The sequence below is a fragment of the Oncorhynchus kisutch genome, linkage group LG11 (genome assembly GCF_002021735.2).
Source record: "Oncorhynchus kisutch isolate 150728-3 linkage group LG11, Okis_V2, whole genome shotgun sequence".
Taxonomy (NCBI): Eukaryota; Metazoa; Chordata; class Actinopteri; order Salmoniformes; family Salmonidae; genus Oncorhynchus; species Oncorhynchus kisutch.
This window is the reverse complement of record NC_034184.2, coordinates 90,942,307-91,014,395: the sequence shown is the minus strand read 5'-3', so window position 1 is coordinate 91,014,395 and position 72,089 is coordinate 90,942,307. Positions and strand designations below refer to the sequence as shown.

Genomic DNA, 72,089 nt, shown 5'->3' with positions numbered 1-72,089 from the left:
TGAAAGGCTTTTCTAAAAGAACATTCAATTCATTAATTCAGCTCTTCTGTTCATCTTCTCCCTTTAAACATATTTAGTTCCTTTCTGATTATATTATGTATTTATTTCACCTTTACTTAACCAGGTAGGCCAGTTGAGAACAAGTTCTCATTTACCACTGTGACCTGGCCAAGATAAAGCAAAGCAGTGACAAAAAAAAACGTACAGTCAATAACACAATAGAAAAATCTATAAACAGTGTGGCCAAATGTAGAAAGGCAATAACTAGGCCAGAGTGGCAAAATAATTACAATTTATCATTAACACTGGAGTGATAGATGTGCAGATGATGATGTGCAAGTAGAGATACTGGGGTACAATATGGGGATGAGGAAGTTGAGGGGGCTATTTACAGATGGGCTGTGTACAGGTGCAATGATCGGTAAGCTGCTCTGACAACTGATGTTTAAAGTTAGTGAGGGAGATATTAGTCTCCAGCTTCAGTGATTTTTGCAATACGTTCCAGTCATTGGCAGCAGAGAACTGGAAGGAAAGGCCACCAAAGGAGGTGTTGGCATTGGGGGTGACCAGTGAAATACACCTGCTGGAGTGCTTGCTATGGGGTGGGTGTTGCTATGGTGACCAGTGAGCTGAGATAAGGCTGGGCTTTACCTAGCAAAGACTTATAGATGACCTGAAGCCAGTTTTGTTATACAAGGGTATGTTTGGCAGCGTGAGTGAAGGAGGCTTTGTTGCGAAAGAGGAAGAAGGTTCTACATTTGACCTTGGATTGGAGATGCTTAACGCGAGTCTGGAAGGAGAGTTTACAGTCTAACCAGACACCTAGGGATTTGTAGATGTCCACATATGTCAGAAGCGTCCAGAGTAGTGATGCTGGTCGGGCAGGTGGGTGTGGGCAGTGATCGGTTGAAGAGCATGCATTTAGTTTTACTTGCATTTAAGAGCAGTTGGAGGCCACGGAAGGAGAGTTGTATGACATTGAAGCTCGTTTGGAGGTTTGTTAACACAGTGTCCAAAGAAGGGCCAGATGTATACAGAATGGTGTCGTCTGAGTAGAGGTGGATCAGAGAATCACCAGCAGCAAGATCAAATCAAATCAAATTTTATTTGTCACATACACATGGTTAGCAGATGTTAATGCGAGTGTAGCGAAATGCTTGTGCTTCTAGTTCCGACAATGCAGTAATAACCAACAAGTAATCTAGCTAACAATTCCAAAACTACTACCTTATAGACACAAGTGTAAGGGGATAAAGAATATGTACATAAAGATATATGAGTGTGTGATGGTACAGAGCGGCATAGGCAAGATACAGTAGATGGTATTGAGTGCAGTATATACATATGAGATGAGTATGTAAACAAAGTGGCATAGTTAAAGTGGCTAGTGATACATGTATTACATAAAGATGCAGTAGATGATATAGAGTACAGTATATACATATGAGATGAGTATGTAAACAAAGTGGCATAGTTAAAGTGGCTAGTGATACATGTATTACATAAAGATACAGTAGATGATATAGAGTACAGTATATACGTATACATATGAGATGAATAATGTAGGGTATGTAAACATTATATTAGGTAGCATTGTTTAAAGTGGCTAGTGATATATTTTACATCATTTCCCATCAATTCCCATTATTAAAGTGGCTGGAGTTGAGTCAGTGTGTTGGCAGCAGCCACTCAATGTTAGTGGTGGCTGTTTAACAGTCTGATGGCCTTGAGATAGAAGCTGTTTTTCAGTCTCTCGGTCCCAGCTTTGATGTACCTGTACTGACCTCGCCTTCTGGATGATAGCGGGGTGAACAGGCAGTGGCTCGGGTGGTTGTTGTCCTTGATGATCTTTATGGCCTTCCTGTAACATCGGGTGGTGTAGGTGTCCTGGAGGGCAGGTAGTTTGCCCCTGGTGATGCGTTGTGCAGACCTCACTACCCTCTGGAGAGCCTTACGGTTGTGGGCGGAGCAGTTGCCGTACCAGGCGGTAATACAGCCCGACAGGATGCTCTCGATTGTGCATCTGTAGAAGTTTGAGTGCTTTTGGTGACAAGCCAAATTTCTTCAGCCTCCTGAGGTTGAAGAGCCGCTGCTACGCCTTCTTCACGATGCTGTCTGTGTGGGTGGACCAATTCAGTTTGTCTGTGATGTGTACGCCGAGGAACTTAAAACTTACTACCCTCTCCACTCCTGTTCCATCAATGTGGATAGGGGGGTGTTCCCTCTGCTGTTTCCTGAAGACCACAATCATCTCCTTAGTTTTGTTGACGTTATTTTCCTGACCCCACACTCCGAGGGCCCTCACCTCCTCCCTGTAGGCCGTCTCGTCGTTGTTGGTAATCAAGCCTACCACTGTTGTGTCGTCCGCGAACTTGATGATTGAGTTGGAGGCGTGCGTGGCCACGCAGTCGTGAGTGAACAGGGAGTACAGTGTTGATCCCCAGTGTTGAGGATCAGCGGGGTGGAAATGTTGTTGCCTACCCTCACCACCTGGGGGCGGCCCATCAGGAAGCCAGTACCCAGTTGCACAGGGCGGGGTCGAGACCCAGGGTCTCAAGCTTGATGACAAGCTTGGAGGGCACTATGGTGTTAAATGCCGAGCTGTAGTCGATGAACAGCATTCTCACATAGGTATTTCTCTTGTCCAGATGGGTTAGGGCAGTGTGCAGTGTGGTTGAGATTGCATCGTCTGTGGACCTATTTGGGCGGTAAGCAAATTGGAGTGGGTCTAGGGTGTCAGGTAGGGTGGAGTTGATATGGTCCTTGACTAGTCTCTCAAAGCACTTCATGATGACGGAAGTGAGTGCTACGGAGCGGTAGTCGTTTAGCTCCGTTACCTTAGCTTTCTTGGGAACAGGAACAATGGTGGCCCTCTTGAAGCATGTGGGAACAACAGACTGGGATAGGGATTGATTGAATATGTCCGTAAACACACCAGCCAGCTGGCCTGCGCATGCTCTGAGGGCGCGGCTGGGGATGCCATCTGGGTCTGCAGCCTTGGGAGGGTTGACATACTTTCCTCACGTCGGCTGCAGTGAAGGAGAGTCCGCATGTTTTAGTTGCGGGCCGTGTCAGTGGCACTGTATTGTCCTCAAAGCGGGCAAAAAAGTTATTTAGTCTGCCTGGGAGCAAGACATCCTGGTCCGTGACTGGGCTGGTTTTCTTTTTGTAATCCGTGATTGACTGTAGACCCTGCCACATACCTCTTGTGTCTGAGCCGTTGAATTGAGATTCTACTTTGTCTCTATACTGACGCTTAGCTTGTTTGATTGCCTTGCGGAGGGAATAGTTACACTGTTTGTATTCGGTCATGTTTCCGGTCACCTTGCCCTGATTAAAAGCAGTGGTTTGGGCTTTCAGTTTCACGAGAATGCTGCCATCAATCCACGGTTTCTGGTTTGGGAATGTTTTAATCGTTGCTATGGGAACGACATCTTCAACGCACGTTCTAATGAACTCGCTCACCGAATCAGCGTATTCGTCAATGTTGTTGTCTGACGCAATACGAAACATATCCCAGTCCACTGTCCGCTGTCTTGGAGTGTGGAATCAGATTGGTCGGACCAGCGTTGAACAGACCTCAGCGGGGGAGCTTCTTGTTTTAGTTTCTGTCTGTAGGCAGGGTTCAACAAAATGGAGTCGTGGTCAGCTTTTCCAAAAGGAGGGCGGGGCAGGGCCTTATATGCGTCGCGGAAGTTAGAATAGCAGTGATCCAAGGTTTTTCCAGCCCTGGTTGCGCAATCGATATGCTGATAAAATTTAGGGAGTCTTGTTTTCAGATTAGCCTTGTTAAAATCCCCAGCTACAATGAATGCAGCCTCCGGAAAAATGGATTCCAGTTTGCAAAGAGTCAAATAAAGTTCGTTCAGAGCCATCGATGTGTCTGCTTGGGGGGGAATATATACGGCTGTGATTATAATCGAAGAGAATTCCCTTGGTAGATAATGCGGTCGACATTTGATTGAGAAATTCTAAATCAGGTGAACAGAAGGACTTGAGTACCTGTATGTTGTTATGATCACACCACGTCACGTTAACCATGAAGCATACGCCCCCGCCCCTCTTCTTACCAGAAAGATGTTTGTTTCTGTCTGCGCGATGCGTGGAGAAACCAGCTGGCTGAACCGATTCCGATAGCGTCTCTCCAGTGAGCCATGTTTCCGTGAAGCAAAGAACGTTAGTCTCTGATGTCCCTCTGGAATGCTACCCTTGCTCGGATTTCATCAACCTTATTGTCAAGAGACTGGACATTGGCGAGAAGAATGCTAGGGAGTGGTGCACGATGTGCCCGTCTCCGGAGTCTGACCAGAAGACCGCTCCGTTTCCCCCGAAGTCGTTTTTTTGGGTCGCCGGCTGGGATCCATTCCGTTGTCCTGGGTGAAAGGCAGAACACAGGATCCGCTTCGCGAAAGTCATATTCTTGGTCGTACTGATGGTGAGTTGACGCTGCTCTTATGTTCAGTAGTTCTTCTCGACTGTATGTAATGAAACCTAAGATGACCTGGGGTACTAATGTAAGAAATAAACAAAAAACTGCATAGTTTCCTAGGAACGCGAAGCGAGGCGGCCATCTCTGTTGGCGCCGGACGATCCTGAAGAAGAGTGACATCATTGATATTTTCAGAGAAAAGAGTCGGCCCAAGAATTGAACAGAACTAGAAGTAGTTTGTGAACCAGGCGAGGCAGTCATTTGAGAAACCAAGGCTTTTGAGTCGGCCGATAAGAATGCGGGATTGACAGAGTCTGAAGCCTTGGCCAGGTCGATTAAGAAGGCTGCACAGTACTGTCTTTTATCGATGGCAGTCATGATATCGTTTAGGACCTTGAGCGTGGCTGAGGTGCACCCATGACCAGCTCTGAATCCAGATTGCATAATGGAGAAATTCTAAATGGTCGGTGATCTGTTTGTTAACTTTGCTTTTGAAGACTTTGGAAATGCAGGGCAGGATGGATATAGGTCTGTAACAGTTTGGGTCTAGAATGTCTCCCCCTTTGAAGAGGGGGATGACCGGAGCAGATTTCCAATCTTTAGGGATCTCAGACGATACGAAAGAGAGGTTGAACAGGCTAGTAATAGGGGTTGCAAATATTGCAGCAGATTATTTTAGAAAGATGACTGGACAATTTTATGGGCGGTCTTCTGACACTGCCTATTAGAGGTCCTGAATGGCAGGAAGCTTGGCCCAAGTGACGTGCTGGGCCGTACACACTACCCTCTGTAGTGCCTTGCGGTCAGAGGCCGAGCAGTTGCCATACCAGGCAGTGATTCAACTAGTCAGGATGCTCTCGATGGTGCAACTGTAGAACCTTTTGAGGATCTGAGGACCCATGTCAAATCTTTTCAGTCTTCTGAGGGGGAATCGGATTTCTGTGCCCTCTTCACGACTGTCTTGGTGTGTTTGGATCGTGATAGTTTGTTGGTGATGTAGACACCAAGGAACTTGAAGCTCTCAACCTGCTCCACTGCAGCCTCGTCGATGAGAATGGGGGCTGGCTCGGTCCCCCCCGCCCCCCCGTAGCTATAGCTCATTGCAGACCAAATCAAACCTTGTTAGATGTTTGTTGTCTAGTATAAAATTAACTCATTGTCTCTCTGGGCTGTGAATCGATAATGGTACGTCACAGGCCGACAAAATAACATATCCTTATCATCTGTGGAGTCTTCGCTTCCACCACATATCAACGTTGTTCAAGATTGATAAAGTTTTAGCTTCTCGACACCAACGGACTGTGTGTTGCTGCTGTCTTGACTATGGGATCGTGGGTGTCCTTTTAAGACTGTTTGCCCATATATGGTACTAAGTCGCACCAAAAATTTTATGATATGGCTGGAAAGCCAAGATCCCCAGCTTTCAGGAAACACCCTGTATTTACGGAGAGGGGCTAGCGTTCTCATTTTAGATGACATTGAATAAAACATTGAAGGTCCCCTATTTAGGTGACCCTACATTGAAGAGGTTAATCACAAGACTCTAATCTGTCTGTAGGCTACCAACATTTTTTATCAACTTCCAAATAGACCTTTTGAGCTAACATTGTTTTACAAAGCATGAGAGTATCGGCTATCGCCGGCAATGAGTTGAGTGTCATTGTGTGAGTCAGTGAAAGTGGAAAGCTTTTCTAGGACTACAATTTCCTCCTTTTATAGTACAGTATGTGTCTCTACACACCTAGGCAGAGGCTGATGGATTGAAGACAAGGTTGTTTTTACAGATCTCAGATTCACAGTCTGTCAAGTGTCAAAGTAGAATGTCATTTCGAGCATTTGTGTGGCATAAAAAAATATTCTGCTATAGATTCCACACATGAAATGTGTTTATAAAAGGCCAAATTCTTCCCAGACCAAAGAACAAAAAACGTTCCCCATGTGTGCAACTTCTGTAAGCACCTCTAATCTATTGCTCTATGCCACAAAGCAAATGCGATCATATGCATGCACTGCTTTATTCTGAAGGTGATTTAATTTCTTTCTTTATTTGTTTTGGCACCTCAAAGCCCTCCAGGTCACTCCCTTCTCACACTCATTTTTTGTTCTGGCACCTCCTGATTTACAATTTAAGCACTGCTTTACAGGTTTACAATATGCTCGCTCATAGCTATGTATGTGAATTAATGTGTACTGACTGTTTTGAACTGTTAACAAACCTCCAGACGAGCTTCAATGCCATACAACTCTCCTTCCGTGGACTCCAACTGCTCTTAAATGGAAGTAAAACTAAATGCATGCTCTTCAACAGATTGCTGCCTGCACCTGCCCGCCCGTCCAGCATCACTAATCTGGACAGTTCTGACTTAGACTATGTGGACAACTACAAATACCTAGGTGTCTGGTTTGACTGTAAAATCTCCTTCCAGACTCACGTTAAGCATTTCGAATCCAAAATTATATCTAGAATCGGCTTCCTATTTCGCAACAAAGCATCCTTCACTCATGCTGCCAAACATACCCTTGTAAAACTGACCATCCAACCGTCATTCGACTTTGGCAATGTCATTTACAAAATAGACCCCAACACTCTACTCAACAAATTGGATGCAGTCTATCACAGTGCCATCCGTTTTGTCACAAAAGCCCCATATACTGCCCACCACTGCGATCTGTACGCTCTCGTTGGCTGGCCCTCGCTTCACACTCATTGCCAAACCCACTGGCTCCCGGTCATCTACAAGTCTCTGCTAGGTAAAGCCCCGCCTTATCTCAGCTCAATGGTCACCATAGCAGCACCCACCCGTAGCACGCGCTCCAGCAGGTATATCTCAACGGTCATCCCCAAAGCCAATTCTTACTTTGGCCTCCTTTCCTTCTAGTTCTCTGCTGCCAATGACTGGAACGAACTGCAAAAATCACTGAAGATGGAGACTCATATCTCCCTCACTAGCTTTAAGCACCAGCTGTCAGAGCAGCTCACAGATCACTGCACCTGTAAATAGCCCATCTGTAAATAGCCCATCCAACTACATCATCCCTATACTGTATTTATTTATTTTGCTCCTTTGCACCCCAGTATCTCTACTTGCACATTCATCTTCTGCACATCTATCACTCCAGTGTTTAATTACTATATTGTATTTTCCTCGCCACTATGGCCTATTATTGCCTTACCTCATTTGCACCCACTGTATATAGACTTTTGTTTTATTTTTTCTACTGTATTATTGACTATGTAGGGTTAATTCCATGTGTTACTCTGTGTTATGTGTTGAACTGCTATGCTTTATCTTGGCCAGGTCACAGTTGCAAATGAGAACTTGTTCTCAACTGGCCTACCTGGTTAAATAACTTTTTTTTTTTGCTAACATTATCTTTTTGGCAGTTAACTCTGATTGAACTACCCGTATGTATCTTATCCGGTTTCGGCATGAGAAAATTTGTAAAAATTCCTGCAAGATGCTGTGAGAATTTGCACCTTCACGGATACGTAGCCTCAGAAAAAAAAGATCCGGTACCGGATTAGGACCCATTCCCTAAAGGATGAAATTCTCTCCAGGAATTGTCTAGCCCAACATACTGCAGGACCAGCTGCTGCCCTGAAGCCTCTCCCTCTCAGTTCCCATTACTACAGATGGGTGGGTCACAGTCTGCAGGAGTCCCATTTCAGAACTTTTGATTTCCTGAACTCTCTCAGGTTGGCGTCAGACAATGGCAGATATAGACAGACAGGCAAACAGGCAGACAAACAGACTGACGAAGACAGACAGGCAGGCAGAGAGGTAAAATAACAGGTGAACTACTGGAGAGATGAAGGGAAGTTTGGATATAGTGTTGATGCTGTACTTCACTGTCTGAGGGGTTTAGATTTGGAGTGGTTGTCTGGTCAGAGGAGAGAGAAGAGAGGAGGAAAAGAGTTCTGTGTCATTTGAGATGAAGATGAAGAATGTGTTAAATCAAATCAAATGTATTTATATAGCCCTTCGTACATTAGCTGATATCTCAAAGTGCTGTACAGAAACCCAGCCTAAAACCCCAAACAGCAAGCAATGCAGGTGTAGAAGCACGGTGGCTAGGAAAAACTCCCTAGAAAGGCCAAAACCTAGGAAGAAACCTAGAGTGGAACCAGGCTATGTGGGGTGGCCAGTCCTCTTCTGGCTGTGCCGGGTGGAGATTATAACAGAACATGGCCAAGATGTTCAAATGTTCATAAAAGACCAGCATGGTCAAATAATAATAATCACAGGCAGAACAGTTGAAACTGGAGCAGCAGCACGGCCAGGTGGACTGGGGACAGCAAGGAGTCATCATGTCAGGTAGTCCTGAGGCATGGTCCTAGGGTTCAGGTCCTCCGAGAGAGAGAAAGAGAGAGAGAGAATTAGAGAGAGCATACTTAAATTCACACAGGACACCGGATAGGACAGGAGAAGTACTCCAGATATAACAAACTGACCCTAGCCCCCCGACACATAAACTACTGCAGCATAAATACTGGAGGCTGAGACAGGAGGGGTCAGGAGACACTGTGGCCCCATCCGATGACACCCCCGGACAGGGCCAAACAGGAAGGATATAACCCCACCCACTTTGCCAAAGCACAGCCCCCACACCACTAGAGGGATATCCTCAACCACCAACTTACCATCCTGAGACAAGGCCAAGTATAGCCCACAAAGATCTCCTCCACGGCACAACCCAAGGGGGGGCGCCAACCCAGACAGGAAGATCACATCAGTGACTCAACCCACTCAAGTGACACACCCCTGCTAGGGACGGCATGGAAGAGCACCAGTAAGCCAGTGACTCAGCCCCTGTAATAGGGTTAGAGGCAGAGAATCCCAGTGGAAAGAGGGGAACCGGCCAGGCAGAGACAACAAGAGCGGTTCGTTGCTCCAGAGACTTTGCGTTCACCTTCACACTCCTGGGCCAGACTACACTCAATCATATGACCCACTGAAGAGATGAGTCTTCAGTAAAGACTTAAAGGTTGAGACCAAGTCTGCATCTCTCACACGGTAGGTAGGCAGACCATTCCATAGAAATGGAGCTCTATAGGAGAAAGCCCTGCCTCCAGCTGTTTGCTTATACATTCTAGGGAAAATTAGGAGGCCTGCATCTTGTGACCGTAGCATACGTGTAGGTATGTACGGCAGGACCAAATCAGAGAGATAGATAGGAGCAAGCCCATGTAATGCTTTATAGGTTAGCAGTAAAACCTTGAAATCAGCCCTTGCCTTGACAGGAAGCCAGTGTAGGGAGGCTAGCACGGGAGTAATATGATCAAATTTTTTGGTTCTAGTCAGGATTCTAGCAGCCGTATTTAGCACTAACTGAAGTTTATTTAGTGCTTTATCCGGGTAGCTGGAAAGTAGAACATTGCAGTAGTCTAACCTAGAAGTGACAAAAGAATGGATACATTTTTCTGCATAATTTTTGGACAGAAAGTTTCTGATTTTTGCAATGTTACGTAGATGGAAAAAAGCTGTCCTTGAAACAGTCTTGATATTTTCGTCAAAAGAGAGATTAGCCGAAGTCCTTCACAGTTTTATTTGAGACGACTGTACAACCATTAAGATTAATTGTCAGATTCAACAGAAGATCTCTTTGTTTCTTGGGACCTAGAACAAGCATCTCTGTTTTGTCTGAGTTTAATAGTAGAACGTTTGCAGCCATCTACTTCCGTATGTCTGAAACACATGCTTCTAGCGACAGCTTCACCATGTTTCATTGAAATGTACAGCTGTGTGTCATCCGCACAGCAGTGAAAGTCAACATTATGTTTTTGAATTACATCCTCAAGAGGTAAAATATGTGGTGAAAACAATAGTGGTCCTAAAACGGGACCTTGAGGAACACTGAAATTTACAGTTGATTTGTCAGAGGACAAACCATTCACAGAGACAAACTGATATCTTTCCGACAGAAAGTGGTGTGGCACCATTTCCGTTCCAATTTTCTGGAAGCTTGCTTCAGAGCTCGGGTATTTTCTGTATACCAGCGAGCTAGTTTCTTATGAGAAATGTTTTTAGTTTTTAGGGTTGCAACTGCATCTAGGGTATTGCGCAAGGTTAAATTGAGTTCCTCAGTTAGGTGGTTGATTGATTTTTGTCCTCTGATTTTTGTCCTCTGACGTCCTTGGGTAGTCTGGAAGAACATCAAGGAATCTTTGTGTTGTCTTTATAGCACAACTTTTGATGTTCCTTGGTTGGGGTCTGAGCAGAATATTTGATGCAGTTGCAAACGTAATAAAATGAGGAAAAACATTAAGATCCACAACATTTATTCCATGGGGCAAAACTAGGTCCAGAGTATGACTGTGACAGTGAGTAGGTCCAGATACATGTTGGACAAAACTTCTTCATTACACAAAGGAAAAACCTCAACCAATTTCTAAAGACTTTTGACATCCAGTGGAAGGGATAGGAACTACAAGAAGGTCCCTTAGAAATGTGGATTCCCAATGAAAAAAATGTGAAAAGAGAGTGACCTCAAAAAATAAAATCTGAATGGTTTGTCCTTGGGGGTTCGCCTGCTAAATAAGTTCTGTTATACTCACAGACATGATTCAAACATTTTCAGAAACTCCAGAGTGTTTTCTATCCAGATCTACTAATAATATGCATATCTTATCTTCTGAGGATGAGTAGTAGGCAGTTGAATATGGGCATGCATTTCATCTGGATGTGAAAATACTGCCCCCGGTCACCAAGAAGTTAATCAGGACAACAGTTTTCAGCTGTGCTAACATAATTGCAAAAGGGTTTTCTAATGATCAATTAGCCTTTTAAAATGATAAACTTGGATTAGCTAACACAATGTGCCATTGGAACACAGTAGTGATGGTTGCTGATAATGGGCCTCTGTACGTCTATGTAGATATTCTATGAAAAATATACAACATTAAGAATGTCTAAACTGTATTTCTGATCAATTTGATGTTATTTTAATGGGCAGAATGTGCTTTTCTTTCAAAAACAAGGACATTTTTAAGTGACCGCAAACTTTTGAACGGTAGTGTACGTTATAGAATACGATCTCAAGAAATGTAAGCAGCAGAAAATCCAGACATCTCCCAGAGGGTTGGTGAACAGGGACACCTCACCACGACCAACTGGTGCAACTGGGTAAAGCTATGTGTGGTATCCTCAGCGTTCTCCAACACCTCGACATCACCCCAGGACCGTAGCGGAGGACCCTCTACCACAAGTTGTCCTAGCGAGCCAGTCCCCCAGCCCATGCAGCAGTCTGCCCAGGTCAGCAATGGCCCGATTGTTCCTCCTGGACAAATATGATGGGACTCCATCTAAATGCTGTGGCTTCCTACTCCAGTGCTCCCTCTATTTTGCCCATCAGACGGAAGGCCTTATGACGGAGAGGTCCAAGGTTGCCACGGTCATTTCCCTTTTGACTGGAAGGAATTAGATGGCTGTGGCCCACTCATGGAGAGAGGAGAGGAGGATCTGGGTTCCTATGAGAGGTTTATAGCTCTGTTCAGGGCAGTCTTCGATCAACCTCCGAAAAGCAGAGACAGAGGTGAGCGCCTACTCCAACTCCGGCAGGGTGCCCAGACCACTGCGGAGTACGCCCTCACCTTCCGGACCGTGGCAGCCTCCAGAGGATGGAATGAGCCTGTGCTCTGCACCTTATTCAGAAGAGGCCTGGGTGAAAAGGTCCAGACGGAGCTGGTGTGCTGAGATGACAACCTCTCCTTGGACGCACTCATAGCGATGGCCATCCATCTGGATAACCTTCTTCGAGAGTGTCTGCACCTACATCGTCTCTCACCCTCTTCCTTTGGCCATCATGAGACAGAGCATACAAGACAGAGCCCATGGCAGAGTGACTCCTTTGGAGACAGTTGGAGCTCTGTCCCCATTGCAGTCAGGAGGGGCTTCAGCGGTGTCCAGTGCATCCTAACCAGGAGTCCACGACCACAGAGGGACAGCCCTGTGACCATCCGTCTCCCGGGATTGGCGTGAGTATTCCAAGAAATCTCAATTTGCGCCAAACCCTTTCTAGTTTCAATTCCACTGGGTGTCTGTCCCTAGGTGTTGTCTCTACAGCTTTAGAGTACTCCAGTGCCATGGGAAATCTTATTGACAAGGCCCTCGCCTCCTCCCTGAACATCACCTCATACCTGTTCTCCTCTCCTTTTCTGGGTATTTCTGTAAATTGATGTGGCTCTCTGCAAAAATCACAGCATGTTTTGGAACTACTGAACATAACACGCCAATGTAAAATGAGATTTTTGGATATAAATACGCACTTTATAGAACAGAACATACATGTATTGTGTAACATGACGTCCTATGAGTGTCATCTGATGAAGATCATCAAAGGTTAGTGATGAATTTTATCTCTATTTGTGCTTTTTGTGACTCCTCTCTTCGGCTGGAAAAATGGCTGTGCATTTCTGTGACTTGGTGGTGACCTAACATAATTGTTTGTGGAGCTTTCGATGTAAAGCCTTTTTGAAATCAGACACTGTGACTGGATTAACGAGAATTTGATCTTTAAAATGGTGCCTAATACTTGTATGTTTGAGAAATTTGATTTATGAGATTTGTTGATTTGTATTTGGCGCACTGCAATTTCATTGGCTGTTACGGGGCGATAGTCATTTAGTTCAGTTACAATGGGAGACATCTTGAAGCAAGTGGGGACAGCAGACGGGATAGGAAGAGATCGACTATGTCCGTAAACACTACAGCCAGCTGTTCTGCGAATGCTCTGAGGATGCGGATAGGGATGCCGTCTGGGCCGGCAGCCTTGGAAGGGTTAACACGTTTATGTCTTACTCACGTCAGACATGGAGAATGAGAGCCCACAGTCCTTGGGGGCGGGCCACAAGGTTTTTAGCTTGTCCGGGAGCAAGACGTCGGTGTCCGCGACTTGGCTGGTTTTCAATTTGTAATCTGTGATTGTCTGTAGACCCTGCAACATACTTCTTGTGTCTTAGCCGTTGAATTGCGTCTCCACCTTGTCTCTGTACTGACGTTTTGCCTGTTTTAATTGCCTTACAGAGGGATTAACTACACTGACTGTATTCGACCATATTCCCAGTCACATTGCCGTGGTTAAATGCAGTGGTTTGCGCTTTCAGTTTTGCAGTAATGCTGCCATCTCCCCACGGTTTCTGGTTTGGGTAGGTTTTAATAGTCCGTGGGAACAACATCCCCTTTACAAATCAAATCAAATCAAATTTATTTATATAGCCCTTCGTACATCAGCTGATATCTCAAAGTGCTGTACAGAAACCCAGCCTAAAACCCCAAACAGCAAGCAATGCAGGTGTAGAAGCACGTTGGCTAGGAAAAACTCCCTAGAAAGGCCAATACCTAGGAAGAAACCTAGAGAGGAACCAGGCTATGTGGGGTGGCCAGTCCTCATCTGGCTGTGCCGGGTGGAGATTATAACAGAACATGGCCAAGATGTTCAAATGTTCATCAATGACCAGCATGGTCGAATAATAATAAGGCAGAACAGTTGAAACTGGAGCAGCAGCACAGTCAGGTGGAAGTTGAAACTGGAGCAGCAGCATGGCCAGGTGGACTGGGGACAGCAAGGAGTCATCATGTCAGGTAGTCCTGGGGCATGGTCCTAGGGCTCAGGTCAGTTGAAACTGGAACAGCAGCATGGCCAGGTGGACTGGGGACAGCAAGGAGTCATCATGTCAGGTAGTCCTGGGGCATGGTCCTAGGGCTCAGGTCCTCCGAGAGAGAGAAAGAAAGAGAGAAGGAGAGAATTAGAGAACGCACACTTAGATTCACACAGGACACCGAATAGGACAGGAGAAGTACTCCAGATATAACAAACTGACCCCAGCCCCCCCGACACATAAACTACTGCAGCATAAATACTGGAGGCTGAGACAGGAGGGGTCAGGAGACACTGTGGCCCCATCCGAGGACACCCCCGGAGAGGGCCAAACAGGAAGGATATAACCCCACCCACTTTGCCAAAGCACAGCCCCCACACCACTAGAGGGATATCTTCAACCACCAACTTACCATCCTGAGACAAGGCTGAGTATAGCCCACAAAGATCTCCGCCACGGCACAACCCAAGGGGGGGGCGCCAACCCAGACAGGATGACCACAACAGTGAATCAACCCACTCAGGTGACGCACCCCCTCCAGGGACGGCATGAGAGAGCCCCAGCAAGCCAGTGACTCAGCCCCTGTAATAGGGTTAGAGGCAGAGAATCCCAGTGGAAAGAGGGGAACCGGCCAGGCAGAGACAGCAAGGGTGGTTCGTTGCTCCAGAGCCTTTCCGTTCACCTTCCCACTCCTGGGCCAGACTACACTCAATCATATGACCCACTGAAGAGATGAGTCTTCAGTAAAGACTTAAAGGTTGAGACCGAGTTTGCGTCTCTGACATGGGTAGGCAGACCGTTCCATAAAAATGGAGCTCTATAGGAGAAAGCCCTGCCTCCAGCTGTTTGCTTAGAAATTCTAGGGACAATTAGGAGGCCTGTGTCTTGTGACCGTAGCGTACGTGTAGGTATGTACGGCAGGACCAAATCAGAGAGATAGGTAGGAGCAAGCCCATGTAATGCTTTGTAGGTTAGCAGTAAAACCTTGAAATCAGCCCTTGCTTTGACAGGAAGCCAGTGTAGAGAGGCTAGCACTGGAGTAATATGATCAAATTTTGGGGTTCTAGTCAGGATTCTAGCAGCCGTATTTAGCACTAACTGAAGTTTATTTAGTGCTTTATCCGGGTAGCCGGAAAATAGAGCATTGCAGTAGTCTAACCTAGAAGTGACAAAAGCATGGATTAATTTTTCTGCATCATTTTTGGACAGAAAGTTTCTGATTTTTGCAATGTTACGTAGATGGAAAAAAGCTGTCCTCGAAATGGTCTTGATATGTTCTTCAAAAGAGAGATCAGGGTCCAGAGTAACGCCGAGGTCCTTCACAGTTTTATTTGAGACGACTGTACAACCATTAAGATTAATTGTCAGATTCAACAGAAGATCTCTTTGTTTCTTGGGACCTAGAACAAGCATCTCTGTTTTGTCTGAGTTTAAAAGTAAAAAGTTTGCAGCCATCCACTTCCTTATGTCTGAAACACATGCTTCTAGCGAGGGCAATTTTGGGGCTTCACCATGTTTCATTGAAATGTACAGCTGTGTGTCATCCGCATAGCAGTGAAAGTTTACATTATGAATAACATCCCCAAGAGGTAAAATATATAGTGAAAACAATAGTGGTCCTAAAACGGAACCTTGAGGAACACCGAAATTTACAGTTGATTTGTCAGAGGACAAACCATTCACAGAGACAAACTGATATCTTTCCGACAGATAAGATCTAAACCAGGCCAGAACATGTCCGTGTAGACCAATTTGGGTTTCCAATCTCTCCAAAAGAATGTGGTGATCGATGGTATCAAAAGCAGCACTAAGGTCACGAGCACGAGGACAGATGCAGAGCCTCGGTCCGATGCCATTAAAATGTAATTTACCACCTTCACAAGTGCCGTCTCAGTGCTATGATGGGGTCTAAAACCAGACTGAAGCATTTCGTATACATTGTTTGTCTTCAGGAAGGCAGTGAGTTGCTGCGCAACAGCCTTCTCTAAAATTTTTGAGAGGAATGGAAGATTCGATATAGGCCGATAGTTTTTTATATTTTCTGGGTCAAGGTTTGGCTTTTTCAAGAGAGGCTTTATTACTGCCACTTTTAGTGAGTTTGGTACACATCCAGTGGATAGAGAGCCGTTTATTATGTTCAACATAGGAGGGCCAAGCACAGGAAGCAGCTCTTTCAGTAGTTTAGTTGGAATAGGGTCCAGTATGCAGCTTGAAGGTTTAGAGGCCATGATTATTTTCATCATTGTGTCAAGAGATATAGTACTAAAACACTTGAGCGTCTCTCTTGATCCTAGGTCCTGGCAGAGTTGTGCAGACTCAGGACAACTGAGGTTTGGAGGAATACGCAGGTTTAAAGAGGAGTCCGTAATTTGCTTTCTAATAATCATAATCTTTTCCTCAAAGAAGTTCATGAATTTATCACTGCTAAAGTGAAAGTCATCCTCTCTTGGGGAATGCTGCTTTTTAGTTAGCTTTGCGACAGTATTAAAAAGGAATTTCGGATTGTTCTTATTTTCCTCAATTAAGTTAGAAAAATAGGATGATCGAGCAGCAGTAAGGGCTCTACGGTACTGCACGGTACCGTCCTTCCAAGCTAGTCGGAAGACTTCCAGTTTGGTGTGGCGCCATTTCCGTTCCAATTTTCTGGAAGCTTGCTTCAGAGCTCGGTTATTTTCTGTGTACCTGGGAGCTAGTTTCTTATGAGACATTTTTTTAGTTTTTAGGGGTGCAACTGCATCTAGGGTATTGCGCAAGTTTAAATTGAGATCCTCAGTTAGGTGGTTAACTGATTTTTGTCCTCTGGCGTCCTTGGGTAGGCAGAGGGAGTCTGGAAGGGCATCAAGGAATCTTTGTGTTGTCTGTGAATTTATAGCACGACTTTTGATGTTCCTTGGTTGGGGTCTAAGCAGATTATTTGTTGCAATTGCAAACGTAATAAAATGGTGGTCCGATAGTCCAGGATTATGAGGAAAAACATTAAGATCCACCACATTTATTCCATGGGACAAAACTAGGTCCAGCGTATGACTGTGACAGTGAGTGGGTCCAGAGACATGTTGGACAAAACCCACTGAGTCGATGATGGCTCCGAAAGCCTTTTGGAGTGGGTCTGTGGACTTTTCCATGTGAATATTAAAGTCACCAAAGATTAGAATATTATCTGCTATGACTCCAAGGTCCGATAGGAATTCAGGGAACTCAGTGAGAAACGCTGTATATGGCCCAGGAGGCCTGTAAACAGTAGCTATAAAAAGTGATTGAGTAGGCTGCATAGATTTCATGACTAGAAGCTCAAAAGACGAAAATGTCATTTTTTTTTTTTGTAAATTGAAATTTGCTATCGTAAATGTTAGCAACACCTCCGCCTTTGCGGGATGCACGGGGGATATGGTCACTAGTGTAGCCAGGAGGTGAGGCCTCATTTAAAACAGTAAATTCATCAGGCTTAAGCCATGTTTCAGTCAGGCCAATCACATCAAGATTATGATCAGTGATTAGTTCATTGACTATAATTGCCTTTGAAGTAAGGGATCTAACATTAAGTAGCCCTATTTTGAGATGTGAGGTATCATGATCTCTTTCAGTAATGACAGGAATGGAGGTGGTCTTTATCCTAGTGAGATTGCTAAGGCTAACACCGCCATGTTTAGTTTTGCCCAACCTAGGTCGAGGCACAGACACGGTCTCAATGGTGATAGCTGAGCTGACTACACTGACTGTGCTAGTGGCAGACTCCACTATGCTGGCAGGCTGGCTAACAGCCTGCTGCCTGGCCTGCACCCTATTTCATTGTGGAGCTAGAGGAGTTAGAGCCCTGTCTATGTTGGTAGATAAGATGAGAGCACCCCTCCAGCTAGGATGGAGTCCGTCACTCCTCAGCAGGTCAGGCTTGGTCCTGTTTGTGGGTGAGTCCCAGAAAGAGGGCCAATTATCTACAAATACTAACTTTTGGGAGGGGCAGAAAACAGTTTTCAACCAGCGATTGAGTTGTGAGACTCTGCTGTAGAGCTCATCACTCCCCCTAACTGGGAGGGGGTCAGAGACAATTACTCGATGCCGACACATCTTTCTAGCTGATATGCACGCAGAAGCTATGTTGCGCTTGGTGATTTCTGACTGTTTCATCCTAACATCGTTGGTGCCGACGTGGATAACAATATCTCTATACTCTCTACACTTCCTCTACACTTCCTCTCATACACTCCTTCCACTTCCTGATGAACTCAGTCACCTTGTCCATGTATAAGTCAATGCCAGCATTGAATAGTCCTTAGCACAGGTACTTCCTGTTTGAGTTTCTGCCTATGCGAAGATATGAGCAAAATGGAGACACGATCTGATTTACCGACGGGTGGGCGGGGGAGGGCCTTGTAGGTATTGCGGAAGTTGAAGTAGCAATAGTTGAGTATTTTCCCTAAGAGAGTTCTACAGTCAATGTGTTGATAGAACTTCAGTAGTGTTCTCCTCAAAATTGATTTGTTAAAATCCCCAGCTACAATAAATGCGGCCTCAGCATATGTGGTTTCCAGTTTATTCAAAGTCCAGTGTAGTTTCTTGAGGGCTGCCATTGTATCGGCTTGAGAAGGAATATACATGGCTGTGACTATAACCGAAGCAAAGTCTCTTGGCAGGTAATACGGTCGGCATTTGATTGTGAGTTATTGTAGGTCAGGTGAACAAAAGGACTTGAGTTTCTACACGTTATCGCAATCACACCATGAGTAGTTAATCATGAAGCATACACCCCCTGCCCTTCTTCTTCCAGGAGATTGATTTTTTCCTGCCTGCTCAATGAACTGAGTACCCAGCTGGCTTTATGGATGGGGACAGTATATCCACAGAGAGCCATGATTCTGTGAAACAGAGTGTTAGTCCCTGATGTTTCTCTGGAAAGAGATCTTCACCCTGAGTTAGTCTACTTTATTGTCCAGACACTGAACATTAGTGAGCAATATTCTCAGACTAGAAGTCCACTCTGAATAGCTCTTCTCCGCCAGCGGTGTCTTAGAGCAGCCTCTGGGATAAATCCAATTGCCTTGGGGTGTACGAACAAAGGATCTAATTCGGGAAAGTTATATTCTTGGTCGCAATGTTGGTGATTTACTGCAGCTCTGATATCCGAAAGTTATTTCCCGGCTGAATGTAATAACACAAACTTTCTGGGCTAATAATGTAAGAAATAACACACACAAAAAAATACTGCAAAGTTGATTAGGAGCTAGAAGCAGAGCTGCCATGTCTGTCGGCGCCATCTTTTAATGTGTTGTGAATATATTGTAATGTTTTTTAAATTGTAGAACTGCCGTATTAGCCACTCCTTTTGCCCCATCTCTTTCAACCATAGTTTTTCTGTTAAATGTTCTGTCAGTTTCTTAAAAGGTGCATGTTTATCAATAATTGCATAATAATACATTCATCAAGTTTAGCATCTGGATGCTCCTTATTAATCACATCAGACCAACATTTTTTTTTAAAGATCATCCACATAAACAGAAAATTATTTTAGAGGCATTGAAGGAAATCTGCACTCACAGGGCCCCTGAGCTTGTAGGGAGGTGACTTGAATAGGTATGTGGCTGAAGGAGTATGATGGCTTTATTTGTATGTATCAAAAAAATTGTGATATTTTTGTCTTTTGAATTTAGGTTTTCCCCCTTTCGTTTATTGGATATTTGTTTTCTATAGTTTACAAACCATACAGTAGGTGGCGGCCTGCATCTTTAATAATTGTTTGCGGACGTCAATAATACCATAGAAGAAGCAGAAGACAGATGGGTGATATCAGAGATATTAGAAAAGGAAGAGATAAGAATAACAGCAAGCTTTAATAGATGAGCGAAAATGTTAAACTAAAAGTCAGGGTATGAGTCAAAATATCCCTGACTATTTTCCTCGAATGTACATGTCACGAATTCAAAGCTATACGATATTACAGAAAACACGTTCATTATCTCACAACTTGGAAAATATTTGTAACGTTGTACTTCTTGATGACGTAATTCATTTTTTTTTTTTAGCTGACACCCATTCGCTCATTGGAGGAGTGATCGCCCTGTCCCGGAATGCACCGCGTATCTTGACGCATGGGCAAGTGGGTAATGTGTTTTAGTAGAATGTAATGCAGTTTCCGGGACTACAGAGGCAGTGTTTGAAGTTAACGCGGGCAATTCTTTTTTTTGTGTCAACAACGTCTTCGGCCTTGTAAACATCGATATATATTTTTCACGAAATAAGGATACGTGTATATGTTAACTTGATGGCAAGTTTAGTTTCAGCGTGCAAATAAAACACTCCTTTTTCATTAACTGGGAGAAATGGCGGTCGGGCTGTACTATGCTAGCTAGACCGATTTATTATCACGCTAACGGGCTAAATACATTTGTCTACACGGACAGAAATGGACTCCAAATACCCAAATCTGGTAGCTATTTATTTTCGCTAAGTAATGACAAGCTACGTTTTGGCTAGCAAACTAACATTACAGAAAAAATTGCCATATGCACTGAAAAACTAGCTAACGTAAATTACTTTAGTTAGCTAACTTGCTAACAACGTTAACTATCCCAGCTGATAATCATGACTACAAAATGTCAATCTATCTCTTCACAGGCGAGACCTCAGAAGAAGCGCCGGTACTTCTCCATTAAAACGAGGTAAGAAACTATTCTAGGTAACTCGGTTTAGAGAAATGGTAATGGCGTATTTTTGTAGGTATTAACTCTGCCATGGTTCGTTCGTTGGACAAAGCCTGAGGAAAATAAATGTGTTTTTGGAAAAACCCCGAAAATAAGGTCTGTCAAGTTGTTATACGTTTGGTTCTATGAGAATCTTATATCAGCTAACGTAACTGAGTTTATAATTTATGTAATAATTAAACAAATCAAAGGCTTCGTAATCCAAAGGTAATGTTAACTGTGCGATCATAGCAGTCAGAATAACACGTATAAAATGTCCTAAATTTGTTCATTTGGAGGCGAAAGAAACACCTGTTTAGGGGAGGTGATGGCTAGCGGAGTAGACTCCTTGAAAAAGGAGAACTGCACACTAGGAGCTCAGATGCAATAATTGAATAACCTAATAACCAACGTTTTGACAGACAAGCTGTCTTCATCAGGGTATGATGACAAACACTGCCCATCACTAGTTTTTATAGTGTCAAAACACACACAAGTGTCTAATCATGGTGGGATGTGGCCTGATATCATTGTTTAATTCTCAGATATAAGAAGAACATACAAACACATGAATGGATAGCATACGATAATAGATACCATTTGGATTCATAGGCCTGCAAACATTTACAATGAATAGCAAAATTACAATAATCACAAGAATGGCTTCAGGTCAAAGTCTACATTGAGACCGACGGGAGCAAGGGTCTTTAAATTAAAGCTCCAGACAGCCTCTTGTTTTAACAATAAATTGTTGAGGTCAACCCCCTCTCCTAGGGAGGGTGACATGTTCGATGCTGATATAACGTAGGGACGAAATCGAGTGGTTCACTTCCAAAAAGTGGGCCGCAACTAAATCGTGTTTTTGCACCTAATGGTGCATCCCTTGATGTTATGCAAAGAGGCACTGAGTTTGAAGGTAGGCCTTGAAATACATTCACAGGAACACCTCCAGTTGACTCAAATAATGTCAATTAGCCTATCAGAAGCTTCTAAAGCCATGACATCATTTTCTGGAGTTTTCCAATGTGTTTAAAGGCACAGTCAACTGTATGTTAACTTCTGACCCACTGGAATTGTGATACTGTGAATTATAAGTGAAATAATCTGTCTGTAAACAATTGTTGGAAAAATTACTTGTGTCATGCACAAAGTAGATGTCCTAACCGACTTTCCAAAACTATAGTTTGTTATTAACAAGAAATTTGTGGAATCCATGATAGTTTGCAAGCCCTGTCACAAGAGGTTGTAGCGGGACTTCTTGTAAGTATCCGGATTAGTGTCCCGCTCCTTGAAAGAGGCAGCTCTTGCCTTTAGCTCAGTGAGGATGTTGCCTGTTATCCATGGCTTCTGGTTAGGATATGTACGTAAGGTCACTGTGGGGGCCACGTCGTCGATACACTTATTAATGAAGCCGTTGACTGGTGTCGTAAACTCCTCAATGTTATCGGATGAATCGCTGAACATATTCCAGTCTGTACTAGCAAAACAGTCCTGTATCTTAGCATCCGCTTCATTGGACCACTTCCTTATTGAGCGGGTCACTTGCACTTCCTGTTTGAGTTTTTGCTTGTAAGCAGGAATCGGGAGGATAGTTATTGTCCGATTTGCCAAAGGGAGGGCGAGGGAGAGTCTTGTATGCGTTTCTGTGTGTGGAGTAAAGGTGATTGAGTTTTGTTGCCTCTAGTTTCACAGGCGACATCCTGGTAATTATGAGTTTAAACAGATTTGTTTCCCTGCATTAAAATCACAGGCCACCGTCTCAGGATTTGCATGTTTGGTTCTGGCCTTATACAGCTCATTGAGTGCGGTCTGGTGGTAAATACAGCTATGTATGTTCTGCAGCTTGTCATGACGTATTCTTACTCTGGTGAGGAAAAACTTGAGACTTTCTAAACATTAGAGCTCATACTCCAGCTGCTATTAAAGGAACATTCCACCCATAAATTATCTTTTGGAATTTGTTTCATTAGGCAATTGTTGACATAGTCCCAAAATGTTTTGCTTGAAAGTAATCAGGTTTTCAAGATATTTAACTTTCAAAATACAGATATCATCACCGTATGATGTATTTTGCATTCTAGGATTCAAAATGCATCATATGATTGTGCATCAAAAGACACACCCCTCCTCCCTTAGTCTTACCAGAGTCTGGTCGAGACGATGCGTGTAAAAACTAGAAAGATATATTTGATCCATGTCCTTGTTCAGCCACGACTCGGAGAAATAGAATATTACAGTCCTTCAGGTCCCGCTGACGGAATAGTCTCGAGCGGAGCTCGTCCAGTTTCTCTAGTGATTGTACGTTTGCCAATCGAAAGAAGGATAGAGGCAATTTATTTGCTCACCAACGTAGTCTCGCCGGGATCCTTGCTCATTTGCCTCTTGTGCCATCGCATCCTCGTTCGAGTCCTGGGGATTAGGGTCTGGTCCAGAGTAAGCAGAACGTCCAGAGCTGACGACTCTTTGAAGTAGAACTTGTCATCGAAATTGAGGTTTGTGATTGCAGTGCTGATGTCCAAAAGCTGTTTTCGGTCAAATATATTTAAATGTTTTGTTTTATGAGACCAACACTTCCACAATATGGCAGAGCTTAATCAAGCCACAGAATGAACATTGTTTCACGCAAGCAGCTGGCAAATTTCACAAGTTCTTTCAGCTGATAATAAGGAAAATTGCTTGGGTCGACTACGTTCGGTTACATTCTACTATTGTTTACAAGTGACACCTTATCGGCGCTGGAAAACGTTGTGTTAGCAACATTTTCCTGTGGATACCCGATCTCGACCTCCTACCGTCAAAAGGACCAATAGCTCAGACAACCGGTAAAGGAAGTGTAAATATGATTATTTTCAACATTCTGGCTTGCAGAGACTTCCAGACATCTGGCTGAATTTGCATGGGGGAACCAGTCATCAGGTTGTCATACATTGATTATACTAATGTTAACCATCGTCATAAATACTAGTAAATAAAAACTGCTTTCTATGTTGATGTTCTTCTGTTCTGTCAGCGCATCAACCATGAAGGGAAATGCCGAACTGGACATTGATGACTCCAATACTTGGTTCAAAAACTTGGGTAAGAAATATACTCACTTTAATATTCATCCTCTCACATGTTGTCAATGGAAATGAAGATTCCTGACCAAAGTCACGTATAAAGGAGGTGGAGATGGGGGCTCCCGAATGGCGCAGCGGTCTAAGGCACTGCATGTCGTGCTAGAGGTGTCACTACAGACCCTGGATCGAGATTGGGCTGTATCACAACTGACCGTGATCGGGAGTCCCATAGGGTGGCGCACAATTGACTCAGCGTTGTCCGGGTTAGGGGAGGGTTTGGCCGGGGTAGGCCATCATTTTAAATAAGAATTTGTTCTTAATAACTGACTTGCCTAGTTAAATAAAAAAAAATGAATATACAGTTGAAGTGGGAAGTTTACATACACCTTAGCCAAATACATTTGAACTCAGTTTTTCACCATTCCTGACAGTTCATCTTAAAAATTCCCTTTCTTTGGTCCGTTAGGATCACTACTTTATTTCCAGAATGTGAAATGTCAGAATAATAGTAGAGAGAAGGATTTATTTCAGCTTTTATTTCTTTCATCACATTCCCAGTAGGTCAGAAGTTTACATACACTCAAAGGTAGGCCTTGAAATACATCTACAGATACACCTCCAATTGACTCAAATGCGTAGCCTATCAGAAGCTTCTAAAGCCATCATTTTCTGGAATTTTCCAATCTGTTTAAAGGCTCAGTCAACTTAGTGTATGTACATTTCTGACCCACTGGAATTGTGATACTGTGAATTATAAGTGAAATAATCTGTCTGTAAACAATTGTTGAAAAAATTACTTGTCATGCACAAAGTAGATGTCCTAACCGACTTGCCAAAACTAAATATGTGGAGTGGTTGAACAACGAGTTTTAATGTCTCCAACGTAAGTGTATGTAAACTTCTGACTTCAACTGTATGTATTATGTTGGTAGGCATTACCCAGTGTTCGACTTGCTCTTTGGAACCCAAGGGGCATGCAGCACATATGTGAAGCTAGCCACAATAATGATTAGCCACATTAGTGGAATTTGTGTTTCGCCTTAAAAATTTAAGTCCCTTATTTAAAGAAATGCAAATGGTTACAAATAGTCATGATCGGTTATATATACCTCTCCTTAATGCAACCGCTGTGTCAGATTTCAAAAAAATGTTACGGAAAGCCAACTGACATACTCCTGAGGTGCTGACTTGCTGCGCCCTCGACAACTACTGTGATTATTATTATTTGACCATGCTTGTCATTTATGAACATTTTAACATCTTGGCCATGTTCTGTTACAATCTCCACCCGGCACAGCCAGAAGAGGACTGTCCACCCCTCCTAGCCTGGTTCCTCTCTAGGTTTCTTCCTAAGTTTTGGCCTTTCTAGGGAGTTTTTCCTAGCCACCGTGCTTCACCTGCATTGCTTGCTGTTTGGGGTTTTAGGCTGAGTTTCTGTACAGCACTTTGAGATATCAGCTGATCTAAGAAGGGCTATATAAATCAATTTGATTTGATATTTCGGTTGCAATGACGGACTACGTCATTGATTTCTAACAGGTACAAGTATGACATGGTTCTCCTGGATGCAGTGTTAGCTTTCAAGTTGCTGTCTGTCTAGAAACAGTTGGCTTTGACGGCTTGTACTGTGCTGACTTTTGCATCAATGAAGTCAGCACTAAAAATAATTTTGGTTGAAAAGATGTCTGTCGCGCCAATAACAGATATAATGCAAGTGAGTGACGCAGCATATTACATTGAGCAGCAGAGAAAAAGCACCAACAAGTCACGTTCTCAAGACAACCAGAAGAGGGTGCCATTTCCCAGCACAAATCCACTGGACAAATATGGAAGGAGATCAAAATGTGCTATTTGTCAAAGCAATTACCATTGTGTTAAAGAATGTCCTCATAAAAATGAACACGTTAAACTAACAGGAAGAGCAGTGTAACATTATGCTGTTTTCAAACGAATCTGATACTGAGATCTTTATAGTTGAATCCTTAGGATCTGCTGTGATTGATACTGCATGTACACGGACAGTGTGTGGTGCAAAATGGCTTGATAGCTATGTCAGTGAACTAAATATGAAAGGGGTACAAAATATGATTGGCACACCAAGCAACAGAGTTTTCAAATTTGGAGATGGGAGAATCGTCCATTCTACCAAGAGAGTTAAGATACCTGCAAAAATTGGTCAGACTAAGTGTCACATTGAAACAGAGGTGGTCCCTACAGACATCCCCTTACTATTAAGCAAAGCTTCCCTCAAGAAGGCAGGGGCTGTTCTAGACATAGAAAAATACAAGGCAGTGATGTTCAACAACCAGTGACTCTTGATCCAGGCCACTATTGTGTAAACATTTTTGACAAAGATGTCACACAAGTGGCAGCTTGAGTAATACAAATACAAACTGTCACAACTCATTTGTAATGGGGAACTTGAATAATACTTGGGCATTTAATTATGTTGTTGATGTTTTATTTGTCTTTAAAGAAAAGGGGGAGATTGTTAAGTTCATATTTTAAGTATCCCTATATTTCTGTTATTACGGGGCTATCACTCAGTCAAGAGTGCGTCTGCACGGGAAGTCTTGCTGTTGATGGACCTTGCCTGATGTGGCTACCTTGTAGTGTGTTCATACGGTTTAGTAAACTTTGTTAAACTGGAACCTTGTCGTTGTATAATTTTCAGTTAACTTGTTATGGCTGCAATCCCAATAACGGGATCGATATGACAACTACCAGTGAAAATAGAGGTCGCCAAATTCAAACCACAGAAATCTCATAATTACAATTCCTAAAACATACATGTGTCTCGTACCATTTTAAAGCTATTCTCATTGTTAATCCCACCAAAGTCTCCGATTTCAAATAGGCTTTTCAGCGAAAGCACTACAAACGATTGTTAGGTCTCCACCAAACCACAATAAGCACAGCCATTTTCCAGCGAAATATAGCATTCACAACCAAAAATAAAGATAATTCAAGGTTAGTGATTAATTGTATCTTCATCAGATGACACTCATAGGACTTCATGTTACACAATACATACATGCATGTTTTGTTTGATAAAGTTCATATTTATAAAAACATTGGCTATGTAGATTCACTAGTTCCAAAAACATCAAGTGATTTTTGCATAGCCACATTGTTTCAACAGAAATACTCATCATAAATGTAGATGATAATACAAGTTATACACATGGAATTATAGATATACCTCTCCTTAATGCAACCGCTGTGTCAGATTTCAAAAAAATGTTACGGAAAACGCAACACATGCAATAATCTGAGACGGCGCTCAAAACAGAAGCAAAATTAGCCGCCATGTTGGAGTCAACAGAAACCAGAAAATACATGATAAATGTTTCCTTTGATGAACTTCATCAGAATGCAGTCCTAGGAATCCCAGGTCCACAATAAATGCTTGATTTGTTCTAAATTGTCCGTTATGTCCAGTTAGCTACTTTGGTTAGCGCGTTTGGTAAACAATTCCAAAGTCACTATGACGTGACGAAATGTTCAAAAGTTCCGTAACAGTCAGTAGAAACATGTCAAACAATGTACTGAATCAATATTTAGAATGTTGTTTACATATCTTGAATAACGTTCTAACCGGAGAATTAGAATGACTTCAAATGAGCGATGGAACTTGGTTGAAGATCTGCCACCCCCAGAAAAAAAATAACAGGAAGTGGAATTTCTCTCTATATGAGTTCTGTTATACTCACAGACATAATTCAAACAGTTTTAGAAACTTCAGAGTGTTTTCTATCCAATACTACTAATAATATGCATATATTAGCAACTGAGAGTGAGGAGCAGGCCGTTTACTCTGGGCACCTTATTCATCCAAGCTACTCAATACTGCCCCTGCAGCCATAAAGTTAACAGTGAAGATATCAAGCTGAAATAACACATGGAATCATGTAGTAACCAAGAAAGTGTTAAACAAATCAAAAGCACCCCCCCCCCCCCCACACCAAAACACTTCCTCCTCCATGCTTTATGGTGGGAAATACACATGGGGAGATCATCCATTCTCAAAAAAACATGGCGTTAGGAACCAAAAATCGCCAATTTGGACTCCAGACCAAAGGACAGATTTCCACCGGTCTATGTCCATTGCTCGTGTTTCTTGGCCCAAGCAAGTCTCTTCTTCTTATTGGTGTCCTTTAGTAGTGTTTTTTGTTGTTGCAGCAATTCAACCATGAAGGCCTGATTCACAGTCGCCTCTGAACAGTTGCTGTTGAGATGTTTGTTACTTGAACTCTAAAGAATTTATTTGGGCTGCAATTTCTGTGGCTGGTAACTCCTAAACGAACTTATCCTCTGCAGCAGAGGTAACTCGGGGTCTTCCATTCCTGTGGCGGTCCTCATGAGAGCCAGTTTTATCATAGCGAGTGATGGTTTTTGTGACTGCACTTCAAGAAACTTTCAATGTTCTTGACATTATCAGGATTGACTGACCTTCATGTCTTAAAGTAATGATAGTCTGTCGTTTCTCTTTGCTTATTTGAGCTGTTCTTGCCATAATATGGACTTGGTCTTTTACCAAACAGGGCTGTCTTCTGTATACCCCCTTTCCTTGTCACAAGATAACTGATTGGCTCAAACACACAAGGGTTTGAACCTTTTTTCAATTTTCTCCTAAAATGACATACCAAAATCTATATGCATATTCTTGCTACCATTTGAAAAGAAACATTTGGATGTTTGTGGAAATGTGAAATTAATGTAGGAGAATATAACACATTAGATCTGGTAAAAGATAATACAATGGTAAAAAACATGTTTTAAAAATGTTTTTTTGTATCGTCTTTGAAATGGAAGAGAAAGGCCGTAATGTATTATTCCAGGTTAGGTGCAATTACGATTTTTGTGTATGTGCAAAGTTTTAGACTGATACAGTGAACATAACCATTGCATTTCTGTTCAAAATGTTGTATCACGTCTGCCCAAATCTGCCTAATTGGTTTGCACAGTGATACATGTTCATTGATTCATAAATCTCCTCAAACAATAGCATGGTATTTTTTCAGCTACTGTAGCTGAATGATGGTTATAGCTACTGTAAACTGGACAGTGCAGGGAGATTAACACGAATTTAAGCTTTCTGCCCATATCAGATATGTCTATGTCCTGGGAAAGTGTCTTGTTTCTTACAACCTCAGGCTAATCACATTAGCCTATGTTAGCTCACCCATAAAGCGGTGGAGAACACCGCGTAGAGGTTTTTAAGAAGGAAAGAAAAATTCCACCAACGAACCATTAACAAGGCACACCTGTTTATTTACATGCATTCCAGGTGACTACCTCATAAAGCTGGTTGAGAGTGTCAAGATTGTGCAAAGCTGTCGTCAAGGCAAAGTGTGGCTATTTGAAGAATCTGAAATATAAAATAGATTTTTATTTGTTTAACACTTTTGGTTACTACATGAGTTATTTCGTAGTTCACTATTATTTCACTACTTCACTATTATTCTCGAATGTAGAAAATAGCTCAAATAAAGAACACCTCCTCATTCAAGGGGTTTTCTAAAACTTTTGACCGATAGTGTAAAACTCTTAGTGTTTTTCTTTTTTTTCATGGAATTTAATATCTTGCACTACATGACCAAAAGTATGTGGATACCTGCTCGTCAAACATCTTATGCCAAAATCATGGGCAATGATATGGATAAACCATTTCTGTGCTTCCAACTTTGTGCCAACAGTTTGGGGAAGACCCTTTCCTGTTTCAGCATTACAATGCCCCTGTGCACAAAGCAAGATCCATACAGAAATGGTTTGTTGAGATCTGTGTGGAAGAACTTGCCTGGCCTGCACAGAGCCTTGACCTCAACCCCACCGAACACCTTCGTGATAAGTTTGTGAAGTCGACTGCAAACCAGGTCTAATCGCCCAGCATCCGTGCCCGACCTCACTAATGCTCATGTGGCTGAATGGAAACAAGTCCCCGTTCCAACATCTAGTATAAAGCCTTCCCAGAAGAGTGGAGGCTGTTATAGCAGCAGAGGGACCAACTCCATATTAATGCCCATGATTTTGGAATTAGATGTTTGACAAGCAGGTGTCCACATACTTTTGGACATGTAGTGTATGTTTAATCCTTTATCGTTGTTGATGTCTTGATGGATTTGTCTAAAATCGGGTGATGTAAAACAACTTTTCGGTCCTTGCATTTATGGCAGTGTAGGTTGTTGTTATATCCAGGAATTGTGTACAGATCCATGCGACATGGGGCTGTGCATTATCATGCTGAAACATGAGGTGCTGGATGAATGGCACCACAATGGACCTCAGGATCTCATCATGCTGAAACATGTGGTGATGGATGAACTGCACCACAATGGCCCTCAGGATCTCATCATGGTTTTTCTGTGCATTCAAATTGCTAAAATGTGATTTGTGTTCATTGTCTGTAGCGTATTCATATACCCATAACCCCACCGCCACCATGGGGCACTATGGTCACAACATTGACATCAGCAAACCGCTAGCCCACACAATGCCATACATGCTATGCTGTCTAGTGATGCAACCTCTCTTACCACTCAGTGCCTGGGCCTACCTCCACTGTACCCGCACCCCACCATACCCCTGTCTGCACATTACGGCCTGAATCTATTCTACCACACCCAGAAATCTGCTCCTTTGATTCTTTGTGCCCAACGCTCTCGACGACCAGTTTTGATAGCCTTTAGCTGTTCCCTCATCCTACTCATCCTCTGTTCCTCGAGTGATGTGGAGGTTAACCCAGGCCCTGCGTGTCCCCAGACACTCTCATTTGTTGACTTCTGTGATCGAAAAAGCCTTGGTTTCATGCATGTTAACATCAGAAGCCTCCTCCCTAAGTTTGTTTTACTCACTGCTTTAGCACACTCCGCCAACCCTGATGTCCTTGCCGTGTCTGAATCCTGGCTTCGGAAGGCCACCAAAAATGGAGATTTCCATACCCAACTATAACATTTTCCGTCAAGATAGAACTGCCAAAGGGGGAGTAGTTGCAATCTACTGCAGAGATAGCCTGCAAAGTTCTGTCATACTTTCCAGGTCTATACCCAAACAGCTTGAACTTCTCATTTGAAAAATTAATTTCTCCAGAAATAAGTCTCTCACTGTTGACGCCTACTATCGACCCTGCTCAACTCCCAGCTGTGCCCTGGACACCATTTGTGAATTGATCTCCCCCATCTAGCTTCAGAGTTTGTTCTGTTAGGTGACCTAAACTGGGAAATGCTAAACACCCCGGCAGTCCTACAATCTAAGCTAGATGCCCTCAATCTCACACATATCATCAAGGAACCCACCAGTACAACTCTAAATCCGTAAACATGGGCACCCTCAGACATTATCCTGACCAACTTGCCCTCCAAATACACCTCTGCTGTTTTCAATCAGGATCTCAGCGATCACTGCCTCATTGCCTGTATCCGCTATTGGTCCTCGGTCAAACGACCACCCTTCATCACTGTCAAACGCTCCCGAAAACACTTCTGCAAGCAGGCCTTTCTAATCGACCTGTCCCGGGTATCCTGGAAGGATATTGACCTCATCCCGTCAGTCGAGGATGCCTGGTCGTTCTTTAAAAGTAATTTCCTCACCATCTTAGATAAGCATGCCCCTTTCAAAAAATGCAGAACTAAGAACAGATATAGCCTTGGTTCACTCAAGACCTGACTGCCCTTGACCAGCACAAAACCATCTTGTGGCGGACTGCAATAGCATCGAATAGTCCCCGCGATATGCAACTGTTCATGGATGTCAAGAACCAATATACGCAGTCAGTCAGGAAAGCAAAGGCTAGCTTTTTCAAGCAGAAAACTCCAAAAAGTTTTGGGACACTTTAAATTCCATAGAGAACAAGAGCAACTCCTCCCAACTGCCCACTGCACTGAGGCTAGGTAACACGGTCACCACCGATAAATCCATGATAATCGAACATGTCAATAAGCATAATTTCTCTACGGCTGGCCATGCCTTCCTCCTGGCTACTCCAACCCTGGCCAACAGCTCCGCTTCCCCCCCGCAGCTACTCACCTGAGCCTCCCTAGCTTCTCCTTCACCCAAATCCAGATAGCAGATGTTCTGAAAGAGCTGCAAAACATGGACCCGTACAAATCAGCTGGGCTAGACAATCGGGACCCTCTCTTTCTAAAACTATCCGCCGCCATTGTTGCAACCCCTATTACCAGCCTTTTCAACCTCTTTCGTATAGTCCGAGATCCCTAAAAATTGGAAAGCTGCCGCGGTCATCCCCCCCCCTCTTCAAAGGGGGTGACACTCTATACCCAAACTGCTATAGACCTATATCTATTCTGCCCTGACTCTCAAGTCTTCGAAAGTCCAGTTAATAAACAGATCACTGACCATTTCGATTCCCACCGTACCGGTTCACCTAAGCCACGCTCAATGTACTAAACAATATCAGAACCGCCATCAATAAACGACAGTACTGTGCAGCCGTCTTCATAGACCTGTCAAAGGCTTTTGACTGTGAATCACCGTATTCTTATCGGCAGACTCCATAGCCTTGGTTTCTCTAACGACTGTCTCGCCTGGTTCACCAACTACTCAGACAGAGTTCAATGTGTCAAATCGGAGGGCCTGTTAAATTCTCAGGCCGACTCTTTTCTCTGTATATATCAACAATGTCGCTCTTGCTGCGGGTGATTCCCTGATCCACCTCTATGCAGCCGACACCATTCTGTATACATCTGGCCCTTTGGACACTGTGTTAACTAACCTCCAAACGATCTTCAATGCCTAACAACATTCCTTCCGTGGCCTCTAACTTCTCTTAAACGCTAGCAAAACCAAATGCATGCTTTTCAACTGTTCGCTGCCCGCACCCGCTCGCCCGACTAGCATCACTACTCTGGACGGTTCTGACCTAGAATACGTGGACAACTACAAATACCTAGGTGTCTGGCTAGACACTCAGCAAATTGTATGTAGTCTATCACAGTGCCATCTGTTTTGTTACCGAAGCACCTTACACCACCCACCACTGCGACCTGTATGCGCTAGTCGGCTGGCCCTTGCTACATATTCATCGCCAGATCCACTGGCTCCAGGTCATCTATAAATCTATGCTAGGTAAAGCTCTGCCTTATCTCAGCTCACTGGTCACGATAACAACACCCACCCGTAGCACGCGCTCCAGCAGGTATATCTCACTGGTCATCCCCAAAGCCAGCACCTCCTTTGGCCCCCTTTCCTGCCAGTGACTGGAACGAATTGTTGGAGACTTACATTTCCCTCACTAACTTTAAACATCAGCTAACCGATCGCTGCAGCTGTCCATCTGTAAATAGCCCACCCAATCTACCTACCTTATCCCCATATTGTTTTTATTTACTTTGCTGCTCTTTTGCTCACCAGTATCACTACTTCAAACTTATTGATATCTCAAAGTGCTGTACAGAAACCCAGCCTAAAACCCCAAACAGCAAGCAATGCAGGTGTAGAAGCACGGTGGCTAGGAAAAACTCCCTAGAAAGGCCAATACCTAGGAAGAAACCTAGAGAGGAACCAGGCTATGTGGGGTGGCCAGTCCTCTTCTGGCTGTGCCGGGTGGAGATTATAACAGAACATGGCCAAGATGTTCAAATGTTCATAAATGACTAGCATGTTCAAATAATAGTAATCACAGTAAACAGGTCAGGGTTCCATAGCCACAGGCAGAACAGTTGAAACTGGAGCAGCAGCACGGCCAGGTGGACTGGGGACAACATGGAGTCAAATCAGTTTTCTTGATCTTCTGATCTTGTGTGAAGATAATGTTCTATAGACTGATCTTTATAGGAAGTCCACTGATCGTAATAGTTTGTTGAGGGCTGATAGTTGTCACCCACTTCCCTTGAAAAATAGTTTGCCCTACAGCCAATTCTGTCGAATCAAAAGAATAATCAGATTTCGATAGAAATATGGCTGAGACGCAAAGAAAGTTCAAGGAGAGGGGCTACAAAAATGATCAGATTAATATTGCCATTGAGAAAATTCGAAACTAAACATGACCTTTTTCAAGGTCAGTCTTGCAAAAAGATGCATTCTTGTGTTCTAACTATTCAAAGTGTTTTGAACAAATTAAGGGAATTGTTCACAAACATTGGCACATTCTAAAATCCGATTATAGTCTCGGTAATGTGTTTTCGGACCTTCCCTTGGTCGTATTCTCACTGGGCAGAAATCTCAGAGACCAATTGGTACACTCTGATTTACCACCCCAAGATATTCCTGAACCATGTCTATTTGCACCCCTACTGGATGGAAATTACAAATGTAATGGCTGTGCTCAATGCAATGGCACTTATAAATGTAGATCCTTCAAACAGGGAAGCAGATCCCAATTAAAGGTGCTATTACGTGTTCCACTAAGGCAGTTATTTATCTTGTAACTTGTCCTTGTGGTAAAAGTTATGTAGGTAATACAAAGCGCAAATTAAAAGTACGTATCTCAGAGCATCGTAGCACCAATAGGTGTAAAAACTTTACTTAACCAGTTGCGGCACCACTTCTTGGAGGCAGGCCACTCGATTTTGTCTCTGCGTTATATTGGCATCGAACATGTAACCCTCCCTAGGAGAGGGGGTGACCTTGATAATTGTCAAAACGAGAGGCTGCCTGGATCTTTAACTTAAAGGCCCTTGCTCCCTCCCTTTGGTCTCGACTTAGACTTTGATCTGAAGCCATTCTTGTGATTATTGTGACTTTGCAATTGTAATTGTTTGTAAGCTTGTGTAGTCTTAAATGAATCTATGATCATATGCTATCCATTTGTTGTTTGTATGCTTTTCTTTGTATGCCAATTTAATATTTGATAATTAACCAATGATATTAGGCTACTCTTGGCCATGATTACAGATACCTGTGTCTTTTGCGGGATGACTCGTTTATATAGTGTCAGTGTTTGTGATTATACTCTGAAGACAGCTTGGCTGTTTTTAATTTTTTTTAAATTAAAAAGTTTTCTACTCCGCTAGACAGCACCTCGCCTAAATAGGTGTGCGTTTCATTTTCTTCCAGACAACAACGAGTCATCATGCCAGGTAGTCCTGAGGCATGATCCTAGGGTTCAAGTCCCCCGATAGAGAGAATTAGAGAGAGCATACTTAAATTCACACAGGACACCTGGTAAGACAGGACAAATACTCCAGATATAACACTGACCCTAGCCCCCCGACACATAAACTACTGCAGTATAAACACTGGAGGCTGAGACAGGAGAAATACAACAGATATAACAGACTGACCCTAGCCCCCCGACACATAAACTACTGCAGCATAAACACTGGAGGCTGAGACAGGAGAAATACAACAGATATAACAGACTGACCCTAGCCCTAAACTACTTACAAACCATCATCTGCTCATCTATCACTCCAGTGTTAATCTGCTAAATTGTAATTACTTACCTACTATGTCCTATTTATTGCCTTACCACCTCATGCCATTTGCACACCCTGTATAGACTTTCTTTTTTTCCTATTGTGTTATTGACTGTACGCTTGTCTGTTCCATGTGTAACTCTGTTGTTGTTGTTTGGGTTGCACTGCTTTGCTTTATCTTGGCCAGTTCGCAGTTGTACATGAGAACTTGTTCTCAACTGGCTTACCTGGTTAAATAAAGGTTAAATAAAAAAATGTTTCAAACCAAATATTGTATTATGTTACTGGGTGACTTGAGTCATTTTCTATTAAGGTATCTTTACTTTTACTCAAGTATGACAATTGAGTACATGTTCTGTTTATATTTTCTTCCATATTACTGAATGTCACCTCACCTTGATACCTAAATTGATAATGTCATTAGTGTGGTTCTTCAATAATTATGCATAATACTTATTGGATACGTGTTTGGTGATTTATTTTTCCACATCTGATCCAGGAAGGAATTTTGAACGACAGTCAAGTGATGAACAGCTGTGGTGACAGCACATGCGATGGAATAGCCAACGTGCTGGAAAAGAGTTGTTGGCGAGGAATGTCCAGAATATAATATTTTGGTGTCTCATTCGTTATGCCTCATTCGTCTGCATACCACTGCTGGCTTGCTTCTGATGCTAAGCAGGGTTGGTCCTGGTCAGTTCCTGGATGGGAGACCAGATGCTGCTGGAAGTGGTGTTGGAGGGCCAGTAGGAGGCATTCTTTCCTCTGGTCTAAAAAATATCCCAATGTCCCAGGGCAGTGATTGGGGACACTGCCCTGTGTAGGGTGCCGTCTTTCGGATGGGACATTAAACGGGTGTCCTGACTCTCTGAGGTCATTAAATATCCCATGGCACTTATCGTAAGAGTAGGGGTGTTAACCCCTGGTGTCCTGGCTAAATTCCCAATCTGGCCCTCAAACCATCATGGTCACCTAATAATCCCCAGTTTACAATTGGCTCATTCCCATTCTCATCCCCCTCCTCTCCCCTGTAAATATTCCCCAGGTCGTTGCTGCAAATGAGAACGTGTTCTCAGTCAACTTACCTGGTAAAATAACGGATAAATAAAAAAATTAAAATAAATGCCGGTGAAGACCATTGTGCCTGGACCCATGTTGGATCTAATATCCCTAGCAAGTTGACCATATGTTGTCAGCTTGATTTACAGTAGAGTCTCATTAGATTTAACAGAGAAAGCATCAAGGTAATGAGTTCTTGTTTTTGTGCCTCGGATTGGACACTGAGTCTTCTGTGTGCAATTGTGTAGGATAGACTATTGCGTAACTCCCAGCTGATCAAATGGTTACCCGGACTATTTGCATTGTTTTACACTGCTGCTACTCGCTGTTTTTATTTGCTATTATCTATGCATAGTCACTTTACCCCTACCTACATGTACATATTACCTCAACTAACATGTACCCCCTTCACATTGACTCAGTACCGGTATGCCCTGTATATAGCCCTGTTATTGTTATTTTATTGTTGCTCTTTTTCTTTTTACTTTACTAAGAAAACAACTAAATATTTTCTTAACTCTCTTTGTCTTAACTGCATTGTTGGTTAAGGGCTTGTCAGTCAGCGTTTCACTGTACGGTCTACACTTGTTGTAGTCAGCACATTTGGATTTTCTTTCAAACCATGTGGTAATGTTTATCCCAGTATCACACATTGGCCCCATTTTATTTCTAGAAAGACAAAATTGGGATCATTAACATTGCATGGGTGTCCATAATAAAGCATTACTCTGCCTTTTTAACAGCACTATCAACAAGGCAGGTCCTACAGGCCCTAGTTTCTACCTTCTTAACAGCACTATCAACAAGGCAGGTCCTACAGGCCCTAGTTTCTACCTTCTTAACAGCACTATCAACAAGGCAGGTCCTACAGGCCCTAGTTTCTACCTTCTTAACAGCACTATCAACAAGGCAGGTCCTACAGGCCCTAGTTTCTACCTTCTTAACAACACTATCAACAAGGCAGGTCCTACAGGCCCTAGTTTCTACCTTCGTAACAGCACTATCAACAAGGCAGGTCCTACAGGCCCTAGTTTCTACCTTCGTAACAGCACTATCAACAAGGCAGGCCCTAGTTTCTACCTTCGTAACAGCACTATCAACAAGGCAGGTCCTACAGGCCCTAGTTTCTACCTTCGTAACAGCACTATCAACAAGGCAGGCCCTACATGCCCTAGTTTCTACCTTCTTAAGAGCACTATCAACAAGGCAGGCCCTACAGGCCCTAGTTTCTACCTTCGTAACAGCACTATCAACAAGGCAGGCCCTACAGGCCCTAGTTTCTACCTTCTTAACAACACTATCAACAACGCAGGTCCTACGTGCCCTAGTTTCTACCTTCTTAACAATACTATCAACAAGGCAGGTCCTACAGGCCCTAGTATCTACCTTCGTAACAGCACTATCAACAAGGCAGGTCCTACAGGCCCTAGTTTCTACCTTCTTAACAGCACTATCAACAAGGCAGGTCCTACAGGCCCTAGTTTCTACCTTCTTAACAACACTATCAACAAGGCAGGTCCTACAGGCCCTAGTTTCTACCTTCGTAACAGCACTATCAACAAGGCAGGTCCTACAGGCCCTAGTTTCTACCTTCTTAACAACACTATCAACAAGGCATGTCCTACAGGCCCTAGTATTGTCGCACCTGGACTACTGTTCAGTCGTGTGGTCAGGTAACACAAAAAAGGACTTGGAAAATTGGTTCAGAACAGGACAGCACAGCTGGCCCTTGGATGTACACAGAGAGCTAATATTAATAATATGCATGTCAATCTCTCCTGGCTCAAAGTGGAGGAGAGATTGACTTCATCACTACTTGTATTTATGAGAGGTATTAACATGTTGAATGCACCGAGCTGTCTGTTTTGAATTACTGGCGCACAGCTTGGACACCCATGCATACCCCACAATACATGCCACAAAGGGTCTCTTCACAGTCTCTTCAAAGTCCAGAACTGACTATGGGAGGCGCCCAATACTACATAGAGCCATGACTACATGGAACTCTATTCCACATCAAGTAACTGATACAGCAGGAGAATCAGATTTAAAAAAACAGATAGAAATACACCTTATGGAACAGCGGGGACTGTGAAGGAACAGCGGGGACTGTGAAGCAACACACATAGGACAGACACATGCATACACACACGATAACGTGCACTATACACACATACACATGGATTTTGTTTTGTAGTGGTGGAGTTGGGGCCTGAGGGCACAAAGTGTGTTGTGAAATCAGAAAATCTATTTGAATGTTTTTAAAATTGTATGAACTGCCTTAATTTGGCTGGACCCCAGGAAGAGTAGCTGCTGCCTAGGCACCAGCTAATGGGGATCCATAATAAACCCCAGGAAGAGTAGCTGCTGCCTAGGCACCAGCTAATGGAGATCCATAATAAACCCCAGGAAGAGTAGCTGCTGCCTAGGCACCAGCTAATGGAGATCCATAATAAACCCCAGGAAGAGTAGCTGCTGCCTAGGCACCAGGTAATGGAGATCCATAATAAACCCCAGGAAGAGTAGCTGCTGCCTAGGCACCAGCTAATGGAGATCCATAATAAACCCCAGGAAGAGTAGCTGCTGCCTAGGCACCAGCTAATGGAGATCCATAATAAACCCCAGGAAGAGTAGCTGCTGCCTAGGCACCAGCTAATGGAGATCCATAATAAACCCCAGGAAGAGTAGCTACTGCCTAGGCACCAGCTAATGGAGATCCATAATAAACTCCAGGAAGAGTAGCTGCTGCCTAGGCACCAGCTAATGGAGATCCATAATAAACCCCAGGAAGAGTAGCTGCTGCCTAGGCACCAGCTAATGGAGATCCATAATAAACTCCAGGAAGTGTAGCTGCTGCCTAGGCACCAGCTAATGGAGATCCATAATAAACTCCAGGAAGTGTAGCTGCTGCCTTGGCACCAGCTAATGGAGATCCATAATAAACCCCAGGAAGTGTAGCTGCTGCCTAGGCACCAGCTAATGGAGATCCATAATAAACCCCAGGAAGAGTAGCTACTGCCTAGGCACCAGCTAATGGAGATCCATAATAAACTCCAGGAAGTGTAGCTGCTGCCTAGGCACCAGCTAATGGAGATCCATAATAAACTCCAGGAAGTGTAGCTGCTGCCTAGGCACCAGCTAATGGAGATCCATAATAAACTCCAGGAAGAGTAGCTGCTGCCTAGGCACCAGCTAATGGAGATCCATAATATATACAAATGAAGTGGGATGAAGTCCCATGTACTTACCACTGAGAACATGGAGGAGAGGCACACAGTAGAGAACCTAAAAGTGGCATTAACTATTGCTGAGTGGGTGGGGAACATGGTCATGTCTAGATGGGATGCAGCTTTTATCAAATTGACATGAAAAATGTAATGTTTTGTCTAACCGTTTTTCTAACCTTAACCTAATTCTCCTAACTTGCTACGTTAATTCTCCTAACCTGCTGCCTTAATTCTCCTAACCTGCTGCGTTAATTCTCCTAACCTGCTGCCTTATTTCTCCTAACCTGCTGCCTTAATTCTCCTAACCTGCTGCGTTAATTCTCCTAAGCTGCTGCCTTAATTCTCCTAACCTGCTGCGTTAATTCTCCTAACCTGCTGCCTTAATTCTCCTAACCTGCTGCCTTAATTCTCATAACTTGCTGCCTTAATTCTCCTAACCTGCTGCAGATGTTTTCCTAAACCTTCTAGGAAAAGTCCATTTTGACTTGACAAAACCCAGAGGCCTGCAGTAAGAGTCATTGCCCAACACAGAGAACTTAATTGCCCCCTAGCTGTCATACTCAAAAGGGGCTGAAAACCGACAAAAAAGGGATGTTTAAGTAAATGTTTTCCATTTGTCACATCCTTATTTCTATGATGGCGAACATCAGACTTCTCTTTCACTGTGGTTGTTAGAATAGGCTACTGTACTGATTTAACACCCTGAAAACAACACTGTTTGCTGTCGTGGCGTTTTGCGTCATTCTGGTTGGTCAGAGTAGAGCAATGTTTTATTTGAAAATGCCCATCCCTATGACCCATCATCTGTCCGGTATGTTACCTTGTCTCTGGACCCCCAATAACTAATGTGACTTAATATGTCCTGCAGATTCTCCCTCTGATGTTGGGGAAGAGCTTCCCCCTCTGCCTCCCTCTCCGACCTTCACCCCTGTAGAGAAGGAGGAGAAGACTGGTAACCCTGTAGAGAAGGAGGAGAAGACTGGTAACCCTGTAGAGAAGGAGGAGAAGACTGGTAACCCTGTAGAGAAGGAGGAGAAGACTGGTAACCCTGTAGAGAAGGAGAGGAGAGAACCATCAGTTCCAGAGACTGGTGAAGCGGTAAAACACCTCGTACTATTCTGCAATGGAATGAAATGAAATGTCAGAATGCACACTTATGATCTGTTGACACCAGGTGCCCCATGGAGAAGAGATGCACAAGGAGGGGAGAGCAGAGAGCACTTTGCTGGATACTGGTAGGTGATGACTGTTGATAACTGATAGCTAGTGACTGAAATGGCTTGTTACTGGGGCAGTATCTCTGGGCATATGTTAATGTTTCACCAGCCCACCTCTGTATGACATCAGCAAGTTATCTGTAGAAATCATCAACCCTTTTCTGTGTTTTCCTTGGCTGAGGTAGAGAGCCCATTTAAAAAGCACGCTCCCATCAAGACCTCCAGCCCCATGAAGCGGCAGGAGGGGGATGAGGACAAGGACAGAACAGCCTCTCCATTGCTCTTGACCTGTGATGATGATGATGATGAAGATGACCACGGCCCTGTAAAGCAGCCTATCACTGCCCTGACACCACAGTGCAACGGACAGGCAGCAGATGGGTAAGATGCATCCCAACTCGATACTGATATGGAACGCTTGACAATGAGTTTGTTGTTTTTAGTGTTGTTGTAGATGTGTTATATTGATTAAAATAGGGGGAAATTTTGTTTCCTCTACACTTCTCTGATGTTCCTCCCCTCTTTTATACCCCCATGGTGTTTTCTCTTCTATACCCCCCTGGGGTTCCCCCTTATTTTATACCCACCCTGGTGTTCCCCCCTCTTCTATACCCCCCTGGGGTTCCCCCTTATTTTATACCCACCCTGGTGTTCCCCCCCCTTCTATACCCCCCTGGTGTTCCCCCTCCTTCTATACCTCCCTGGTGTTCCCCCTCTTCTATACCCCCCTGGTGTTCCCCCCCTCTTTTATACCCCCCTGGTGTTCCCCCTCCTTTTATACCTCCCTGATGTTTCCTTTTCTCCAGGGGATATGATGCAGTGCTGGACTCTCCTCCCTGTCGGTTTTCTGTCGGCAAACAAAAGACGCCATCTCGCAGTATGCCGAAGAAGGAAGAGACACCGTGGTCAGTCTACTGGACTGGTTCAGTATGGTGGCTCTGTAGACTGATCTTAATCCCATCTCCTGGCATTGTTGGGCCATTTTGTCTCTACCTATTATAGTTCATAATAATCAGATCAGTGCTAACACAGGACAGGAGACCTGGGTTAGGTTAGTTGATGGTTTAGAGCAGACCTTTTGTGTTTTATCTGTGTAGTCCAAAGAAGGTGTTCTAGAATCTGTCTTATTCTGTTCCAGGTGTGTGAACATTTAAATGTTAAACATTTAAATGAAATTGGGATGTTAAATGTTTACAAAACTACCACTAACAGGTCCTGATCCTCATCATAAAGGGAAAATAAAAAGTACATGTACATACCCAACGTAACAATGTTATAATGTAAGGAGGAGATATATATACATCTTTACAATTATATGCCACAGATATATAAAGAGCTCCGCACGTCATCTTCGTTAAGTTGGGAAAATGGCAGAAAAGGGCAAGCGACAGCAACAAAATCCTGTCTGGCAAATGGCAATACTTTGAGAAAGTGGTGAAATGCAAAGTGTGCGAGGTGTAATTGAGGTACAGTAATGGTAGTACAGATGTCTAACCATCTGACGCCCCGTGAGACACACCGCTGCTGGCGGCAGCACAGGCCCCCAACAGCAGACATCAGACTGCTTCACACTAAAGAACTGTGATATGGGAGTGAGAACCTGATTCCAGAAATGACTGCAATTGATATGGTAGAGGATGTTGTTTTCAATACCCTCATGGCATATCTAGAACCAGACTACAAGATGCCATGATGGCCTTGGTGGAGAAATTGTACAATTATTACTCTGCAAGCTCTCCCAACTATTTTTCTTATGAATCATTGCTAGGTAATGTGTTTTTGTCTTATAATATGAAATGACAGTAGACTACCGGTAGCCTACTGAATCTAGGACTGTGGTAGATTGACCTTCATTGTACCATAGCGGTCATACGCATTAGGACCATATTCTGCATTGTGAATTCATGTGGAATTGTATCACTTGTTCTTTTCTTTTTTTTTACAGAAACTGAACAAAATGGCAGTTTAAATGTTAAGATAATTTTCAATTTATCACATCCCTATTGTGTTCATTCTCCAGGAAGTTGACTCTGTCCCTGTGCAGCATAGAGACAGAAGAGCCTCCCCAAACAAGCCCGTGTCCAGCAGTAGAACCCAAAGAACAACCAGTACCAGGGAAGAAGAGTCTGGCCCGACCTTCAGAGAAGAAGAGTCTGGCTCGACCTTCAGAGAAGAAGAGTCTGGCCCGACCTTCAGAGAAGAAGAGTCTGGCCCGACCTTCAGAGAAGAAGAGTCTGGCCCGGCCCTCAGAGAAGGAGAGTCTGGCCCGGCCCTCAGAGAAGGAGAGTCTGGCCCGGCCCTCAGAGAAGAAGAGTCTGGCCCGGCCCTCAGAGACGAAGAGTCTGGCCCGGCCCTCAGAGAAGAAGAGTCTGGCCCAGCCCTCAGAGAAGAAGAGTCTGGCCCAGCCCTCAGAGAAGGAGAGTCTGGCCCAGCCGTCAGAGAAGGAGAGTCTGGCCCAGCCCTCAGAGAAGGAGGGTCTGGCCCAGCCCTCAGAGAAGGAGAGTCTGGCCCAGCCCTCAGAGAAGGAGAGTCTGGCCCAACCACCAGAGAAGAAGAGTCTGGCCCAGCCTTCAGGGAAGGAGAGTCTGGCCCAGCCTTCAGGGAAGGAGAGTCTGGCCCAGCCTTCAGGGATGGAGAGTCTGGTCCAACCACCAGAGAAGAAGGGTCTGGCCCAACCACCAGAGAAGGAGGCAACACCGGAAAGGAAAGCCACATCCTCCTTCCTCCAGAAGCTGAGAGAGGCTGGTCAGTCCAAGCCTGCCTGGTGAGTCCACATCTATTGTCTTCATTTAACTGAATGAATGGTTAGAACTGCCCTGTGTGCAATATCCACAGAAGTGGCCCTCCCTGTTTCTACACCCAAAGGCCCAACATCACGAGACTTCCGGGAACGCTTGCGAAGCATACCAGGCTGGAGTTTGGGATTTGACTTCTCAAATCCCAATGAGAGAAGTGAAATATTCTTCCATCGTTGTTAATTGTCTCTGAAAAATAAAGGCACAACCTAGATTTGAGCCAATGTCTTAAGTAGTTGAACATGTTTATAATATGTCGTGTCTTTGGCATTAAAGTGAAGACTGTTATGTTATCAAATCAATTCTCTGTAATTATTATTACATGATTAATCTAATCATGTAAATATAATTAACTAGGAAGTCGGGGCACCAAGGAAAATCGTCAGATTACAAAGTTATAATTTTCCGAATAGAACTCTTCAGATATTTTAATATCTGATCAATTAGTCTTCTAATTAATGAATTATTCTTTAACTCATGTTAGTCTCATTCCAAACATCATAAATTGTTTATCTGCACGAACCCAGTCTTCACTATGAATCACCCATACATCAAATGTCATAATAATTTATTTATTAACTAAATAATCACAGAAATGCATAAGCAAACAAACAGTAGATATGAAGACTAGTAATTCGTATCTAAGATTTGCTCTTATTCTGTCAGGATCGATAGTCTCAGAGTTCAACCATTTCCAGCCGTGTAGCCAATGCTCCACGTGGTATGGTTAGGAATTCAACAACCATTACAACCTTAGCTTATACTGAGGTTTTTGTGGTCTGAACTCAACCTGTGCCCCCTCGGTGTCCATTGAGGTACATGTGGTCTGAAGAGGATTTCCTCAGGAGGGTTTTTTATTCGTAACAGTAGAAAAGAGCTGGTCCATGACGCCATACAATTCTTTCACATTAAAGGTTTAACATCATATTACATAATTTCACAAATAGTTTCATCTTTACTCATTAATTTTATACAAGAATTAGATGCAAACCCCATAATTGAGAAATGTACATATTCAGAGATGTAGTCATTCGAGGTCGACCGATTATGATTTTTGAACACCGATACCGATTATTGGAGGACCAAAAAAGTCGATACCGATTAATCGGACAATTAAATAAAAATAACAATTATTTGTAATAATGACAATTACAACAATACTGAATGAACACTTATTTTAACTTAATATAATACATCAATAAAATCAATTTAGCCTTAAATAAATAATGAAACATGTTCAATTTGGTTTAAATAATGCAAAAACAAAGTGTTGGAGAAGAAAGTAAAAGTGTAATATGTGCCATGTAGCTAACGTTTAAGTTCCTTGCTCAGAACATGAGAACATATGAAAGCTGGTGGTTCCTTTTAACACGAGTCTTCAATATTCCCAGGTAAGAAGTTTTAGGTTGTAGTTATTATAGGAATTATAGGACTATTTCTCTCTATACCATTTGTATTTCATTAACCTTTGACTATTGGATGTTCTTATAGTCACTTTAGTATTGCCAGTGTAACAGTATAGCTTCCGTCCCTCTCCTCGCTCCTCCCTGGGCTCGAACCAGGAACACAACGACAACAGCCACCCTCGAAGCAGCGTTACCCATGCAGAGCAAGGGGAACAACCACTCCAAGTCTCAGAGCGAGTGACGTTTGAAACGCTATTAGCGCGCACCCCGCTAACTAGCTAGCCATTTCACATCGGTTACACCAGCCTAATCTCGGGAGTTGATAGGCTTGAAGTCATAAACAGCTGCTGGCAAACGCACGAATGTGCTGTTTGAATGACTGCTTACGAGCCTGCTGCTGCCTACCATCGCTCAGTCAGACTGCTCAATGAAATCATAGACTTAATAACACACAGAAATACGAGCCTTAGGTCGTTATTAATATGGTCGAATCCGGAAACTATCATCTCGAAAACAAGACGTTTATTCTTTCAGTGAAATACGGAACTGTTCCGTATTTTATTGTAACGGGTGGCATCCATAAGTCTAAATATTCCTGTTGCACAACCTTCAATGTTATGTCATAATTACGTAAAATTATGGCAAATTAGGCGGCCCAAAACTGTTGCATAGACACTGACTCTGCGTCCAATGAACGCAAGAGAAGTGACACAATTTCACCTGGTTAATATTGCCTGCTAACCTGGATTTCTTTTAGCTAAATATGCAGGTTTAAAAAGTATACTTCTGTGTATTGATTTTAAGAAAGGCATTTATGTTTATGGTTAGGTACACGTTGGAGCAACGACAGCACCGCATCGATTATATGCAACGCAGGACACGCTAGATAAACTAGTAATATCATCAACCATGTGTAGTTAACTAGTGATTATGATAATGCTAGCTAGCAACTTACCTTACTGCATTACTTACTTACCTTACTGCATTCGCATAACAGGCAGTCTCCTCGTGGAGTGCAATGAGAGGCAGATGGTTAGAGCATTGGACAAGTTAACTGTAAGGTTGCAAGATTGAATCCCCCGAGCTGACAAGGTGAAAATCTGTCATTCTGCCCCTGAACAAGGCAGTTAACCCACCGTTCCTAGGCCGTCATTGAAAATAAGAATGTGTTCTTAACTGACTTGTCTAGTAAAATAAAGATTAAATAAAGGTGTAAAAAAACGATTTCCAATTGTTATGAAAACTTGAAATCGGCCATAATTAATCGGCCATTCCGATTAATTGGTCGACCTCTAATCGTCATGTGTGTTTCCTGTCCTCTCTGAAGTCACCAAATGAAACACACTCATCATACCCGTCCCTTAAGTGTCCACGGACCCTTCCCACCTTCTCACAAGTTCAGCCCTAGGAAAGGGTTAATGCTGTGTTTCTGCCCTAGGAAAGCCCTGGCGTCTCCAGTGAGAGAAGCTCCTCTCACCGACCTGGAGGATGACTTCCTGATCCTGGAGGACGATGGTCCTTCCTGGTTCTCCCTTCGCAGGAAGACTGACCCCAACAGGACCACAGCCACACCTCAACCGCAGCAGAAGGACCAATCACACAGCAGTAATGACGCCTCAGCTGACACACTCACCAAGGCCAGCCAATCAGAGAAGGATACAGCCAAGCTGAGATCAGGAGGGACAGCTGAAGTGAAAACTAAAGAGAAGAATGCTACTGGAGGCTCCTCCCTCATACCTGTCCTCACCAAGTCTACAGCCAGGAAGAAGAGGGACTCAAGTCCCCAGGGTGATGGGCCTGTCGAGGCAGACCACATAGAACAAGACCCGAAGAAGAAGGTCAACAACCCGTTATCTGAACCAACGACAGCAGGTTACCTGGAACTAGGAGGAGGGGCTAAGCCTAAACCCAGCCAATCAAAAGCCCGCACCAAAACAGAAAAGAAAGTTCCCAGAATATCTAAATTCCAAGCTGGTATCCAAGGTAACAAGGTGAACCCCAAGACGAGCCGAGGACGAGGCCTGCAGTCTGGGAAGACCAGGAGACTGTCAGCTGGAGCTGGGGAGGAGCCCGTCAGCATGGAGGAGGAGAGTGAAGCTGCATCAGACCAGGATGTTTCACCAGGTAAGATCAGCTGACATCACACATCACCATGGTTTATTTGACTACAATGTTCATCACAAGTTCAAGTTGTATCATTTGTAGGTATAGGAATACAGTTGAACGCTGGAAGTTTACATACACTTAAGTTGGAGACATTAAAACTTGTTTTTCAACCACAAATTTCTTGTTTACAAACTATGGTTTTGGCAAGTCGGTTAGGACATCTACTTTGTGCATGACACAAGTCATTTTTCCAACATTTGTTTAGACATATATTATTTCACTTATAATTCACAGTATCACAATTCCAGTGGGTCAGAAGTTTACATACACTAAGCTGACTGTGCTTTTAAACTACTTGGAAAACTTGTGGCTTTAGAAGCTTCTGATAGGCTAATTGAGATCATTTGAGTCAATTGGACGTGTATTTGTTGATTTATTTCAAGACCAGACTACGGTTTGCAACTGCGCATGGGGACAAAGATCGTTACTTTTTGAAGAAATGTCCTCTATACTGATGAAGCAAAAATAGAACTGTTTGGCCATAATGACCATCATAATGTTTGGAGGAAAAAGGGGGAGGCTTGTAAGCCGAAGAACACCATTCCAACCGTGAAGCACGGGGGTGGCAGCATCATTTTGTGGGGGTGCTTTGCTGCAGGAGGGACTGGTGCACTTCACAAAATAGATGGCATCATGAGGAGGGAAATTAGGTGGATATATTGAAGCAACATCTCAAGACATCAGTCAGGAAGTTAAAGCTTTGTCCATTTGGAAGACCCATTTGCGACCATGACCCCATGCATACTTCCAAAGTTGTTGCAAAATGGCTTAAGGACAACAAAGTCAAGGCATTAGAGTGGCCATCACAAAGCCCTGACCTCAATCCTATAGAAAATTAGAAAACAAAACTGAAAAAGCATGTGCGAGCAAGGAGGTCTAGAAACCTGACTCAGTTACACCAGCTCTGTCAGGAGGAATGGGCCAAAATTCACCCAACTTATTGTGGGAAGCTTGTGGAAGGCTACCCAAATCGTTTGACCCGAGTTAAACAATTTAAAGGCAATGCTACCAAATAGTAATTGCGTGTATGTAAACTTCTTACCCACAACTTCTGATGAAAGAAATAAAAACTGAAATAAATCATTCTCTCTACTATTATTCTGACATTTCACATTATTAAAATAAAGTGGTGATCCTAACTGACCTAAAACGGAATTTTTACTAGGATTAAATGTCAGGAATTGTGAAAAACTGAGTTTAACTGTATTTGGCTAAGGTGTGTGTAAACTTCCGACTTTGACTGTATGTTTTGCTCTCAACAATAAAAACAACAAAATAAAAATATTCACAAAAAAATCAATGGAAAAATGTAGTGCACATAAAAATCTAGGCTAGATGTTGTCTTTCCTCCACAGTTCTACAGTTGGCACCGACAGGACAGAGACGAGTCAAGGTCCCAGCCAATCGTAAAGCCAAGGAGGTCGGCCCCTCCCCTACAGGTGAGGCTGACTCCTCCCAGGCCGGCCAGCTAACCCAGTTAACAGGGAAGAGGAAGAGGATCAAGCCTGGTCCTTGGTGGCTCACCAGCCCTTTCAACACACAGGTCACAGAGACAGTCAACACACACACAGCAAACAAGTACAAACACAATAACAAGAAAACAAAAACCAAACCAGCAAGATATTCCTCTGTGGAGTCAGGGCAAGAGGAGGGGACATCAAGACCCTTGTTTAATCAGAACGCAAAGAAGAAACCCTCGTCCAATCTAACCGCAGAAAATAAACCTTTGTCCAATCAGACCACAGAAAATAAACCCTGTTCCAATCAGACTGCAGAGCATAAAGCAGAGAAGCCCAAGAGGGGCAGAACTAAGAAGCAAAAGACGACCAGTAGAGAGGAGCCAGCGAGGCCTGAAGGTCAGAGAGAAGAGGAGGAGGCTGAGGCCTCTACGGCAGAGCAGCAGGAGGAGCAACAGGAGCTGGGGGGGCTCAGTCCCATGCCCAGCCCTCTCAGACAGCATACACTCACCCCAAGTAAGGCTTCATACTAACACCACCCATTTCCTTCAAGTGGATATAGCTCACTCATAAATCAAACTTAGTCAAATACAAAATATGTACTCTGTCATCTCAAACAGCTGTTATTTAAATATGTGGTGATTTTGTGTTCTGCTTGTGTCTCTTCTCAGGTGAGAAGGTGTTTGACTGGATCTATACTCGCCCTCCCAAGTGTAAAACCCAGAGTCACATTACCCCCCACTCTGCTACCGTTATCCCCAGCAGGAGTGATGCCTACCCCACTACCGTTACCCCCAGCAGGCAGTGGCGTCAGGCCAGGGAGGCTCCAGAGAAACACAGCAGGAGGAGGAGGAAAGCTCCAGGGAACTGGTGGGTCACCAACAACCCCCCAGAGAACGCTGACAGCACCTCTTCATTCCCTCAACAACCCCAGCCTTACCCCAAAAAACCTTCACCCCCTCACCCACAGCCGAACCCAAAAACTCGCAAGGTGGAGAGAAGTATGTTCCTTGGACCCCCTCAGAATGGCAACACAGCCTCCTCAACTCAACCTGGAGGAGGTCAGACCCCGCTGAAGAGGAAGGACCTCTCCGCCCCCAAGACGGTCAAGCGCTCTCTGGCCACCATTGGCGCCGTCTTCTCCTCGGGCAGAGGAGCGCTCCCGGTGGCCACGGTCAGAAGCAGCACGTGGCAGACTTTGGGGAGGAAAACGCTATTCCCTAGAGCGCCTGAGGAGCAGTCAGCCCAGAGCCCCAGCACCGGCCTCAGCTCTGGGCCAGCTAATGACCCCTCCCAGGACCCAACCAGTGACAGGAGCTCCAGCCCTGTGGATCTGAGTGCCAGTACTGTCTGCATAGAGCCTGTTGGACAGCTGGGGAAAAAGAAGACCATACACCGAGACTTCTCCCAAAGCAACAACCGACTCTCAGACAACACGTAAGTACACTCCCAAATACTACTTACTTCTGACTGTTGCTTCTCAACACGCCACTTCTGACTGTTGCTTCTCAACACGCCACTTTTGACTGTTGCTTCTCTACATGTTACTTCTGACTGTTGCTTCTCTACATGTTACTTCTGACTGTTGCTTCTCAACACGCTACTTTTGACTGTTGCTTCTCTACATGTTACTTCTGACTGTTGCTTCTTGTCGTGTCTTTGGCTATGCCGGATTAAGTGATATGACATGCTATTCTATAAGATCCTTTCTCCGTAATTAATATTACCTGATTGAGCTAATCATGGAAATGTAATTAACTAGAAAGTCGGGGCACAACGAAATCATGTTTATAGAGCTGTTATCTTCCGAATAAACTCTTAAAGACCTAGTAATATTTTACATCAATAGCAGTCAATATTAATCGTCACCTTATTTCAGTCTCATCTGAAAGTTGTAAATTCTTGGTTATCTTCACGAACCCTGGCTAACAAGTTGAATCAGCAATACAGAATTGGGTTTAATTATTTATTTACTAAATACCTAACTAATCACACAGAATTACACATACACATAATTAAATCATAACTTGATTACAATCTACGTCATAAAGGAAAATGTCCCTAGCGGGCGGAACAGATATGACAGTTTGTTACACAAAGGAAAAGGGCTGGGTTTGAGTGAAAGAGTGGGAAGACTGAGGGACAAAGGAAGAAGCTGTGCTATCGTAAATACAGTATCTTATGCATTCTAAATTACCGCCCATTTGGAAAAGGAAAATGCAGTAAATATTTACTCTGAGCTGCGCTTCAGTAGATTGGTGGTAGATGGAAGGCCGTGTTGCCCAACCGAGTCCTTTGTCCTTTGAAGAATGTCTCTGGTGGTAAATTGGATACGTTGAAGTAACATCGTTGTGTGGTAGATGGGATACTCTGTCTCTGTTCTTTCCTGGCCCACGTTTGCAGCTGCTGTTGCTAACTCAACGGCTAGGAGGTATCACTTCTGTAGTGAATAAGAGTTCAAAGTTCATACCATTTGCAACCAAAGATCACGCTGAGGTTGGCTTAGTTCTGTAGTTGACATGATAGTCCTTTTAACGCAGAGGCTGCAGACCTCACGTACTTGGAACAGGAGGTTACATTTTCGTCAAGGCTTTATATAGTGGAGCGAGAAGGGTGTGTTTGAAAAGTTGTGTAACCCATGTCCCTTCACAGGGGCGGGCCACTAATTGAGCAGAGCCCTAACCTTATGAAAACCCAAATCTCTCATTTGGATGATAAAATTACATTTCATCTCTTCACCAATCATTTTATATTCAAACATTTAAATTGAACAACAACTCTATGTGAAACCGATAACTACAATGTGCAGACTTTCCACTGTAGAGTTTATGTCATCTTATCATTGATGAGAATGTCTCAGATGACAACCGAACTGACATCATATTCATTAAGTACCACTGCATATGTTCAATTGGTCGGATTACCAGAATATAGTTCATTCCCCCCCCACCTTCTGATGTTCCCAGAATCTCTGTTAACCAAGGGATTTTCAAATGTCACATCAGTAGGGTAGAGAGAGGAAAAAGGGTGGGAAGAGGTATTTATGACTGTCATAAACCTACCCCCAGGCCAACGTCGTGACACAAATACAGTGGGGCAAGTTCTCCCACTTAAAAAGATGAGAGGCACGTAATTTTCATCATAGGTACACTTCAACTATGACAGACAAAATGAGAAGAAAGAAAATCCAGAAAATCACATTGTAGGATTTTTTATGAATTTATTTGCAAATTATGGTGGAAAATAAGTACTTGGTCACCTACAAACAAGCAAGATTTCTGGCTCTCACAGACCTGTAACTTCTTCTTTAACCTCTTGGTGTTAGGGGGCAGTATTTTAATTTTGGGGGAAAAACGTTCCCGTTTTAAACGGGATATTTTGTCAGGAAAAGATGCTAGAATATGCATATAATTGGATAGAAAACACTCTAACGTTTCCAAAACTGTAAAGATAGTGTCTGTGGGTATAACAGAACTGATGTTGCAGGTGAAAGCCTGAGAAAAATCCAATCCGGAAGTGCCCCAGGTTTTCAATGACTCGTTCCAATGACTCCCTATATGGCTGTGAATGTACCATCAACGAGCTTACGCTTTCTACGTATTCCCCAAGGTGTCTACAGCATTGTGACGTAGTTTTACGCATTTCTGTTGAAGAATAGCCGTATGGGGGCACATTGAGTCTCGCGTAAAGTGCAGAGGTAGCCATTACTCCAATCGGTCCTAGAGAAAAAGGAATTGCCCCGACGGATATATTATCGAATAGATATTAGAAAAACACCTTGATGATGGATTCTAAATAACGTTTGCCATGTTTCTGTCGATATTATGGAGCTAATTTGGAATATTTTTCGGCGTTGTGGTGACCGCAATTTCCGGGCGATTTCTCAGCCAAACGTGAAGAACAAACGGAGCTATTTCACCTACAAAAATAATCTTTTGGGAAAAAATTTACTTTGGCTGTCTACCTGGGAGTCTCGTGAGTGAAAACATCCGAAGTTCATCAAAGGTAAACAATTTAATTGGATTGCTTTTCTGATTTCCGTGACAAGTTTGCCTGCTGCTAGCAAGGCATAATGCTATGTGAGGCTATGATAAACTTACACAAATGCTTGTCTAGCGTTGGCTGTAAAGCATATTTTGAAAATCTGAGATGACAGGGTGATTAACAAAAGGCTAAGCTGTGTTCCAATATATTTCACTTGCGATTTTCATGAATAGGAATTTTTTCTAGGAAGATTTATGTTCGTTGTGTTATGCTAATTAGTGTCAGATGATGATAACGGTCCCGTTCACGGGCTGGGAGTCTACAGGTTAAGAGGCTCCTCTGTCCTCCACTTGTTACCTGTATTAATGGCACCTGTTTGAACTTGTTATCAGTATAAAAGACACCTGTCCACAACCTCAAACAGTCACACTCCAAACTCCACTATGGCCAAGACCAAAGATCTGTCAAAGGACACCAGAAACAAAATTGTAGACCTGCACCAGGCTGGGAAGACTGAATCTGCAATAGCTAAGCAGCTTGGTTTGAAGAAATCAACTGTGGGAGCAATTATTAGGAAATGGAAGACATACAAGACCACTGATAATCTCCCTCGAGCTGGAGCTCCACGCAAGATCTCACCCCGTGGGGTCAAAATGATCACAAGAACGGTGAGCAAAAATCCCAGAACCACACGGGGGGACCTAGTGAATGACCTGCAGAGAGCTGGGACCAAAGTAACAAAGCCTACCATCAGTAACACACTACGCCGCCAGGGACTCAAATCCTGCAGTGCCAGACGTATCCCCCTGCTTAAGCCAGTACATGTCCAGGCCCGTCTGAAGTTTGCTAGAGATGATCCAGAAGAAGATTGGGAGAATGTCATATGGTCAGATGAAACCACAATAGAACTTTTTGGTAAAAACTCAACTCGTCGTGTTTGGAGGACCAAGAATGCTGAGTTGCATCCAAAGAACACCATACCTACTGTGAAGCATGGGGGTGGAAACATCATGCTTTGGGGCTGTTTTTCTGCAAAGGGACCAGGACGACTGATCCGTGTAAAGGAAAGAATGAATGGGGCCATGTATCGTGAGATTTTGAGTGAAAACCTCCTTCCATCAGCAAGGGCATTGAAGATGAAACGTGGCTGGGTCTTTCAGCATGACAATGATCCCAAACACACCGCCCGGGCAACGAAGGAGTGGCTTCGTAAGAAGCATTTCAAGGTCCTGGAGTGGCCTAGCCAGTCTCCAGATCTCAACCCCATAGAAAATCTTTGGAGGGAGTTGAAAGTCCGTATTGCCCAGCAACAGCCCCAAAACATCACTGCTCTAGAGGAGATCTGCATGGAGGAATGGGCCAAAATACCAGCAACAGTGTGTGAAAACCTTGTGACTTACAGAAAACATTTGACCTCTGTCATTGCCAACAAAGGGTATATAACAAAGTATAACAAAGTATTGAAAGTATTGAGATAAACCTTTGTTATTGACCAAATACTTATTTTCCACCATAATTGGCAAATAAATTCATGAAAAAAACCTACAATGTGATTTTCTGGATTTTTTTTCTCATTTTGTCTGTCATAGTTGGAAGTGTACCTGTGATGAAAATTACAGGCCTCTCTCATCTTTTTAATTGGGAGAACTTGCAAAATTGGTGGCTGACTAAATACCTTTTTGCCCCACTGTAAATAAATAAAATAATCGTCCGATTAATCGGTATAGGCTTTTTTTGGTCCTCCAGTAATCGTTATCGGCGTTGAAAAATCATAATCGATCGACCTCTTGTTAGATCTAACTGTTGCTTCTCAACATCTTTTACTTCTGATTGTTGCTTCTAAACACTGTTTTCATTGTATTTTACCTTTATTTAACTAGGCAAGTCAGTTAAGAACAAATTCTTATTTTCAGTGACGGCCTAGGATCAACTGCCTTGTTCAGGGGCAGCACGATAGATTTTTACCCTGTTCAGCTCGGGGATTCGATATTGCAACCTTTCGGTTACAAGTCCAACACTCTAACCACTAGGCTACCTGCCGCCCCAGGACATCGCTTTGTGCACGGGGGCATTGTCATGGTAAAACAGGAAAGGGCCTTCTCCAAACTGTTGCCACAAAGTTGGAAGCACAGAATCATCTAGAATGTCATTGTACGCTGTAGCGTTAAGATTCACTGGAACTACGGGGGTTAGCCCAAACTATGAAAAACAGCCCCAGGCCGTTATTCCTCCCCCACCAAGCTTTACAGTTTGCACTATGCATTGGGACAGGTAGCGTCCTCCTGGCATCCGCCAGATGGTGAAGCGTGATTCATCACTCCAGAGAGCACGTTTCCACTGCTCCAGAGTCCAATTTTATACACTTGTCAGCAACGGGTGTGGCTGAAATAGACAGATCCACCAACGGGTGTGGCTGAAATAGACAGATCCACCAACGGGTGTGGCTGAAATAGCCGATTCCACCAACGGGTGTGGCTGAAATAGACGATTCCACCAACGGGTGTGGCTGAAATAGACAGATCCACCAACGGGTGTGGCTGAAATAGACAGATCCACCAACGGGTGTGGCTGAAATAGACAGATCCACCAACGGGTGTGGCTGAAATAGCCGATTCCACCAACGGGTGTGGCTGAAATAGCCGATTCCACCAACGGGTGTGGCTGAAATAGACAGATCCACCAACAGGTGTGGCTGAAATAGCCGATTCCACCAACGGGTGTGGCTGAAATAGCCGATTCCACCAACGGGTGTGGCTGAAATAGACAGATCCACCAACTTGAAGGTGTTTCCACATACTGCTGTATATGTATGTATATATATGTGTATATATATGGTGTATTTCTGACTGTTGCTTCTCTTCTAAACAACGTTATGAGTGACTGTTGTCCAACATGACACTGTCAGGAGATCCATTCCTTTTTGTCAACAGGTTAAAAGGGTTCAAAAGTGGACCGTCTTCCATGATTGAACTGGAGGATTATGAAGAGAATGACGACATCTGTAAGTACGGAGCCTTGAGCCTGTTGTCCTATGGAGCCTGTTGTCCTAACCTAGTGTGTCCTATGCAGCCTATTGTCCTAACCTAGTGTGTCCTATGGAGCCTGTTGTCCTAACCTAGTGTGTCCTATGGAGCCTGTTGTCCTAACCTAGTGTGTCCTATGGAGCCTGTTGTCCTAACCTAGTGTGTCCTATGGAGCCTGTTGTCCTAACCTAGTGTGTCCTATGGAGCCTGTTGTCCTAACCTAGTGTGTCCTATGGAGCCTGTTGTCCTAACCTAGTGTGTCCTATGGAGCCTGTTGTCCTAACCTAGTGTGTCCTATGGAGCCTGTTGTCCTAACCTAGTGTGTCCTATGGAGCCTGTTGTCCTAACCTAGTGTGTCCTATGGAGCCTGTTGTCCTAACCTAGTGTGTCCTATGGAGCCTGTTGTCCTAACCTAGTGTGTCCTATGGAGCCTGTTGTCCTAACCTAGTGTGTCCTATGGAGCCTGTTGTCCTAACCTAGTGTGTCCTATGGAGCCTGTTGTCCTAACCTAGTGTGTCCTATGGAACCTGTTGTCCTAACCTAGTGTGTCCTATGGAGCCTGTTGTCCTAACCTAGTGTGTCCTATGGAGCCTGTTGTCCTAACCTAGTGTGTCCTATGGAGCCTGTTGTCCTAACCTAGTGTGTCCTATGGAGCCTGTTGTCCTAACCTAGTGTGTCCTATGGAGCCTGTTGTCCTAACCTAGTGTGTCCTATGGAGCCTGTTGTCCTAACCTAGTGTGTCCTATGGAGCCTGTTGTCCTAACCTAGTGTGTCCTATGGAGCCTGTTGTCCTAACCTAGTGTGTCCTATGGAGCCTGTTGTCCTAACCTAGTGTGTCCTATGGAGCCTGTTGTCCTAACCTAGTGTGTCCTATGGAGCCTGTTGTCCTAACCTAGTGTGTCCTATGGAGCCTGTTGTCCTAACCTAGTGTGTCCTATGGAGCCTGTTGTCCTAACCTAGTGTGTCCTATGGAGCCTGTTGTCCTAACCTAGTGTGTCCTATGGAGCCTGTTGTCCTAACCTAGTGTGTCCTATGGAGCCTGTTGTCCTAACCTAGTGTGTCCTATGGAGCCTGTTGTCCTAACCTAGTGTGTCCTATGGAGCCTGTTGTCCTAACCTAGTGTGTCCTATGGAGCCTGTTGTCCTAACCTAGTGTGTCCTATGGAGCCTGTTGTCCTAACCTAGTGTGTCCTATGGAGCCTGTTGTCCTAACCTAGTGTGTCCTATGGAGCCTGTTGTCCTAACCTAGTGTGTCCTATGGAGCCTGTTGTCCTAACCTAGTGTGTCCTATGGAGCCTGTTGTCCTAACCTAGTGTGTCCTATGGAGCCTGTTGTCCTAACCTAGTGTGTCCTATGGAGCCTGTTGTCCTAACCTAGTGTGTCCTATGGAGCCTGTTGTCCTAACCTAGTGTGTCCTATGGAGCCTGTTGTCCTAACCTAGTGTGTCCTATGGAGCCTGTTGTCCTAACCTAGTGTGTCCTATGGAGCCTGTTGTCCTAACCTAGTGTGTCCTATGGAGCCTGTTGTCCTAACCTAGTGTGTCCTATGGAGCCTGTTGTCCTAACCTAGTGTGTCCTATGGAGCCTGTTGTCCTAACCTAGTGTGTCCTATGGAGCTTGTTGTCCTAACCTAGTGTGTCCTATGGAGCCTGTTGTCCTAACCTAGTGTGTCCTATGGAGCCTGTTGTCCTAACCTAGTGTGTCCTATGGAGCCTGTTGTCCTAACCTAGTGTGTCCTATGGAGCCTGTTGTCCTAACCTAGTGTGTCCTATGGAGCCTGTTGTCCTAACCTAGTGTGTCCTATGGAGCCTGTATTGCTTCTGTTTTACTGATTCCTGTTTGCTTTGACTTTTCCAATGTATTGTTTTAATTTAAAGTGTGTTGGGATTTTATATGCACTTGAAGTGAAGTTTGATATGAGACATTTAAAGTACAGTGCCTTCAGGACGTATTCCTACCCTTTGACTTATTTTGTTGTGTTACAGCCTGAGTTCAGAATGGATCCAAATAAAGTCACCCATCTACACACAGTACTCCTTAATGACAAAGTGAAAATATGTTTTTCCAAATGTTTGCTAATTTATTGAAAATGTAATGCAGAAATATATAATTTACGTATGTACAGTGCCTTGCGAAAGTATTCAGCCCCCTTGAACTTTGCGACCTTTTGCCACATTTCAGGCTTCAAACATAAAGATATAAAACTGCATTTTTTTGTGAAGAATCAACAACAAGTGGGACACAATCATGAAGTGGAACGACATTTATTGGATATTTCAAACTTTTTTAACAAATCAAAAACTGAAAAATTGGGCGTGCAAAATTATTCAGCCCCCTTAAGTTAATACTTTGTAGCGCCACCTTTTGCTGCGATTACAGCTGTAAGTCGCTTGGGGTATGTCTCTATCAGTTTTGCACATCGAGAGACTGACATTTTTTACCATTCCTCCTTGCAAAACAGCTCGAGCTCAGTGAGGTTGGATGAAGAGCATTTGTGAACAGCAGTTTTCAGTTCTTTCCACAGATTCTCGATTGGATTCAGGTCTGGACTTTGACTTGGCCATTCTAACACCTGGATATGTTTATTTTTGAACCATTCCATTGTAGATTTTGCTTTATGTTTTGGATCATTGTCTTGTTGGAAGACAAATCTCCGTCCCAGTCTCAGGTCTTTTGCAGACTCCATCAGGTTTTCTTCCAGAATGGTCCTGTATTTGGCTCCATCCATCTTCCCATCAATTTTAACCATCTTCCCTGTCCCTGCTGAAGAAAAGCAGGCCCAAACCATGATGCTGCCACCACCATGTTTGACAGTGTGGATGGTGTGTTCAGGGTGATGAGCTGTGTTGCTTTTACGCCAAACATAACGTTTTGCATTGTTGCCAAAAAGTTCAATTTTAGTTTCATCTGACCAGAGCACCTTCTTCCACATGTTTAGTGTGTCTCCCAGGTGGCTTGTGGCAAACTTTAAACGACACGTTTTATGGATATCTTTAAGAAATGGCTTTCTTCTTGCCACTCTTCCATAAAGGCCAGATTTGTGCAATATATGACTGATTGTTGTCCTATGGACAGAGTCTCCCACCTCAGCTGTAGATCTCTGCAGTTCATCCAGAGTGATCATGGGCCTCTTGGCTGCATCTCTGATCAGTCTTCTCCTTGTATGAGCTGAAAGTTTAGAGGGACGGCCAGATCTTGGTAGATTTGCAGTGGTCTGATACTCCTTCCATTTCAATATTATCGCTTGCACAGTGCTCCTTGGGATGTTTAAAGCTTGGGAAATCTGTTTTTATCCAAATCCGGCTTTAAACTTCTTCACAACAGTATCTCAGACCTGCCTGGTGTGTTCCTTGTTCTTCATGATGCTCTCTGCGCTTTTAACGGACCTCTGAGACTATCACAGTGCAGGTGCATTTATACGGAGACTTGATTACACACAGGTGGATTGTATTTATCATCATTAGTCATTTAGGTCAACATTGGATCATTCAGAGATCCTCACTGAACTTCTGGAGAGAGTTTGCTGCACTGAAAGTAAAGGGGCTGAATAATTTTGCACGCCCAATTTTTCAGTTTTTGATTTGTTAAAAAAGTTTGAAATATCCAATAAATGTCGTTCCACTTCATGATTGTGTCCCACTTGTTGTTGATTCTTCACAAAAAAATACAGTTTTATATCTTTATGTTTGAAGCCTGAAATGTGGCAAAAGGTCGCAAAGTTCAAGGGGGCTGAATACTTTCGCAAGGCACTGTATTCCCCCTCTCTTGAGTCAATACTTTCCATAAGCACTTTTGGCAAATATTACAGCAGTCTTTCTGAGTATGCTTCTAAAAGCTCGCACACCAGGATTGTGCAACATTTTCCCATTTTTCTTTTCAAAATTCTTGAAGCTCTGTCAAATTGGTTGTTGATCTTTGCTAGACAACCATTTTCAGGACTTGCCATAGATTTTCAAGTAGATTTAAGTCAATACTATAACTCGGCCACTCAGAAACATTCACTGTCTTCTTGGTAAGTAACTCCAGTGTAGATTTGGCCTTGTTATTGTTCTGCTGAAAGGTGAATTCACCTCTGTGTCTGGTGGAAGGCAGACTGAACCAGGATTTCCTATAGGTTTTTGCCTGTACTTTGTGCCATTCTGTTTTTTATCCTGAAAAACTCCCTAGTCCTTAACGATTACAAGCATACACATAACATGATGCAGTCACCACTATGCTTCAACAAATGGAGTTTGGTACTCTGTAATGTGTTGTATTGGATTTGCCCCAAACATAACACTTTGTATTCAGGACAAAATGTAAATTGCTTTACCAGATCTTTTGCAGTTTTGCTTTAGTGCCTCATTGCAAACAGGATGCATGTTCTGGAATATTTGTTATTCTGTACAGGCTTCCTTCATTTCACCATGTCAATTAGGTTAGTATTGTGGAGTTACTACAATGTTGTCGATTCATCCTGTTTTCTCCTATCACAGCCATTCAACCCTAACGTCACCATTGGCCTCGTGGTTATGTGTAGGGTATAGAGTTGAGGTAGTCATTCAAAAAAATCATGTTCAACACTATTACGTCACACAATCAGTCCATGCAATTTATGTGACTCATTTAGCGAGTTGTTACTCCTGAACTTATTTAGGCTTGCCATAACAAAGGGGTTAAATTCTTATTGAATCAAGACATTTCAGCTTTTCATTTTAATTTATTTGTAAAATGTTCTAAAAACATAGTTCCACTTTGACATGATGGGCCTGTGACACACAAAACATCTCTATTTAATTCATTTTAAATTCAGGATGTAACAACGAAATGTGGAAAAAGTCAAGGGGTGTGAATACTTTCTGAAGGCACTGATGTGTTGGACAGACCTGTTTCCAAGATGACTGCAGAGCCAACCCAGGAACTTTACAATCCCTTTATTGATATACTACTTTCTTATTATTCCACTGACCTCTAACCCTGACCTCTTCATGACAGGTGTCCAGTCGTTCAGAGTGACGCCCCATCCGTCTGTCCATCAGTCTGTCCCTCCTGGCATCGTGCTGTCGGACCCTGAGGCTGTGACTGAGCTTTGTGCTCCTCCTCTCAGAGCCATCACACTGCAGCTGGAGGACAAGGCCAACCTCACAGACTGGATGGCTTTGCTCTGGCCTGCCACTGGGAAACGTACGTACACACAGACAGAGATGGGGCAATAGGTCAACAATAGTGTGATGTTGTCCTGTGTTGTGTTATCAGAGGGAGGCCAGATCAGCCCAGATCATTTCCAGTGGTTCTCGTATCGAGACAGAGCTCTTGGTTACAAGATGGACCTGCTGGCTGAAACCTTCTCCAATGGAAAGATCTTGCTGGGCTCCTACATGAAGAAACCTCTGCTGGTGGACCACAGCGCCACCACTGTGAGTAACCCTGACCTTTAACTCTCTGCTGGTGGACCACAGCGCCACCACTGTGAGTAACCCTGACCTCTAACCCCTAACCCTCTACTGGTTGACAACAGCACTAGCACTGTGAGTAACCTTTAACCCCTGATCCCTAAAACCATCAGGGATGCAAAATTGTCGCTTTTCTGCGATATTCGGCATTTTAATTTCTAAATAGGCCATCCACGTGAATCATGTAGATCCGAAGAATTAACAATTTGAGCTTGGAAGGGGGTTGTGGTCTGTTCTCTGTTTCTCACATCGAAATCATTGACTGAGCACAGAATACACCCCTATGCGTTCTACAAAGACGATATCAGAGTTCAGTGTGATGTCAGATACACTACATTACCAACAGCCCTGATGTTTGGCGATTAGGCCAGACTTGCAGTCGGTGTTCCAAATCATCTCAATGGGGTTGAGGTCAGAGCTCTGTGCAGGCCAATCAAGTTCTTCTACACCGATCTCAACAAACCATTATTTCTGTATGGACCTCGCTTTGTGCACAGGGGCATTGTCATGCTGAAACAGGAAAGGCCCTTTCCCAAACTGTTGCCACAAAGGTCGAAGCACAGAATCGTCTAAAATCTGTGCTTTGACCTTTGTGGCAACAGTTTGAGGAAGGCCCTTTCCTGTTTCAGCATGACAATGCCCCTGTGTATGCCGTATCGTCAAGATTTCCCTTCACTGGAACTAAGGGGCCCGAACCATGAAAAACAGCCCAGACCATTATTCCTCCTCCACCAAACATGTTTAAATGTCTTACTCACGTCGGCTACGGAGGAGAGCCCACAGTCCTTGGTAGCAGGCCATTTCAGTGGCACTGTGTTATCCTCAAAGTGGGCAAAGAAGATGTTTAGCTTGTCTGGAAGCAAGATGTCGGTGTCCACGACAAGGATAGTTTTCTTTTTGAAGTCCGTCATTGTCTGTAGACCCTGCCACATACGTCTTGTCTGAGCCGTTGAATTGCGACTCCACTTTGTCTCTATACTGACGGTTTGTCTGTTTGATTGCCTTACGGAGGGAATAACTACACTGTTGGTATTCAGCCATATTCCCAGTCACCTGGCCATGGTTAAATGCGGTATTTTGCGCTTTCAGTTTTGCGCGAATGCTGCCATCTATCCACGGTTTGTTGTTAGGGTAGGTTTTAATAGTCACAGTGGGTGAAACATCTCATACACGTCCTGGTAAACTCACTCACCGACTCAGCGTATTCGTCAATGTTATTCTTGGAAGCTACCCGGAACATATCCCAGTCCGCGTAAGAAAAAACAATCATGAAGCGGGGATTCTGTTTGGTCAGACCAGCATTGAATAGTTCTTAGCACGGGGTTTCTAATATGACTAGGATTGTGCCTTTGGCTTCTAGACAACACTTTTTATATATATATATATGAAAACCAATAGAACAGGAGTGAAATGCTGTTAATGGCACGAGGAAGCCTTTCTAAAATATTTGCCTCCACGTTTCTCTGGATGGATTTTGGCTAGGCTACTTTGAAGCCAGGTCAAACATGCCTCGTTATTTGAAGTAATGTACAACGGTCAGGTTTCAAACATGCCTCGTTATTTGAAGTAATGTACAACGGTCAGGTTTCAAACATGCCTCGTTATTTGAAGTAATGTACAACGGTCAGGCTTCAAACACGTATACTTTTTTTTTTCAAGTCAAGGCTTGGCTTTTTCTGGAGAGGCTTTATTACTGCCACTTTTAGTTAGTTTGGTGCACATCCGGAGGATAGGGAGCCAATTATGATGTTCAACACAGGAGGGCCAAGCACAGGAAGTAGCTCTTTCAGTAGTTTAGTTGGAATAGGGTCCAGTTGGCAGTTCTGTCCTGGCAGTTCTGTGCAGACTCGTGACAACAAAGTTTTGCAGAAATACGCATATTTTTTTTTCTACTGTGTTATTGACTTGTTAATTGTTTACTCCATGTGTAACTGTGTTGTCTGTTCACACTGCTATGCTTTATCTTGGCCAGGTCGCAGTTGCAAATGAAAACTTGTTCTCAACTAGCCTACCTGGTTATAAAAAAGGTGGAAAAAAAAAAATGAAAAAAGAGAGTCCAGTCCATAAGATGTTTTCTAATCATCATGATCAAATCACTGCTAGGCCATCCTCCCTTGGGGAATGCTGCTTTTTAGTCAGCTTTGCGACAGTATCAAACTACATTTTGGATTGTTTTTATTCTGCTCAATAAGAATTGAGCAGCTTTTTACCAGCTAGTTGGAAGACCTCCAGGTTGGTGGAGCGTCAGTTCCTAAACATTTTCTGGAGGCTTCAGGGCTCGGGTATTATCTCTATTATACAAGGGTATCAATTTGTTCAGGTGTTTAACCTCCTAATCAGCTGTGTGTTGTTGTTGTTGTTCCAGGTGTATAACCTCCTAATCAGCTGTGTGTTGCTGTTCCAGGTGTTTAACCTCCTAACCAGCTGTGTGTTGTTGTTGTTGTTCCAGGTGTATAACCTCCTAATCAGCTGTGTGTTGCTGTTCCAGGTGTATAACCTCCTAACCAGCTGTGTGTTGTTGTTCCAGGTGTATAACCTCCTAACCAGCTGTGTGTTGTTGTTGTTGTTCCAGGTGTATAACCTCCTAACCAGCTGTGTGTTGTTGTTGTTGTTGTTCCAGGTGTATAACCTCCTAACCAGCTGTGTGTTGTTGTTGTTGTTGTTCCAGGTGTGTAACCTCCTAACCAGCTGTGTTGTTGTTGTTGTTCCAGGTGTATAACCTCCTAATCAGCTGTGTGTTGTTGTTGTTGTTCCAGGTGTATAACCTCCTAACCAGCTGTGTTGTTGTTGTTCCAGGTGTATAACCTCCTAACCAGCTGTGTGTTGTTGTTGTTCCAGGTGTATAACCTCCTAATCAGCTGTGTGTTGTTGTTGTTGTTCCAGGTGTATAACCTCCTAACCAGCTGTGTTGTTGTTGTTCCAGGTGTATAACCTCCTAACCAGCTGTGTGTTGTTGTTGTTCCAGGTGTATAACCTCCTAACCAGCTGTGTTGTTGTTGTTGTTCCAGGTGTATAACCTCCTAACCAGCTGTGTGTTGTTGTTGTTGTTCCAGGTGTATAACCTCCTAACCAGCTGTGTGTTGTTGTTGTTGTTCCAGGTGTATAACCTCCTAACCAGCTGTGTGTTGTTGTTGTTGTTCCAGGTGTATAACCTCCTAACCAGCTGTGTTGTTGTTGTTCCAGGTGTATAACCTCCTAACCAGCTGCGTGTTGTTGTTGTTATTCCAGGTGTATAACCTCCTAACCAGCTGTGTGTTGTTGTTGTTCCAGGTGTATAACCTCCTAACCAGCTGTGTTGTTGTTGTTGTTCCAGGTGTATAACCTCCTAACCAGCTGTGTGTTGTTGTTGTTGTTCCAGGTGTATAACCTCCTAACCAGCTGTGTGTTGTTGTTGTTCCAGGTGTATAACCTCCTAACCAGCTGTGTGTTGTTGTTGTTCCAGGTGTATAACCTCCTAACCAGCTGTGTGTTGTTGTTGTTGTTCCAGGTGTATAACCTCCTAACCAGCAGTGTGTTGTTGTTGTTCCAGGTGTATAACCTCCTAACCAGCTGTGTTGTTGTTGTTGTTCCAGGTGTATAACCTCCTAATCAGCTGTGTGTTGTTGTTGTTGTTCCAGGTGTATAACCTCCTAACCAGCTGTGTTGTTGTTGTTCCAGGTGTATAACCTCCTAACCAGCTGTGTGTTGTTGTTGTTGTTGTTCCAGGTGTATAACCTCCTAACCAGCTGTGTTGTTGTTGTTCCAGGTGTATAACCTCCTAACCAGCTGTGTGTTGTTGTTGTTCCAGGTGTATAACCTCCTAACCAGCTGTGTTGTTGTTGTTGTTCCAGGTGTATAACCTCCTAACCTGATGTGTGTTGTTGTTGTTGTTCCAGGTGTATAACTTCCTAACCAGCTGTGTGTTGTTGTTGTTCCAGGTGTATAACCTCCTAACCAGCTGTGTGTTGTTGTTGTTGTTGTTGTTCCAGGTGTATAACCTCCTAACCAGCTGTGTGTTGTTGTTGTTGTTCCAGGTGTATAACCTCCTAACCAGCTGTGTTTTTGTTGTTCCAGGTGTATAACCTCCTAACCAGCTGTGTGTTGTTGTTGTTGTTCCAGGTGTATAACCTCCTAACCAGCTGTGTGTTGTTGTTGTTCCAGGTGTATAACCTCCTAACCAGCTGTGTTGTTGTTGTTGTTCCAGGTGTATAACCTCCTAACCAGATGTGTGTTGTTGTTGTTGTTCCAGGTGTATAACCTCCTAACCAGCTGTGTGTTGTTGTTGTTCCAGGTGTATAACCTCCTAACCAGCTGTGTGTTGTTGTTGTTCCAGGTGTATAACCTCCTAACCAGCTGTGTGTTGTTGTTGTTGTTCCAGGTGTATAACCTCCTAACCAGCTGTGTGTTGTTGTTGTTGTTCCAGGTGTATAACCTCCTAACCAGCTGTGTGTTGTTGTTGTTGTTCCAGGTGTATAACCTCCTAACCAGCTGTGTGTTATTGTTGTTGTTCCAGGTGTATAACCTCCTAACCAGCTGTGTGTTGTTGTTGTTGTTCCAGGTGTATAACCTCCTAACCAGCTGTGTGTTGTTGTTGTTGTTCCAGGTGTATAACCTCCTAACCAGCTGTGTGTTGTTGTTGTTGTTGTTCCAGGTGTATAACCTCCTAACCAGCTGTGTTGTTGTTGTTGTTCCAGGTGTATAACCTCCTAACCAGCTGTGTGTTGTTGTTGTTCCAGGTGTATAACCTCCTAACCAGCTGTGTGTTGTTGTTGTTCCAGGTGTATAACCTCCTAACCAGCTGTGTGTTGTTGTTCCAGGTGTATAACCTCCTAACCAGCTGTGTGTTGTTGTTGTTCCAGGTGTATAACCTCCTAACCAGCTGTGTGTTGTTGTTCCAGGTGTATAACCTCCTAATCAGCTGTGTGTTGTTGTTGTTGTTCCAGGTGTATAACCTCCTAACCAGCTGTGTGTTGTTGTTGTTCCAGGTGTATAACCTCCTAACCAGCTCAGTAACTGTGAAGATCAATGGCAAAGAGAACCATTATAACCCAGGACAAACCTTCATGGTCCCATGTGGTGAGTTTTAACCCAGGACAGACCATGTCTTCTGACCCCCTCCCTGTGTTGTCCAACAGGCCATGTCTTCTGACCCCCTCCCTGTGTTGTCCAACAGGCCATGTCTTCTGACCCCCTCCCTGTGTTGTCCAACAGGCCATGTCTTCTGACCATCTCCCTGTGTTGTCCAACAGGCCATGTCTTCTGACCATCTCCCTGTGTTGTCCAACAGACCATGTCTTCTGACCCTCTCCCTGTGTTGTCCAACAGACCATGTCTTCTGACCATCTCCCTGTGTTGTCCAACAGACCATGTCTTCTGACCCTCTCCCTGTGTTGTCCAACAGACCATGTCTTCTGACCCCCTCCCTGTGTTGTCCAACAGGCCATGTCTTCTGACCATCTCCCTGTGTTGTCCAACAGGCCATGTCTTCTGACCATCTCCCTGTGTTGTCCAACAGGCCATGCCTACAGCCTCCACAATCTGACCCAGGAACCTGCTGCTCTACACTTCACCAGGATGCTGGCAGAGAGCTCAGAGTGAGGCCTGGAGACCACAGCCAGGGGCTCAGTAAAGTACAATAGTGACAGGTCAGCGTAGTGAAGGATCCTTAAAGACGACCACCAGGTACCTCAACATAGGAGTGACTGAGACCAGCAGAGACAACAAGCTAGAGAGGCCCTCCTCACCTACATTCCCAAGGACTTAACAGGAAATGACCAGCCAGTAATTTAAATGGAAAAGTTAGAAAGATTAAAAGTGTACAGAGGCCTCTGCTGTAAGTGTTTGTTATTGTCTTATTGTCACAGTAACATTTGTAAATAGCAATACTTTTGTTTCTATGGTTTCTTGTGCCCCCCTACTGTGTACATTTAATGTGACCAATGAAATAACTTGTAAAGGCTTCTGGGTATTTTTATTGGAATATTCATCTTCTGTCAACTGTTGCAAACACATGGTATGTAAAAATAAAAATAAAAAGTAATTCAGTCCTGGCTGTGTTAGCTTTATTCTACTAAACTCAGCAAAAAAATAAACCTCTTTTTCAGGACCCTGTCTTTCAAAGATAATTTGTAAAAATCGAAATAACTTCACAGATCTTCATTGTAAAGGGTTTAAACACTGTTTCCCAATGCTTGTTCAATGGACCATAAACAATTAATGAACCTGCACCTGTGGAACGGTTCATCTCTAGGGAGATGTCGAACTTCACCAGCAGCGCTTCCTTCAAGCCCTTGTAGACGTTGGACAGCCCCTTATCCATTGCTGTGTAAGCCTCTAAGGCATTGCCCGTGAGCAATGGGACAAGCCTGCAAGCCCACTCTACCTTCGGCCACTGCCACGACTTGGCCATGCACTCAAACCTTAACAGGTAGTTTTCAATGTCCTCCCCCTGCTGGTATGAGGGCATCTTTGGCTCCTTCCTCAGGAATGCTGGAAGATGGACGTTTACACTGCTGGACTGGTCTCCTGGTGCTGGGGCTGGCCTCATTACTGCTTGGGGAGCCTTTGAGCCTTTTTCGTCCTGGTGTTGGCAGACCCAATCTTGGGCTCTCACTGACGAGTTCCGCTTGGTGAGGAGCTGTGAGGATAGATTGGCGTAGACTCCGTAACTCCTGCTTGAGGTCTTCGTCCCTCCTCTCAAGGCAGGTGATCAGTTGCTGGAAAAGGGATACCATGGTTGGTTTCTGGTCCCCCAACTGCTCCTTCAGTCAGCTGGTCTTTTATGGCTGTCCCTGCTGGTTCAACCGGTTGTGTTTGGCCACTTGGTCGGGCTCCTAGTTTCTCATTCTTGACCTCCTCTTCACCAGATGATTCCATGGTATTCCACCCCGGTTCAACTGGAAAACCTAACCTCTATCAAAATACAAAGATGGCGGAGCCGCAAAAGTTCTTCTGTGCTTCAGGGTGTTTATTTACATAGTGATTCCTGAACAAAAACAACAGTACTGCCATCAAACGTATACCTTATGGGACAGCTAAAAACAATGCTGCCCCATCCACAGCTCAATCCAAAATGCCTCCCCATGAACTGAAAGAGAGGCTCCCTCAGAACAATTAACACTAATTAAGCAATTACCTAGTCAAACCTACATTTTCCATTTAACTAAACAAACATACTAAAGTATATACATTGCAACATGTTTATGAAACAATATTACATAACATTTACAAAATTACATCACTACTGACAGTGTCTTTCAATATGCACATTTACATTAATGAGCCATTTGGGACAGGCACTACAAAGTCAGCCCAATTCCCTTAGCTCGGGTCCTTATCCAGCATACCCGGAAGCTACAGAGATGGAGAGAGAGAGGAACAGAACAAACAAACACGCTCATCCATAACATTGATAAGTAAAATACATATTACTTGTATTATATATGAACATTGACATAAGTGTGAAATGTATGTACTAAAACAGAGAAGTTAACTTGTGTGTCGACACACATTGTTATCTTATAACGGAGCAGGGAGGAGTGATGAATGTGTGCGTGCGTTAAAGTACCAAATGCTGCCCGCGGCCAATGACGGACTTCTACGTCACAGAGGCCGTTTGGATGTACTGCCAAGTTCTCTAAATGGATGTTGGAGGCGGCTTATTGTAGAGAAATTAACATTCAATTCTCTGGCAACAACTCTGGTGGACATTCCTAGACATCTGTGGCATTGTGTTGTGTGACAAAACTGTACATTTTAGAGTGGCCTTTTATTGTCCCCAGCACAAGGTGCACCTGTGTAATGATCATACTGTTTAATAAGATTCTTGATATGCCACACATGTCAAGTGGATGGATTATCTTGGCAAAGGAGAAATGCTCACTAACATGCATGTGAACAAATTTGAGCACAAAATTTGAGAGAAGTAAGATTGCAAACAATGTAAAGTATGTATGGGTAATCTAGAGCCAAACGTGTTGATTTTTTGCAGAGGGTCCCTGGTTCGCGCCCGGTCGTGGCGAGGGGACGGACTAAAGTTATACTGTTACATATGTCCCTAATGTCTCTTGCTGCGTGAGTTCCTTACTGAACCTCCCATAGTGCTAACAGTCCTACTGTCTCATGTTGTTGCTATACAGCATCCAGACACATATACATTGCTCAAAAAAATAAAGGGAACACAAACAACACAATGTAACTCCAAGTCAATCACACTTCTGTGAAATCAAACTGTCCACTTTGGAAGCAACACTGATTGAGAATACATTTCACATGCTGTTGTGCAAATGGAATAGACAACAGGTGGAAATTATAGGCAATTAGCAAGACACCCCCAATAAAGGAGTGGTTCTGCAGGTGGCAACCACAGACCACTTCTCAGTTCCTATGCTTCCTGGCTGATGTTTTGGTCACTTTTGAATGCTGGCGGTGCTTTCACTCTAGTGGTAGCATGAGACGGAGTCTACAACCCACACAAGTGGCTCAGGTAGTGCAGCTCATCCAGGATGACACATCAATGCGAGCTGTGGCAAGAAGGTTTGCTGTGTCTGTCAGCGTAGTGTCCAGAGCATGGAGGCGCTACCAGGAGACAGGCCAGTACATCAGGAGACGTGGAGGAGGCCGTAGGAGGGCAACAACCCAGCAGCAGGACCGCTACCTCCGCCTTTGTGCAAGGAGGAGCTGGAGGAGCACTGCCAGAGCCCTGCAAAGTGACCTCCAGCAGGCCACAAATGTGCATGTGTCTGCTCAAACGGTCAGAAAAAGACTCCATGAGGGTGGTATGGGAGTCCGACGTCCACAGGTGGGGGTTGTGCCGACAGCCCAACACCGTGCAGGACGTTTGGCATTTGCCAGAGAACACCAAGATTGGCAAATTTGCCACTGGCGCCCTGTGCACTTCACAGATGAAAGCAGGTTCACACTGAGCACGTGACAGAGTCTGGAGACGCCGTGGAGAACGTTCTGCTGCCTGCAACAACCTCCAGCATGACCAGTTTGGCGGTGGGTCAGTCATGCTGTGGGGTGGCATTTCTTTGGGGGGCCGCACAGCCCTCCATGTGCTCGCCAGAGGTAGCCTGACTGCCATTAGGTACCTAGATGAGATCCTCAGACACCTTGTGAGACCATATGCTGGTGCGGTTGGCCCTGGGTTCCTCCTAATGCAAGACAATGCTAGACCTCATGTGGCTGGAGTTTGTCAGCAGTTCCTGCAAGAGGAAGGCATTGATGCTATGGACTGGCCCGCCCGATCCCCAGACCTGAATCCAATTGAGCACATCTGGTCTCGCTCCATCCACCAACGCCACGTTGCACCACAGACTGTCCAGGAGTTGGCGGATGCTTTAGTCCAGGTCTGGGAGGAGATCCCTCAGGAGACCATCCGCCACCTCATTAGGAGCGTGCCCAGGCGTTGTAGGGAGGTCATACAGGCACGTGGAGGCCACACACACTACTGAGCCTCATTTTGACTTGTTTTAAGGACATTACATCAAAGTTGGATCAGCCTGTAGTGGGGTTTCCACTTTAATTTTGAGTGTGACTCCAAATCCAGTGTAACGGCGTTCTTCGTTTGTCGAAAGAGAGTTGGACCGAAATGCAGCGTGGTGGTTAATCATGATCTTTAATAAAGAAAATGGCGATACATGAAATAACTAAATAAATACGAAAACAACAAACGGAACGTGAAACCTATTACAGCCTATCTGGTGAACACAACACAGAGACAGGAACAATCACCCACAAAAGACAAAGCGAAACTCAGGCTACCTAAATACGGTTCCCAATCAGAGGCAACGAGAATCACCTGACAGCTGATTGAGAACCGCCTCAGGCAGCCAAGCCTATACAACACCCCTAATCAGCCGCGATCCCAAATACAACAAACCCCAATACGAAATACAACACGTAAACCCCTGTCACACCCTGGCCTGACCAAATATATAACGAAAACACAAAACACTAAGACCAAGGCGTGACATCCAGACCTCCATGAGTTGATACATTTCATTTCCATTTATCATTTTTGTGTGATTTTGTTGTCAGCACATTCAACTATGTAAAGAAATAAGTATTTAATTAGAATATTTCATTCATTTAGATCTAGGATGTGTTATTTTAGTGTTCCCTTTATTTTTTTGAGCAGTGTATTTATAAACCAGCCATATCCAGATGCTGAATTATTCAGTCGTAAAGCAGACTTTTCTCTTTTAGGATTGTCTCTCTGGGGACACCGTAGAGCACTTTGCTCTCCATTCTGCAGCCCTTTACTGTATGTGAGAGGAAAAAGTACAGAAACAGCTATGCTACTGTAACAGTATAACTTTAGTCCTTCCCCTCGCCCCTACCCGGGCTTGAACCAGGGACCCTCTGCACACATTAACAACAGTCACCCACGAAGCATCGTTACCCATCGCTCCACAAAAGCTGCGGCCCTTGCAGAACAAGGGGAACCACTACCTCAAGGTCTCAAAGCGAGTGAAGTCACCGATTGAAACGCTATTAGCGCGCACCACAGCCATTTCACATCAGTTACACTACAAATAAACCCAGATGTATTTTCCACTCGAGAGTATCTGGAGTATCAGCCACATCATTTGCGGATCATTTGTGGATTCGATTGCAGGTTCAAAATGGCGGTGGTAGTAACTGGTTATAGTAGTGGTAGTGACTGGTTATAGTAATGGTAGTGACTGGTTATAGTAGTGGTAGTGACTGGTTATAGTTATAGTAATGGTAGTGACTGGTTATAGTAATGGTATTGACTGGTTATAGTAGTGGTAGTGACTGGTTATAGTAGTGGTAGTGACTGGTTATAGTAGTGGTAGTGACTGGTTATAGTAGTGGTAGTGACTGGTTATAGTTATAGTAGTGGTAGTGACTGGTTATGGTTATAGTAGTGGTAGTGTCTACAGTAGTAATGGTAGTGACTGGTTATAGTAGTGGTAATGTCTACAGTAGTAATGGTAGTGACTGGTTATAGTAGTGGTAGTGACTGGTTATAGTAGTGGTAGTGGTAGTGTCTACATTAGTAATGGTAGTGACTGGTTATAGTTATAGTAGTGGTAGTGTCTACAGTAGTAGTGGTAGTGACTGGTTATAGTTATAGTAGTGGTAGTGACTGGTTATAGTAGTGGTAGTGACTGGTTATAGTAGTGGTAGTGACTGGTTATAGTTATAGTAGTGGTAGTGACTGGTTATGGTTATAGTAGTGGT

At 43.8% G+C, this 72,089-nt stretch overlaps 1 protein-coding gene across 3 annotated transcripts; it reads left to right on the top strand.

Moving 5' to 3' along the window:
• Positions 1-20,127: 20,127 nt before the first annotated feature.
• On the top strand, positions 20,128-66,928 carry si:ch211-161h7.4 (serine/arginine repetitive matrix protein 2). 3 transcript variants are annotated; one of them, XM_031836480.1, is made up of 16 exons: positions 20,128-20,448; positions 20,637-20,680; positions 23,712-23,779; positions 40,290-40,519; positions 40,596-40,656; positions 40,824-41,019; positions 41,445-41,543; positions 42,659-43,402; positions 46,278-46,963; positions 48,361-48,978; positions 49,134-49,899; positions 55,377-55,447; positions 60,442-60,630; positions 60,703-60,863; positions 65,864-65,954; positions 66,356-66,468. In XM_031836480.1, the coding sequence occupies exons 1-16, from the start codon at positions 20,425-20,427 to the stop codon at positions 66,367-66,369; spliced, it is 4,062 nt and encodes a 1,353-aa protein (XP_031692340.1). In that variant the 5' UTR covers positions 20,128-20,424; the 3' UTR covers positions 66,370-66,468. The 3 variants fall into 3 exon arrangements, with proteins under 3 accessions (XP_031692340.1, XP_031692341.1, XP_031692339.1); XM_031836481.1 differs by lacking the exon at positions 66,356-66,468 and adding an exon at positions 66,090-66,334; XM_031836479.1 differs by having other exon boundaries at positions 20,129-20,448; positions 66,394-66,928.
• The last annotated feature ends 5,161 nt before the right edge of the window (positions 66,929-72,089 follow it).

Bases quoted from the DNA above. Each gene is read 5' to 3' on its own strand.
- si:ch211-161h7.4 (XM_031836479.1), top strand. From the start codon at position 20,425: ATGGACTCCAAATACCCAAATCTG. The intron at 46,964-48,360 runs GTAAGATCAGCT...TTTCCTCCACAG, and splicing joins AGACCAGGATGTTTCACCAG to TTCTACAGTTGGCACCGACA. The intron at 49,900-55,376 runs GTAAGTACACTC...TTTTGTCAACAG, and splicing joins AACCGACTCTCAGACAACAC to GTTAAAAGGGTTCAAAAGTG.